Source organism: Sinohyriopsis cumingii, chromosome 15, assembly GCF_028554795.1.
Source record: "Sinohyriopsis cumingii isolate HCF-2022 chromosome 15, ASM2855479v2, whole genome shotgun sequence".
Taxonomy (NCBI): Eukaryota; Metazoa; Mollusca; class Bivalvia; order Unionida; family Unionidae; genus Sinohyriopsis; species Sinohyriopsis cumingii.
Genome location: NC_142975.1, coordinates 33,615,971 through 33,688,059, shown reverse-complemented (window position 1 = coordinate 33,688,059; position 72,089 = coordinate 33,615,971). Strand labels below are relative to the sequence as shown.

Sequence of the window (72,089 nt, the reverse complement as noted above, 5' to 3'; positions counted from 1 at the left end):
ACAGAGTTACTTGCAGACATAAACTTTCTCATTTGTCTTAGGCATGTATTCACAATTGTTTTGTTTCGTATTCATGAGACAATTATGATATAAATTTTTCAATCGCGCGTGAGAGAGAAACGAATTTCTCAACTTCTGTATCTTTGACTGTCGCCAAGGACATAAATTGTTGGATGAACTTAATGAATCGGTGTTCTGCTGGTAGTGTATATTTATCTTCAAATTTTCATTGTTGTAATGATTCAAAATCTCAAATAATTTTTACAGGATTAAGTTCATCATATATTTTTATATCGTCATGTTTTAATTTTTGAATTGCAGAAGTAATATCATTAGTATTTTTACAGTTAATTATATAATTTTAAAAAATTTAAATTAAAAAATATTTACACAACTCCAACTTAATTATATAGACAACACTAACTCCATGTGAACTAGATTGCCAAACGACGTTCTAGCAAATTCAGAAAGTACGAAATATTTACTGTATATACAATATTAGTTCTAAGGACGGCACAACGTATAATCTTATCTAATTTAACTCTATGGACGGCACAATACTAACTTATTCTATAACTTAATTCTAAGGACGGCACAATACATATACGGGCCTTTTCTACGTTCAACAGATTTCTGCACTCGTCCCACCATAATCAACCACGGGAGTGCAAAATAGAACCCACCACTTGGTAACATGGTGGGAGGGTGTGATTGTCTGTTGAAGTTCGAATGTTTGGAGAAACAAAAACAACAATAACAAGGGTCATATGCTATATAAGCTATTCAATAATTAGAAATCCAAACGTAGCTCCAACAATGGGCGTTTCTTATTCGCTGTTTGATTTTCGTAATTATGACCGCTGACAAAATCGAGAGGAGGAAAGGAACCTGGCAGATTCCACAAAATAAGGATAATGTTTCTTAAAAAACCAAACCAAAAATCATAATTCATCAGAAAATAAAAAGTGCTTATAAGATACATCTTTTACATTCGCTGATAGAGTTATATCTCTTTTACTTAGTCCAATGACAAAGTCATTGATGTTGCATTTCTCTGTCTTACAAAAGAGGTAAACTCTGTAAGATACTTTTGTTTGTATTCCTTTAAAAATACCTATTTGGTTATATTATTTGCAACATTTAGGGAAAAATTAACCAAAATTAATAATTTATTTATAAGCGAATACTATTGTAAAATGCAGGCGAGATAACCTTTTAATCGCTGTACGCATCATTGACAGAGTTATTTCCCTTCATCAGGAATGTTTATACCTAACAACGGGAGATACTAAAATGTTAATTTTTGTTTACATTTCTTCGAAAATGCTGACTTTTATATTTCATTCGCGACGTTTTGTACCGAATTTGGGTGAATATCAAAATTTTGAAAGCTGTATCTATCGATAAAATTATTATTTCTTAGCCAGTCTTTATGTTCACAGATTTAACAACCCATTTTTCAATGTTTTTGCTCTTACAAGTACCACACTACGTCCACAATTCTGACACTGTTTAATAGCATGATTATTAACCAAGGAATTATTAATTTTTTGGTCATTAATATGATCGAACACAAGACCTTTCTCGATTACTCCGTGAAAACACTCGTATATAAATTTATGAAAAAGATACATTTGCTTTCCAGCAATAAGTCTGAGATAACCAGTATTAATGGCATTACCGACTGTTTTGTTTTAATCGACATAAACTTTATTATTCTTGTTGATTGGATGTTTTAATAACTCAATTTGCTCCATTTGTATAATAATAATGTTTGTCTAAACAATTATTTTGAAAATCTGGCAAGATATTCTTCAGCGTTTTTATGACTTTGTCATTGCCGGCGTTATCATAATATCGTTTCAGCTCTCTTTAGTTTTTACCACCACGCTGCACACACAAATGCGTTTCACCTCTAACCCCATCATCATACTTCAAACACGATTTTAGTCCTAGACTTCCGCAACGCACGCGTTGTAGGTGAAGTCCATAGAATTTGTTTATGCAAGCTTTGTTACAGGAATTGTAGAACCTATCAATAGCCATTTACAGTTATTCTTTGTTTGAATCATTATATATATATATATATATATATATATATATATATATATATATATATATATATATATATATAGATATAGATATATATATATATAATTATATTTCAATTTAAATATATATTTTTCTTAATTATAATATGGAAGAATTTGAGAGATTATCTACAATCGAACCTTCTAAAGCTAAATTCAATCTTTTTCAGAAGAATCCCTGACTTGCGGAGGCGAGCTGTGGTTGATTCGACGAAAACTAATTATAAGTATTCATGACGCCAAGAAAGAATTTCGCGATGATGGTGCATTACATGTCGGGTCAACATTCGGAATTATAAGCAACTCCAAAGGTGTCTCTGAGGGTGTTATCGATGCTACAGTGAATGACCAAAGAACAGCGACGATTATTAATTATCTCGAGAATCAAATATATTTTTTTCTTTGTCAAGTTTATTGCAGCGGTAGATACCTCAGAAGACGATACTTGGATTATCCGTAACAAGCATGACCCTGTCAGTCTTCACTGGACATATTGCTATATTAAATAAAAATTCCAAACCAGGAATGTTGACTGGTATTGATAAACCATATCATGAGCGAGCGTATCCAATAACAGCGGTTATTTATGGAATATAACCGCTGAATGATAAACCTAGTGTTCATGATCTCAAACCAATGAAATTTTCGAAAAAACAAAAATTGTGTAGCCGAGCGAACATTTCTCAAACGTGATACTTGGAAATAAACTAACAGATCTACGACGTGAGAAAATAAACAGATGGGCTAAATCAGTCAAAGATAAAGGAGCTACAATAAATGATGTTGCTAAGTTAGAAAAAAAAATCATAATTATGGTAAACAAATAACAGGAGAATTATTCTACGAGCCAAAATGTAAATCGAAAGGAGCTCGCGAAAAAAATTATTGATAATAATGCGCATGCGTGGACATCTGCGGTAACAATATTTCCACGAGATCGAAATGACAAATTGTATGATAAGTTTGATTTTATTAACGAAATACGTAAAAGCGATCCTGTATCCGTGTGGCTCTTTAGTTAAACCTGATAGAAGTATCTGCATCGAAGGAAAAAAACTGATCAGTTTGTAAAACACATTGGTGCGATTTATGGAACAAAATTTCTTCATGCAAAAATGAAAGGTATTGTGTCAGAATACACCAACGCTCATGAAAAGATGCTCAGTAATTGTTTTACGATTCCATCAATCGCGGCTCATTTTGTTAGAGACACAAAGTCGTTGAAGCCTACGAGGTTTGATTTTCTCGGTGATATAATATCGAGTTCTGTGGAATGCGGACACGGTGGATTGTGGAATACCATATACGAATATAAGGATGTTTTCTTGGTTGATATGGTTACATGTTATCCCGGACGTTTTCTTGGAATGGGAAAGTGTTCTGAGTACTTTAAGAGACCAGGTCATCCAACACACGAGATGATCAGAGTTGCGAAAAACGGACCTTTATCAGATTTTGATAGAACTGGATTCGCTTGTATCGAGTCATTTCAGTTTCCTGAAAATCTTCATTTGATTTCTTATATTTGGTTTTCAGTAAAACATTGGGCTCCAATAGTTTTATTACGAGATATGCTTGATGTCAAAATATTGATAGTGTTGACTGTAAGTGAAGCAATAATATCGCATCATCCGCAGAAAAAAGTTTGGTTACCACAGCAAAAGAAATATTCCGATGATGAAAATCCTGATATAACTGATTTTGAAAATAATATCGCAAAAGATCTTGGTAGAAAAATAATTAGTAAATTTACGCAAGGGGATCATATGATCATAAACCACATTGTACAAGATTAATTGTAGACGATTCTGAACTTGATTTTATAATTACCGATACAACGGAGAGAAACACATTTATAAATCGAAGTAATGTTAATTCATCGGACGGAACTAAATTAGGTACACTTGTGAATTTAACTGATGGCGTGTCACCGCAATAGACTCATTTAAGATCTTCAGTGTTCGCGTACATTTCGACAAATTCATTATCGCTGATAAATAGATTTTCTGATACCGCAGTTAGAGTCGCCAATGATTCATTTTATGTTAACAAAAATACAGGAATGCTAGAACTAAGACATATCGGCGCTGATACATCATGGCGCGAATGGAGAATAATGCAATACAAAATAGTTACTCTAAGTCTGCTGACGCTGAAATCAAAGATATTTATTACAAAAGTAATCAAATATCAGAATTATCATCTGCTGCATCGGTAGATGATCCTGTAACCTGACATAAGACTGTTTATCTCAATGGTACTGGAGGGTCTGGTAAAACAACACGTGCGAGCGAATTATTTCGTCGCAGTAGTTCGTACTGTGTTGATATAATTATGTTAACCCCTACACATAGACTCGCCAGAGAAATGAACGAACGAGGAGTTAACTCGCATACTTATCACAGCTTCTTTCGATGGAAGGGAGATACTTGGATTCCTGATCGAATGGGTGAGGAATATATTACATAGATTATTATCTGGGATGAAATATGTAGTGTCGGTAGAGACATTAAAAATATTTCTTGATTGGTTGTTGACAAAACATACTGCTATGATAATGTATGGCGATCATGATCAGCCGCCACCTTTGTTGGATATTCTCCGCATGAATGGTTGAAACAATTCGTAGATTATTATGAAGAGAGAACTGATGATCATAGAGCGCTTGATCCAGAATCAAAAGAGCTTAAGACATTAATCAGATTAAAACCAAAAATATTCAGTTTGAAATAATGTATGAGATAATTTCAGAAACTCCTATGAATGATTTCTGGAATATGTGGAGAATAGATGATTTGCTAGTTGCAAGTAGAAAGATAGTTCGTGATACACTTCAACAACAATTATTTCTGTTACATAAAGAAACAATTTCAAATCTACCCGTACCATTATATTTTCTCTCAGCAGATACTCGACGGCAAAATATCGACGATTAAATTCCATGTTCCTTGACAGAGTCAATGAAACAAAATCTTGTGATACATGATATTGTTTTAGTTCTTGTCAATGTTGTTGACAGCGTGTTAACAATGGAGAAAAACTCCATGGACGCTAGAATATCTATAACGTTTCATTCGTCACAAGGATTACCTATTTCAGATACTACTGTCTAGATGTTGATGATTGTATTGAATATTCAAATCTAGTTTATCTCGCAGTGTCTCGAGTCAGAAGAAAGTCCCAGCTGCGGAAGGATATCGTAGACTTCACAGAATATAATAATCAAGCTTAGAAAGGCAAAAGCGATGATGTAGTAAGAACAAAGTTAATTATAAACAGTGTGAAAAAAATAAATGTGACTTTGATCTTGATGTTGAATTTATTATGACACTAAAAAAACGACAGAATTATCGTGTGCGAGCTGTAGCACAGTAATGTGGCGATATTCAAATAATAATCCAAGACGGTTTACCATAGATAGAAATAATAGTAGTCTTGATCACATAAACGAAAATGTGATGCTGACCTGTCTTGAATGTCATCGACGTAGAGGAGTTAGTTCACAAAAATGAACGCGGTGGTAATTGTGTGTCTTTAGGAATTGCTTGTTATTGTTCAGGTACAAATCCACGCTGAGGAGCAGTAGAACCTGGTCTTTAGATTGTAGATCTACCCGTGGATCTTACCACCTGGAAATTTTATATGTGGTTGCACTCCAAAATAGGATCAGTTGCTCTTTTTTTACCACCTCTGAGTTCACCAGGCTCATATAAATATCTGACAGTCAAATTACCTAGTACTGGTTGTTTTGAAAAGGAGGCATGTCATTGTATTGGTATATGTTTTTTTGTAATCGTATTGATAGACTTCTGTGTTTAAAGATTTTAATGAAAATGCACATTTTTTGGACGAGGACGGCAATGCTATTATTAATTTTATCACCGATATTGATGAAGCCCCATCTGTGGATGACCTCGATGGATTTATTAATAATCAAGTAGTAAACGATGATGTAATGCTAGACAAACAATCATATACAGCTCGGATATTTTCTATAGGCAGACACAAAAACACAGAATTGACTTATGTTACTCGGCGATATACGCAAATACCTAAAGTGATCAGATATAACTGCAATATTTTAGTTGTGTATAATGGAGTCGATACACATACTCTGCTAAATACTCTTCAAACTTGGTGTTAAGAAGACGTGGACATCATTACGTTCAAAAACTTTTTTCAAAAGCGCAATCTACCCCACACAGATTTATAACAATAAATTTGCATGATCCTCGAACAATATATCGTGTAAGTCTTGATAAAATGTTTGGTTAAAACAGCAACAGCAGGGAAGGTGTGACCAAAACATGAGTGTTCAAAAAGTAAACAAGACACGCATAAAAATTTGAAAACACAGGCGATAAAGATAAAGTAAAAAATTACCTAACCCAGTTAGAGAAAGTCTCGGTCAGCTAGAGGCTTCAGTTTAGCGTTATTGACCTTGTATTTTTTTTTTTCGCATGAAGTTTTATTTTTAAGAACCGACTTGTCTAAAACGTGGTCTGTTCACCATCCCTGCGACTGCCCCCGATAACAGGTATCAAGAGAAAATTAGAAGCAAGCCTTAAAGCAATATAAACTGCCAGCATGAACCCAGATTTCGTGGAAGTGAGGTTTTAATAATATCAATGGGATTTTAAGAACATCCTGCTTCATATCAGAAAATAAAAATGTAGGTAAGATATAGCAATTCAGACAATATAATTACACGAAAACCGATATATGTCCCTCATTTTATGCACCCTTTTGCTCACATTACAGATTTTACAAAACCATGAAATAGGCTTGAGACAGGGGAATATATCGTCTGAGGGTCTATCACTAGGACATGGCGACGCAGTGCGAGTATCGAACACAACATCGATCAAGAACGACTGATTCTCATACACTGCCCATGGATCAGCACACAACATAACATTATTTTACAATTCGGCGTTATTTAAGTTACCAATGATCGGAAACTAGTAAAAATATCAGATCCGTTGACTATGGCTTTCAATGGATTAATCGTCAAACTCTATCACTAGGCATCCTTAATTGTTTTAGTAAATTTGTGCAGTCCCAAAAACCAATTATTATAAGATCCACTGAATATGTTTACTTAGTCACTCTATGGTTACATTTAAACCACCATGCATAGTCTATAATACAATACAAAACTTAATAACTCTCAGTATAATAGGTCCTCAAAAGGTCTGAATATAAGATTGTCCAAATCCCAAGAGCACCAGGCCAAGCTGCACAATGCGGCATTCTAAATTAGTTGAAAATAGAATAAGCCCAAAAATTAATGCAATATAAGGTTGTAAAGTCCAATATCATCAGCCCATACCGCTCCCGCCCCGTACAATATGGAAGAAAAAAATAGATTAACTATAAATAAAAAAATCAAAACTCAAATTCTAGAAGGAACCATGGTTACAAATTTATTATAACTAATTATAAGGGACCTGCTAATGTTTGTTTAAACCTCCACCTATTCAGTCTCACACCACATAGAAGCTTGTGTTTTAAAAATTCAGGCGAGACGACAAATTAATTGCTGAAAACTAAAGGAGCAAAATTATACTCTCAGATATCGGATGAATTCAGGCGGAAGGCCGTGCCTCTGCGGACCTCTTTCCTCCGGTGCCTCGGCCGGACATGAGAATTAAGATGTGTGCAGTGCACATATAAAATCACGTGGGAGTGAGACTCAAACTGACTCCTGTGTAATAAATTAAAAAACAGAAATTGTGGGTATTAACTGGTCGAGCATGTACAAATGGGAAGTGTGACCTAATTCTCAAGCTCAGATCAGTTCAGTCTTACCATCATTCTATTCCATTTCGCGGCGAATCGAGGTACAAAGCACATCAGCGATGGACCGCAAAACAGCAACAACAGGCGAGGTACCCTTGAGGCTTCCAGCCAACGCTATTATCCTAACTTTAGAACTACTTGCCCTCAAATCCCCAGGTAAGGATCTAGCTACGAGTTGGAGCATGAGAGACGGAGTAAGGAGAAATACATTGCTCTTGGTGTTGGGCAATAAAGAGAATTACGCCGAACATTTATCAACGAGGACAAGGAAGCCGACAAGGACACGGATAAATAGGAAACAGACGAAGAGGAAGCAAGAGGCCCGGCGTGTGGTCTTGTACCACTCAGTATTCCTCCCGGAAGATTCAGCGCCAGATCCGGGACCCGCATCCAGTTACCAAACTGTCGTACTGATGAGAACCTCTACCAGCACTACCACACGACAGAGGCAAACTAATGTAATGGACCATAAGGTCAAAAAGGAAGATAACCGGGAACCAGACAATGGCCATAGTACCGACTACAACTGCGAAGCATCTGAGCAAGTAGTATAGGAGTAGATAGAGGAGATGTCATAAAATGAATACAATCCAGACAAGCAACAACGCGTAGATATGGGACTATGAGGACAGAAAGAAGGCCGACCACTTTATTAATACAGTAAAATGTACCGCTTGGCGTCACTAAAAGCCCGTAAACCAGGACCATTTTAGAGCTCGAATTGTAAGTCAGTGCTGACATGACACGCATACCAAGACTATTCCTTGTCAAAGTTTGGTTGAGGCAGCAGAGCATCGGACGGAAGTGTATGAATTGGAGCCATTCCCGAAACAGATGAGCGAGGAAACACGGTGAGCGGCGGAAAGCATCGAAGAAGAACGCTGCAGAATATGTAGTCTTCCACTGTAAACAACCCTTGTTAGGGCTACTAGACATATTGGCATAGTGTTTACATTTTGGCTCCAAAACCCATATTGATAAAATCTAGATTACCTCTAATTTTATTTATTCGCCCACCGTTCAAAACAAATCATAAACTTATCAAACCTAGACTAACCCCAAAGTTAATTTGTTTCATAAATATATGAATGCTATGTACTCTTAATTCAAAAGTAACAAATTGGAAAATTTAAAACTAGTTTGCGACTTTATATTTACACAACTCGCAATAGGGAACAGCCTGAGTTACTTAACTGGGCAGAGTTTGGTAAATGTTTCGTATATTCACACTTTGTTAAGGCAGGTTATGGGACGGACAGTAATAAATATACTAATACGCCTTCTACTACTATAAACAAAATACCTTAGTATGGTAACTGAGCATCAAGATTTGCCATTAACAATGTTTACACTTATTAATTATTTAACAACAGTAGCCGGTGACATCTTGGAAAACTGTCTTCGAATACAATCTTGCAATAAAAACAAAATCTCAAGACCGGACTATACAATATCCCTATTATAATTCAACACGGTTATTGTTTTGATCAGTTTAGTAGCAGATTCATCCATCTTTGCATCAATGTAATTATTTTTGTTTTCTCGAATAGGAGATTACGTGATCGAAACGTTTGGTACTCCAGAGATCGCATATTCAAAACTCGCGAAAGCCTATTTTCACAAACATGTTTATGTCATTTAAACGAATTATATGATTATCTCTCTCAACATTGGAGCCTCGAGACCTCTCAATCCTGTTTTCTCTAATGCGTGAAGATGTTATGCAAACGAATTTTCCATTAGCTTTGTCTCTAGGTCGCGTATTTCAGCCTCAGCATTCGTGTTTCTCCATTTCTTGAGAATGTGATTAAAAGAAAATTCCGACTAACTCTGATGAGATCGCGCAATTGAGAATGAAATAGACTCATTCAGACCTCGAGAATGCGAAAAGTTTTCTTGTAATTGCCTTGTTAGCTTACGACGATTGTTGATCAGTTGTTGCTACTACTATTATTTCTACCACAGCCATCATATCAACCATTATCACTCCCAAGTCCACCGAACCGTTTGCGAATTTTAAAAACCTATGTGTGTCGGGATGATTTATATTTCTCCATTGCTATTTATCTCTAAATTGTCTCTTTAACTTTTGGTGCCTAGCTGTATATGGCATGAGCTATATACATCAGTATTGACACATTTTACAATCAATGTTAATAACAAACCTATTGACAAGTTTGGAGTAATTTCCCGCTGAATGACTGAGCCAGGTGGGTTCTGATGCGACGTGAGATATTGCAAAATACATCACGTGGGTAGTATTACGAAAGAGATCGAGTAGGAAAATATTGCGCTGTAGAGCCGTAAGGGTATACACACACACACACACACATAGATATATATATATATATATATATATATATATATATATATATATATATATATATATATATATATATATACAAAATCATATCGTAGGGTTTAACGTCATTTTTCAGCAAACGATAGGCTATAGATGGCGGCCAGTATTAATGGTGGAGGAAGAACCCGGGAAAACCCCGGAAAGAACCACCGACCCACGAGAAGCTACTGGCAAGCTTTCTCACATACCCACATTGGCTGAATCCGAGACTCGAACCCACGCAGACAGAGGTGAGATGGCAGTGATCCGTAACGGACAGCGCATTAGACCACTCGGCCACTCGGGGGCCCCCATATGGCGAATAACAATCCTTTCAAGTGCACTGAATCATTAAGATAAATGCAATAAACTGACAACGAACAGAGCGAAACTAGTATCTAACTAGCGTTAGCGCTTTCAACTCTTTCATGAGTCTTTTCAAAGGCAAATACAAAACATTGACAAGACAAACAAATAAAACAGAATACGGTTATGTTTGAGAAACGTTACATGGCTATTTCTACAGAAATTCAACTGTATAACTCATATTTGATATATACTAGTTTCGCACTGTTCGTTGTCAGTTTATTATGTATGTATGTCTGTCTGTCTGTATGTATAATCTTCAGTTTCTAACGATTATTCTAACTGTTATCTCTAACATTTTCAATTTCTATTAGAATAATTCTACACTTTGTATGTATGTATGTAGGTAGGTATAATCTTCAGTTTCTAACGACTTATTCTAACTGTTATCTCTAACATTTTCAAAATCTATTAGAATAATTCTACACTTTGTATGTATGTATGTATGTGATTTGGATTTTTAACGTAGCTTTAACAATTTTTCAGTCATATCGCTACGATGTCTGCAATGTGGCAGTTCATAGTGATGTCTAGCACTGGGGCTAGTGCCGCAGACATGTAGCATGATGTCCCACCCAGTCACATTATCCTGACACCGGGCCGACCAGTCCTAACACTAACTTCTTAATGCTGAGCGCCAAGCGAGGCAGCTGTTAGTACCGTTTTTGTAAGTCTTTGGTATGACTCGGCCGGGGATCGAACTCACGACCTCCCGCATCCGAGGCGGACGCTCTAACCACTAGGCCACCGGAGCGGTCTATGTATGTATGTATGTATGTAGGTAGGTAGGTATTATCGGGTTCTTAGAGAAGAGCATCAGACGATTCATGTGGTTGTTTCTTTTCGTTTTTGACTCCCAAAGATACGCGGCAAACGAAAGCACTATAGTCATTGACAGTTACAATTTGTCAATACCCCATTATATCATTATATAACGAATGGTTTGCACATTTCTTCCTTTCATACAGGTGATATAGAACGGTCAGTGCTTTTGGATCCTACCTTGATGTCGTAACGTCCTTTATCTAAATAATCTTGTTTATATCCTCTGACTACATTGAACAACCTTACAACTGCAATAATAAACATTGCATAGAAATCAACAGAACCGGATCAGGTCAAGTGTTAGAGTGGGGGTGGATGGGGATTTTTCCTAAATTTTAAAAGTGTCATGACCTTTCTCGAAAGTGCATGTAAGTAAACGTCTATGTCTGTTAACTCAATGGATACATACTACCCAATATACGTGCTCAAGAATAAACCGATGGTCAAATTTCAAGTGACAAGTGACTGAACGTTTGTAAAAGTGTACGTTTTTATAGACTGGGCGATCCGGAAAGCTTTGAAACCCAACCCAACCCCCCATTCGACCAGGATCATATTGTACATATGTAAACTAATACACGCAAATGTATATTCACGGAAAAATGAATTAAACGGCATAATCATTAATATTGATTAACTCGATAGCCAAAGCTTGATGAAAATGAAATTAAATACGAGAAGATGTTTATTACTGACTGCATTTAGAATCATTTCGTCATTACGCATGACTGCACTTTGAATAATCTCAGTCAATTCTCACAGTACACTACAGGTGAGTACATTTGGAATCAGCTCACGTTATACTGACATTATACACGAGTATTGTTGATAGTTTTACAAAAAATTAGATTTCTTGTATGATAGGCTATTCAGCTCGGGATCCCACCGAAAGTATACCCTTTATACCACTCCTTATACCATTTTCTTAATTTTAATAAGATGAAGATTGCGTAGACAAATAAAAAAAAAAAAACGTATACGTCATCGTCGTCCAGTGGGCGGGTTATGAGTCACGGGGTTTTAATTTAAATATCTACTATAAACAAAAATGGCGGACACACGTGAGAGTCAAAAACGTAAAGGTCGCCCGCGTTTGTCGCTTTCCGAGAAGAAACGTCGAAACACTGTCTGAGAAACCGAACGAGACTTATCAAGAATTCGTCTTGGGGACCAGTTTGTTCGATGGAGAGCATTGATGTAAGAGTTGGACAGGCATCAGGCACTGAAATGGCGAAGTTGTTGGACAGGTAAGCCAATGTCTGTGTTATATGGTGATACACATTAGTTTCCCCAGAATCAGGTGACTGTGATGTCTATGTATAAGTGTTTTCCATTTTTCAATATCTTGTTCCTACTGTATGTTTGAAAGCACACTGTTTTATTAATACAATGTTTGCACAAGGACTTGCTTTGTGATATGCCCAAAATAGATGTGATCGGCAGATCAATATTTCACTCGGTTACTGCATTGTGTGTATTGTATGTTGGGGTGTAATATATTATTTTTTATAACAGCTTGCTCATAAAGGTCATTTTGTACACCTGCCAATTATCTTCGTGGGACAGGTTTTTATAAAATTCGGCGAGGGAACTTCGATACATTTACAAACGTTATCATTATTTATATCATATCTATCCCCCCCTCTCTCTCTCTCTCACACACACACACACACCTTAGGTTAATGTGACATGCACATTACTTGCATAAAAGTTTAATAACCTTATCATGTAAACGTGATGGAACAAATAATAAGATTTTATTGTACATCTTTCAACTACTAGTAAATCTATTATAAAGCACTGTATTGACTACAGTTACAAAAGGATCTCTAGTCATGATAGGAAAGGATGTTGTAGTGCTACCAGAATATATGGCTGGCAGATTGTTATCAGTTAAAGTTTTGAGCTGCAGTCAAGTTAGTTTTATTGATGTGAATTTTTTTTAGATCTATTATTATGTATTCTTGCTTAAATGAAGTATTTCAGTTCTATGTGTTTAACACAGTGCACAAAGAAACAGATTTAAAGCATAACTTATAATACAAATGAATATTTAATTCATATTTTAAGTTACAAAGAATATAGCAAAAGATGAACCCAAGCATACAGAACCAATGGCCAGTACATTTTCATGCTTCACATCAACACCTGGCCAAGTGCTTTTGCAACATACTGAGAGAATGAAGACACCTTCAGTATCTGAAGTATTTGCTATTGAATCAGGAAGGTAAAAATGACAAATTTCTTGCAGATTTTTTTTGTGCTTGGGTGGGGCTTGTCTTACAATTGTCATTCTGCTGAAAACAATGATGTAACAAATGCAATGCTGATAAAGGACATTATTATAACTGCCAGCAGGTTGAGTTCCCACTTCATGCTTTTCTTAGTTTGAGTTCGAAAAAAACCCTTGAATTTTGCTTTCTCAGAAGTGGGGTTGGGTATTTCAACTGTGCCACTTGATGCATAGAAAAAGGCATAATTTGAACTATCATTGTTTTGGTTATGCAAAAAAGTTCCGGTGTACTGGGTTTTTTCCCCCACTCACTACTTAGAGGAACAGTGACTGTATATTGAAATTGTGTCTACATGCCTCATATGCTTTCTTTATGCCGTTTCCCATTTATACATGTATCTATGTCCCACATGCAGTTCTTGCTAACACCCTCTTCCCATCTATCCACTTAGCTCATGATGAATGCACATAAGACATATTTAATTTAAAAACAAAATACTGAGATAACAGTTGAAGTTTGTTTTTGGAAACCACTGGCAGTTCATTAGGACTGGTGATATAACTTATTTAGGATTTAATTTACAGTACTGTAAGTTCTTTTTAAATTTCATTTTTTTATTCTTGAGAATTAAATGACTTGTTGGTTTTCACTCTTCACTGTTATAAAACTTTTGGAATTAAAAAGCTGTTACTGTTTTGATGATTGCTCTTCATGCATTTTTAACTTTATTTTATCTACCTACTTTTCAAGGTTGCCAAACAAATAGATAATATGGTTTTATTACAATGGTCCCTAGACATGAACCAGTGTTGGTTTCCATGCAAGACTGCTAGCAGCTATGGACAATTTTTTGTGAGTTTTCAGTCCTTTTATTTGAAACATATATGTAAACATTTGCTATTGTATACTTTTGTATGAAATTAAAACTACAGTGCATAATCCTTATTTTCTGATTTCTTTTAATGTATTTTTTATCCATATATATTCATCACCAAATCTTCTAGGTATGTAGTTTATTAGAAGTAATTTATTTGAAATGTCATGGTAATGTGGAATATTGAAGGAACAATGATCTGAGGAAAATTTGAATCCTGCTACGCTAAATATTAGCCAGTTCTACAATGTAGCTTTCACTTTATGATATAAATTAAGTTGTCTTATGAATATGGGGTCACCATGACAAAAGAGACCGGCTTTAGGTGCTAAAGGTATTGATTGTGGCATTCTTTCAGAGTATCTTGAGGAGTGTCCTAAATCACATCACCAATACACATGAGTAGATCCTCTCACATGGCTAAGGCATTAATAAATGTCTTCATGAACCTTACCTGGAGAATGAAGAGCTGACAAAGCCTTGGCTTGATGGAGATGATCCCAAGAACAAAGCCAAAGTGCTGAAAACCTTGGCACAGGTGCTCTTGGACCAAAGATTCCTAAATAGTGGAGTATTACTTAAATTTCAGGTATGCCATTTCAGGATTGCAACAATTGCATAGTATTTAAAAGAAAAATGTGAAGACCACTTGAAATATTTTTATTCTCAGCTAAATAATAAATTACTGTATATATTTACCATTTGAAGATCTGAATAAGTTAGAATTCATAAGATGTGTGCACATGATACATGTATAGTGACTCTCCTTCTCAAGTCTTTGGTAATTTCAGGTATAATACATGCACATCAGGTACAAACAATTCCATGACACTCTGTCAATAAACACTTTAGTAAAGATTATTTAATAATATTAATCTGTTAGCAGATTACAAATAACACATGTTACAAGATAAATGTTTTTGATACTTGCAGAAGCACTGCTGAGCTTGAAGTTTTTCATCAGCAGATCATGATGTGCAGTGCCAAGAGATTTTCATACATCCCTCCTGTGTACAGGATTAGGAATGAGCTAGCTGCTTTGGATCACAATATACATAGTGGCTGAGGTGTAATGAGAAACAAAGGAGAGGAGATAGTGTAAGCTTGTTTCGCTACAGGAAATTAGAAATAATTTTATATATTGATTGTGCATTATGATCCCTGCCTGGAGATCAGAAGAATGGAGTATTATTCACATGTACAAGTCATGAAAACTTTGTATTAGATACAAGTCATTTTGCAACAATCGGCACACATTTATATTTGTGGTAAGGAATCTTAATATTTTCATGCATACAGATCTTGTAATTAGTATTGTTATCATTCTAGTGGGTATTTATTTTTATTTGAGCAATGCAAGTCTAATAATTAGATCCAGTGATATGTATATCACTTTCCCAGGGGACTGACACACTTTATTAAGGATATATGGGGTTTATGGAATGTCCTCAGGACGTTTGGGGTAGATGCTGTCATCATGATGATTACTAGCTAATACCTGTTCATGAAAACATGTTGCTTTCTGAAGGAATGGCCAAAAATGCATCCTGTCTCACATAGTATTTTGTGAATTGAACAAATAAGAATGAAAACAAACCCTCAGCAACTCCTTGGGAACTGATCATGAGGCTCTAATATTGGGTAAAAAGTTAATATGGGTTAGCATGGCGATGCTTGTCACACATGTTAAGAAAATAAATTTTTCTTCAAAACAGGCATTGATGTTACAACAAAAAAAGTGGCAGATGGCCCGTCTACCCTTGCAAGGAAAAGAAAACATCCCTACGTCAGGGAGCTTATAAAGAAAGCCCTCATCTATCAACTTGAGGGAAAGCCGGGTATGCAGAGGAGAAGAGAACTAAAGGAAGATGATCCCAGGAGAATATGTAGAAACCTGGCACCTCAAGAACCACCATCAACTCTAGTTTTGGTGTGGTGAAGGAGATCTTTCGATTTTAGTTATGTAAAATATGAAACAGTGTCTGATATATGGAGGTGTCAGCTAAGGCAGGTTACACTTTATATAATATCCTGAAATATCAGTAGTTGAAAATAAAATAATGTATAATATTGTATCTGCAGTTGCTGAAAACTTTTTATATTGATTATTTATGATCGTGCCCACATTGTTTATAGGCAGAAATAGACTAGTGTTAAAAAAAATCTGAAAGCATTATTGTTTGATGCAATTTTATGTGCATTTATAAGAAAACAATGAATAAAATCAATTGTATCCATTTATATACAAAATCATACATGCAAGAAAGTGTTTAAGTTCATGTAAGCCTAGAGGGGATGAAGCCAGTGCATTGTCCATCGGGATATTTGTCATGTATCTGCCAGAAACAGCAAGAGGGAATTACATGTCTCTGTCCAGACCCCAACCTTCCATGTTGCCGTAGTATGAACTGCCTATAGGTAGCATGACTGTTGGCACTCATCAAGTCAACTTTATCACCGAGGACAAGAACATTTCGTCTGTACATCCTGGACAAGGCATATACAGCCTCATCAAGGATTAGATCTTGAAAAATCTGAAAAATTATTCCAATTGTAATATGCTATTTCTAAAATGTAAAAAAATATATTTTAAGAAATAATAGGAGCAAGCGCTTATTCAAATGTTATTCATCTTCGATCAGCAAATTCCACTGTGAAATACACGTGGATCAAAACTGCACATGGTTTTTATTTTGACATGAACACTGAGAGTTCCATCGCAACTAGAACTGATAGTGTATGTTAAGATGGACAGCTCAGAGTTTTTGGGGAGCATTTCTAGAAGTCAGAGACTCCTACATTAGGATCAAATAGGAATGGCTGATTGCAGCTTAGATTTGTTTAGTATAGTGAGGTACCCACATTGAAATCAGGTAATGAAAAGAATCTACTCAATAAGTATCAACTGTAAATTAAAACAAAGTCCTTATCATTTGCATATGTATGCATGTCTGTTTTTGGACAGCTTACAATTTTAAAATTCTTTCACAGTGGTTGCAAAGAAATAACATTTACAACAATCATGTATGTACATCAATTATCACTCTTTGAGAGTCCACCTTGGAAATGGAATTCATTGTAAATGTTGTATTGTAAGAGTAACTTAAACTATCAAAGTTTTAATTCTGTTTGTAAACTGATGTAGTATTTTGATTTTATTGGTATAAAGTGCAAATTGTACATTCATAGGCATGTGCTACACATATCCTATATACAGAAAGAGGTTTTCTGTAATGTAGCCAACATACCGGTCAAGTTATTCATACCTTTTGTACGTAAAAATTTTAAGCTTTGGCATTAACACGCTTAAGGAATATATAAAAGTTATTGAAAGAATTAAAGAAATTTCAAAATTGCCATTGAATCGAGTAAATTTGTTATACAGAAATTATTTGCAGTAATCACCACTTCAGAGGTGGAAACATTGAATGCCAAGCAGACTGGGCAATTCAAATTCTTACCCAAAAATGTTAGATCAGATATGAAGAAGAAAAAAGTTTCTTACAAGCCTTCATGTCAGTCTTCATTCTGGATAAATAAAACAATTTAGGATTATGAAGTCCTTATGCTTATCATGATATTGCATATATAGTATTATCTTAACATATTTTGGGGCTTTAGAAATACACATTAAGGCATGCATCATATTTAAAACAGAAAAATAAAAGTGTAGCATTTATTTCACAAGACTTAAATGGCTATATGAATTCTGTACATGTCTAATTTTATATAGAAAACTGCAATCTAGTCAGGTCTAATTGCTGAACTCCAAAGTCAGATTGCATAGATTTTTTGTTCCCATTTTTTATTTTAAAAAAACAACTAATAAATGTATTACTTAAGTTGGTTTATTAATTAAACTGAAAAAAGAGCAAGTTAACCTTTATAGTATTGAATGTTTGTATGCCACTAGCGTAGATCACTAATACCTACATATGAAATGATTTTAGCTAATCTACCTTTAGGCCTTCATAGAAATGAATTTATCTATTTTAAGTGTATCTCTGAAGCCGCTGTATATATTGGTTTGGAAGAAGGAAATATAGTTGGCATTTCTAAAGTCAACTGGAATACTATTCCAGAACAAAATTCCAGAGTACTGGAAACATTTTTTGAATAATTCCTTATTTGGTTTGGGAATTTTATACTGTTTGGTAGACATGGATCACAGTTGTGGAGTATTACCAGGTAGCCTATACTTGAATAGTGATTGTAAATATTCAGGAGCACTATTATTGGATATCATGTACATTACTTTGGCTTTTCTCAACCGGATTCAGTCTTTAATAGGTAATAATTTTAACTTACCAGCTAAAATTTTCCTTGCTTACTTTCTGGATTGATATAGCCTGAATGCACTAGTTTTAAGATGTGCCAGCTTTGCTATGATTTTAGCATTTGAATTACTCCACACTGTGTTACAGTAGTCTAAATAGGGTTGTATGTAACTGTATAAAACAGTTTTCTGTACCTTATCCTACTGAAAAGCCATAAACTTGAATTAACTTTTTTACTGACATGTTCAGTCCATGATAGGTTATTATCTACCAAAACACCAAGTAGTCTATCATGACAAACCATTTGCAAATTTGTATCCTTCCATGTCAGTCATAATTCATCACTACCAAGATTTGTTCTTTTTTGCCATTTTGAGATAAGTAATATTTTAGTTCTTCCAGTATTTACCACTATGCCCTTGCATGTGCACCAGTTGTCCAGTTTGTTTAGGGCATCCTGTAAATAAATTTATAGTTTGTGCTTTGTGTTTTGGATGTCTGACAATGTTGTGTCATCTGCATAGAGATCTGTAGATGAAATTGAGTCCCTTAGTAAAAAGTGGTAGGCCATTAATAAATAGTATCAATAGCAATGGACCTAAAATTGAACCTTGTGGTACTCCATATCTAATTGTTCCAGGTTCCGACAGAACATTATTTATATAAACATGTTGTGTTTTCTCACTTAACTTTGAAGTAAACCATCTAATTGTGCTTTCATCACATTGGTTGATTTTCAGTTTCTTAAAAGAATTTCATGTACACCAACCCATAAACTTTCCTGAAATCTGCAAATAGAGATCCTATTAGTCAACTTTGATCAAGTGGTTGAAGCTATTTATCAGTTAGAGAGATCAAGTCAGTCTCACATGAATGTTTCTTTCTAAAGCCTGATTGAATAGGGTGTAACAGCAACTGTTTCGTTAAATATGACATGAACAAGCCATGGACACGTTTTTCAATCAATTTTGACAAGTTTTGGTTGTATTGAAATTGGCTGGTAGTTATCAGCATCATTCTTAGAACCAGATTTGTGCATACACATTACTTTTGCAGTTTTCCATATTTTGGGGACAGATGAGGTTGCAATATTTAAATTTATTATGAATGTTATGCTATCTGAAATAGCTGAGGCAGAAGTTTTAATGAGTGGTGGACCAATATGATCAAGTCCTGTAACTTTCTTGATATCAAGTTTACTGAGGCATTTTTTAGCAGTTTTTTTATACCTGTGGGATAGAGAAACATCCCTCCTTAGGCATTTTTCAGTTCATTATACTTGTTTTCTATCACTGGTTCTTTTAACTTAGTGGTAATATTAGTGAAAAAAAAAATCACTCAAAATATCTGCAATGTCAGTGTAATCAGTGACTTTTGTGTCATTTACCAGAAGTGAGTGAATTTTATTTGTCTGATTTTTGTGTGTTACCCCAATGAATTCACTGAAAACTTTCCAAATGGAGTTTGTGTTGCTCTTTGTGTTTTTAAGCATTGATTAATAATAAGGTTTTTTTTAGCCTTTTCAGTCATACTTGTTATGTTATTTCCCCATACTTGATATTATGCATGGTTTCCCACAGCCTTCAATTGGTCTCGTGTCTTCATAGTATCTAGAATTTCAGTAGTAAATCAGTTAGGTTGGATTTCATACTTTACTCAATGTACTTTTAGTGGTACATGCTTAGAGACTACATTCGTAAATCAGTCCACACTTTTAGAGCTTCACATATGTCATCAAAATTTTGGATAATATTCAATGGAACTGTATATAGGTCATCTTGAAATTGTTATTTACTTCAATTTTGGAAAGATCTGTTAAGTGACAGTTTTTGTGTATTGTTCCTATTTATGTTGCATTTAACCTTTCTTGTCAAAAAAGTAGGATTGTGGTCACTAAGACCAACATTTGGTACATTAACATAAGCCACATTGTTTGGTAGGTTGGTATAAATGTGATCAATAAGAGTGCTTGATATTTCTGTTACACTTGTGGGCTCATTTACCAGCTGGACTAGGCCTAATGATTCAAAAAATTCCATCCAGTTACTGTTTATTTGAGTATTGAGTAGGTCCTTATTTACACTGCTGAGTATATATGTTTCTTTCTCCTGTGCATGAACATTTTCTATTTGTTTCAAAGAGTTATCATTCCAAATTGCTTTGGAGGAAGGTGACCTATAAGTGAAACCAGCTAGGAATGATTCTGCATTATTTTGAGAAATTTCCACCCAAATACTCTCAATTTCATGTGACCCCAAGTCAGGTCGCCTTTCTGCATTTACATCTTGTGATGTATACAAGACCCCCCCCCCCAGCTGTCTCTCTGTCCCTGCATAATGGTTTATTGTAGCCTTGACAGTGAAATAGATTATCATTGTGGCTAGCATTTAATTTGGTTTCAGTGAGTCCTAAAGCATGCATATTATTTTCCTTGGAAGACAACATTAACTTAATCTGTTCTATTTTTTCCACTATACCTTGTACATGTAAGTGACCCATGTTAAAACCTTTTGTATTTAGTTTCATATCAATTATATGTATTTCATCGTGCAATGGGGTACTCTATGAGATTGTTTCCATAATACTTTTACTATTTTGGTATTATATAAGGTGGCCATATAAATGAGGTGGCCTCTGTATTTTCTATGGTATCTGTGCATAATCTTCCTTTATCAAATCATATTGGGGTGGGGTGTTGAGTAGCAACAAAAAGTAAAGCAGTTTAAACATACATTGTTTGGGTAAAATAACTAATCCTTTAATACAAGTATGCGTTTTCTAAGTTGTGCAAAACACTACTGACACAGATATTAGAGTCTTTGCCAACTTAGTACCAAACATTTTTCAATATCTATCAATACTTGTTTTGCAAGATATAAATAAACAATTACCCTTACTCTTGTCTGCCTTGTCTGAACTATGTGTAGAGCTTGGTCAGCTCAGTTTTTAGGCTGCACAGCATGTCTTTCTCCTCTCCCCCATCTGGTTTTTCAACTTCTTGCTCCATGCCTCATCCTCCCTCTTCCTCTTAAAGGTCGCTCTAGAATTGAGCTTGAAAGTGAGCTGATTTAAGTCCATCTAATGAATTTTAATATGTAAATGTATTTCATAATTTGACAACTAATATATTCATGATTACTTATTAAAATTATAGGAATATAGTGCTAGCTTTGGATCAGAAATTAATACATGAGAAGTTGTGATTTGATAGAAGTTTTGTTGGGCTGGATCAGGTCAAGTATTGGGTGGGGTGGGGATCCAAAATTCAAAAATGGCCCCTACTTTCCTCGAATGGGCATCAAAGCAAAGTCTATGTGTCTATTTACTCAGTGTGCACAATACCCAATAAACATGTCCAAGAATAAAGCTGTGGTCAAACTACAGCTGACAAGTGACTGTACGTTTGTGTGTGTGTACCTTTTTATGATCTGGCCCCGAGTTTTGAACCTAGATTCCACATTCTAGTCGAAGATTTATAAAAAAAAAAAAAAAAAAAAAAGAAAGCTTATTTAAAACCTTCTGTATGTAAAGTATTAACTTGGAGAAATTCTTTTCCGCTTTGTTTGAAACGTCAGAAAGATGGGGTTTGGGGGTCCACTGGTGACAATCTGGTTAGAATTTATAAATTGATTAATGAAATTACGCAATTCTGAGCATTTTTAAATATGCCTGATGCTTTTCATTTATAAAATTGAGTGGTGGGGACGTGAGGGAGTACGAATTCTACTGGGCAAGAAATAGAGTGAGTATTTAGTGTTTTTGCAATACTGTACAGAGCACGTCGTTTTAAATTATTCTCGTACCACAAAAACTTTGAAATATAACTATAAACGTAGTTCTACATGCATTTCATTGTTTCCTCTCACAATTAAAATTAGAAAGCAAAAGGATAAGAAGAAAAGAACGAGATCAGAAGAAGATCGTACTCACTGTTGTTGACATTTTGGGCGGTCTCATAGCGTGGTTGTGTTTTACGTCATCATCTTCAATGTTTACAATGTGGCCTATTATGCAAATTTCGGTCACCGGAATTATGTGTGTTATTCATTCGGGATCTGCCGATAACTGCCGAGCGGGATTTCAACATGGAGACGATAGATTCGTTACTCTACGTACGAAGATTTCAGAGAGCTCGTTTTTCATAACGAGAACCCTTATGTACTTGATATTACCCCAGAAATGCCTTTTAAATAGTATTTAATCAGTTGATATACATAAATGTCCCAACATTTTTGCAAGAAAATTCACCTTCAGCTGCACTATTGTGCTTTTAAGAACAGCTACCTGTGGAGAAAGAGGAACATCAACACAGAGCGAAACTAAGATAGGTAAGAGCTGTATTTTACCATAAGCACACATTGTTATCTACGATATCTAAACATACGCGGAGTGATTATAGAAAGCGTGATGTTCATTGGAACATTAGTCATTAGGTTGTTGTTGTGTTTTTTTTAGGGGGGGGTAACACCATTTTTCAGCACACGAAAGACTAATATACATGGCGGCCAGTATTAATGGTGGAGGAAGAACTCGACGATCAGATGTTCACATTTTTTCATGGTAGGTTAGATAATGGTCATTAATACAAACACAAGGACATATATGCAGACAAAATACCTAAACATTGGTGATTGTGTATCAATAGCCGCATGTATCATCTTAAAAACTCATCTTCGAGTACACCCTTAATCAGCCATCTCTCCATCAAGGTACCTATTTCAGATTTTTTAATTTGCTTGTTTGTCTGTTGATTTAATTTTATTTATTATTTGCATATTGATTGTGCAACTCTCATGTTATAGAGTTTATCTAATTAACAAAGTATGTGAGCAAATAAGAAAATATATTAACTAAGAAGCTATGTATGTATGTATGTATGCATGCATGCATGCATGCATGTATGTATGTATGTATGTATGGATGTATGCATGCATGTATGTATGTATGTATGTATGCATGCATGCATGCATGCATGCTTGTATGTATGTATGTATGTATGTATGTATGTATGTAACTGACTGACTGCTGACTGGCTGACTGAACTGACTATCTTTATTTCCTCTTTAACACAGATCAATCATATCCAGATAATTAAATCATGAAATACAACAGAAAAGTGACAAAAAGACAACAGTAGTACTGTGGCAGCTACCATATTGACAAAACGAAATATCTCAATACCTGCAACTATGCAAATCTGTAATCATTTGTCTTAGCATGGCACTGATCTTTTAAGAATCGTTTGATGATGATAATATTTCTAACATGTAAATACATCTATATTGTTGTGTGCTGAATATTAACTTTGAAATAGTAACGAAAAGGAAATGGAAAACTTATAACATTGTAATTTTATTTGTAGTGTTTTCTACATGACACATGTATTTATGCATTTATATACTTGTTTGCGCGTATGCATGCGTGCTTAAATTTATCTATGAGTGACAGTCTTACTGACTTCATTACCTCTTCAAAAACGATTATATCAGGTTAATAAAATACGGATTATACATATCATTAGATAATGATCATAGACGAGAACGCAAGCAAGCAAGCAAGATAAACCACAGTACTGAAACTACTCTTCTATGCCATTCTCTCTGCGTTGGATAGCGGAAAGGTTACAGTCCTCACCCTCATTCATTTGTCTGCAGGATCTGACATAACAGACCATGAGATAATACTACGCCGTCTTCAGCATATATTTGGCATTCATTATACAGCCTTACTGTGGTTAAAGTCCTACTTGGTCAACAGGACACAAATTGTGTCTGCAACTAGAATACACTCCAGCACAGTTGATCTATGTTGTGGTGTTCCACAGGGGATTGTTCTTGGATCTGTTCTCATCATTCTGTACACTCAATGGCTCTCAACTGTCATAGATCATCATCCAGTATCTCACCAATTGTACGCTGATGACACCCAAATATACAAATCTAGTCACCTAACTGAAGTTGATGCTACCATCCAAGGTGTAGAGAGATGCATTTCTGATGTGAAATCATGGATGACATGTAACAAGCTGCAGATGAATGATGATAAAACTGAGGCCATTCTAATCACAACACAAAGACTTTCTCAGTCATATCCTATACCTCAAACAATAAATATCAGTAACACCAACATTAAATTCACACAATCAGTACGAAACCTAGGTGTTACTATGGACAGTACTCTCACATTGCACCAACATGTCATGAACATATGCAAGGCTGCATATCTTGAGCTGAGACGCATCAGCTCAATTCGCAAATATCTTTCAGTTGATGCCACTAAAACACTTGTTTGTTCATTAGTACTTTCAAGACTGGACTGTTGTAACTCAATTGTGTCTGGTTCATCTCAATATCTGCTCCAGAAACTTCAAAAAGTTCAAAATACAGCTGCTAGGATCATACTTAGAATACCACGATCAGAGCACACCTCCCTACTGCTCTGTACCCTACACTGGCTATCCATTCGATCCAGAATCAAACACAATATCTTTTCTTTGTGCTACGTTTCACTCTCAGACTCTTAGTCCAACATACCTATCCGACCTCACCCATGTGTACACACGAGCAAGATACTTACGCTCCTCTTCTGACAATCATTTACTCAGTATTCCCACTATGAAAACAAAGTCATATGGACAGCGTTCTTTTGCATAGCAGGGCCCAGCAACGCGGAATGAATTGCCCACTTAACACAGACACAAAGACACAATGATCTTATTCAAGAGGGCTCTCAAAGCTCACTTATTTCGACTGCAAGAACAAACTTAAAAACCTAATAATATTTCCTACCTTAAACATTCTCAACATGTTTTTTTTTTTAAATAATGTTTTCTAATGTAATGATGTTTATTTTTGTAATCATATCATTATATGTTTTTTAACTTATAGGTGTTGTCTAATGTTGTAAAACACTTAAAGCTTCTAAAGATTAGGTGCTATACAAAGTCCTCATTATTATTATTACTATTATATATATATATATATATATATATATATATATATATATATATATATATATATATATATATATAGACACATAGCTACATATACATATACACACGGGACCCCGCGTGGCGGAGTGGTCTAAAGCAATTTCCGTTACGGATCACTGCCATCTCACCTGTCTGCGTGGGTTCGAGTCTAGGATTCGGCCAATGTGAGAAAGATTGCCAGTGGTTTCTCGTGGGTCGGTCGTTCTTTCCGGGGTTTTCCCGTGTTCTTCTACCATTAATACTGGCCGCCATGTGTAACCGATCATGTGCTGAAAACTGGCGTTAAACCCTACAACAACAATAACAACACACACACACACACACACAAACACACACTGCCATCTCACCTCTGTCTGCGTCTGTTCGAGTCTAGGATTCGGCCAATGTGGGTATGTGAGACAGCTTGCCAGTAGCTTCTCGTGGGTCGGTGGTTCTTTCCGGGGTTTTCCCGAGTTCTTCCTCCACCATTAATACTGGCTGCCATGTATAGCCTATCGTATGCTGAAAAATGGCGTTAAACCCAACAACAACAACAACAACATACATGCTTACATGCATGCATGCCTTTCTACGTACATACGTACGTTACTACGTACCTCCCTACCTACCTACCTACCTACATACATACGGACAGACAGACATACCGACAGACAGACAGACACGCATGCATGCATGCAGGCAGGCAGGCAGACAGACAGAGACCCAGACAGACCAAGACAGACCCAGACAGACACACAGACAGACCAAGACAGACAGACCCAGACAGACAAAGACAGACCCAGACAGACAGACCAAGACAAACCCAGACAGACAGACCAAGACATACAGCCGATTTATTTGGGAGTACTAAAAATAGGTATGAATATTGGCAGAACAATTCGTTTTATAACAATTACTTGACCTACTAAAAGAATAATGTCTTTGACCACAGTATACCAGTATTCTTTTTGACTTCGTTAGTTTCTTCCTGTAATTATTTGTTGTAAGTCGGCGAAAAGTCGATGTCAAGGACTGGTAAGTTGAAGAAGACCAGTTTAGGTCCATATTGGGACATATTCCGTCAGTGGAAAGTTTCTTGTTTCTAATCTAAGAATCCTTTGCTTTTGCTATGTTAACAAAGTCCATGTAATAGAAAAGGACTGAACAATATTCACATGTGATTTAATAGTATTAAGAGATCCACCGAGACGAATAAAAGCGTCATCAGCATCTTTGCCCAAGTTATAGTCACTGATATCACATATGAGTCCCCTTACATCCACATTTTGCTTTAGATCTCAACACTGATAATAAATGTAGGGCGAAAGAGGATCCCCTTGACGATGTCCTCATTCAAGACCAAAAATGATGACATATTGTAATTGTTTATAGCAGAACATTTGGAGTTATTACAAAACCGTCTAAACCACTTACACACAGAATTACCAAAGTTTAAGGTTTTAAATCCTTTTCGACCAAGTTCCAGTTAATTGAGTCGAATTCTTTCACAAAGTCTATTGACAATAATACAATTTTATAATTTTATTTTCTTTTTGATGCATAATATCATATAGTAGCCTAACATTTTCTGCAATTATTTTTTCCTTGCACAAATTAATTAATGAGTATCACTATTTTTGATGAAAGACATACTATTATTTTTTTCTCCTAGCTGCAATTGCTTCCGAAGCAATATTATTGTCATTATATAGGAGTGATACAGGTCTCTAATGTCTCAAATTTCTGTTTCTGTCTATCCTTGGTAGACATGCGATGACGTCCTCAATATAAAATTTTTAAAGGTTTCGTTATAGTATATCCATAATTTGTTGATCTGCATATAAATCCTCCAATATTCTTCTAAAATAATTTTTTAAATTCTGTTTAAAGCGATCTGAGCCAGGATATACCAGTAGTGAAGGGGGATACTATAGGGTCTATGGGATTTATCATTAAAAACACCCTTGGGACAATATAGGGTCTATGTAAATTTAACATGGAGAAAAATCGTGGGACAATATAGGGTCTATGGGAATTAACATGGCCAAAAACCCTGGGACAATATAGGGTCTATGGGAATTAACATGGCCAAAAACCTTGGGACAATATAGGGTCTATGTATATTTAACATGGCCAAAAAAACCCTTGGGACTGTATAGGGTCTATGTAAAATTGAAACATAAAAAAATAAAAAATAAAATAAAAAAGGGGTAGGCAATGGAAAGGCTATCTCTTTTCGAGAAATATGGCTGGCCCTGAAAAGGGCCTTTGGGTTTTCTTCTAATTTCTTCTTTTCCTCCACAATTTCTTATTTTATCTCCTACACTCTTCTTCTCTTTCTTTTTTTTTTCTTCTCCTCCTCTTCTTTCTTCTCTTCCTCCTCTTCTTTCTTCCTCTTTTCATTTTCTTCTTCTTTTTCAATTTTTTCGTTCCATTTGCGTATTCTTATTCTTTCCTCTTCATCCTCCTTCTCCTCCTTTATCTCTTTCATGACACCACTAATCTTGTCCTTTGCTTTTCTTAAGTTATTGATTTCCATCTTTACACGATGGGGACTATAGGAATAATGGTCTTCAACGAGTCTTATTAGCATCTGTTCCATTATTCCTAAGTTGTCTAAAACGTCTTGCAAGGTTTGTATTTTGTCCATTTGGTTTGACGCCATCTTCTTTTTATTCTTTGCAGAATGGTTTGAACAACGAACACTGTGGGTTCTTATAGTGAAAGCACGGACGTGAAGGAAAACATCCCCCTAAAAAATATAAAATTCATCTTACCTAGATCATGACCGAACAACGCGCGGACGTGAAGGAAAACATCCCTACTTTCTATTTTCATATAATAAAACCCTAACTATACTCTTCACATACGCTAAGAAACCCATAATCTGCTATTCACTCAAACATACCTTAGCTCTTACAAACACAAACACACTAACACATACCCTCACACTATCTTAAAAAAGAGTTAGTGTTTATTTTCACACTACTCTACCTACTCACATTGGCAAATTAATAGTTATTTCTTTTCTAGAGTATTGGGTAGCCCTGAAAAGGGCTGTTGGTTTTTTTTGAACTCCTGATGCACCTATCTAATGGTTGCACCTTCCTGGCCTGGCGCCACACACGCATCTTCTTCCCCAGTCTTCTTTCACCTTTCTTCTGGGGAGCGCAGAGGGAGGATGATTCGCTTCAACACCCCAATCCTCTGTCTCGGGAATATTGAACGACATCCTCTCTTCTCTTTTCTTTTCCTCTTCTTCCCTCTCTCTTCTCTCCTCCTCTTCTTTCTTCATTCTTGCTTCTTCTATGATAGCCTCCGCTGATAGTTCGTTTACTATGCGCCTGGCATATTCCAGGTGCATCTGGAGTTCTAGCAGCTTCACAATTCTGGTGTTCATTCTTCTGGTGGTGGTGGTGGTGTTGATCAATTAACAAGGGTAGCTGGACTGCCGAACGAGTTTCAATTTATAGTGAAAGCGCGGACGTGATGGAAAACATCCCCCTAAAAACATAAAATTCATCTTACCTAGATTATGACCAAAAAAAAACAACAACAACGCGCGGACCTAAAAGAAACACTCACTCACTCACTTTTTATGCTACCCATCACTATTTTAAAATTTTTTATGAATCACTTCCATTGACTATCCACATACGCAAAACAATCCAACCTAACTCCAAATATACACCTCAAAAACCCAAAAAACATTATTTTAATCTACTATCCTCACCAACTTACGTTAGCTCTTACAAAGACAAACACACAAACACATACCCTCACATTTTTTATAAAAGAGTTAGTGTTTATTTTCACACTACTCTACCTACACACATTGGCAAATCGATCGTTATTTCTTTTCTAGAGTATTGGGGTAGCCCTGAAAAGGGCTGTTGTTTTTGTTTGCTATGGCATTCTTTTTTAGTTTCTAAGAATGCGATGTCCTCTGAGGATAGATTTTCTGGCGATAGGTCTGCTTCTTCGGAAAGAGAAGAAGAACTCTTTGGTGTCGATACGGCAATCGACAAAGCCTCTGTCAGCTTCAGGTTGCTGCTGTTGTTGTTGCTGCTGTTGTTGCTGTTGCAGCTGTTGCTGCTGTCTCTGAAGTCTGTACTTCTCTGTCCATTCTTCTTTTTCCCTGTTCATTTCTTCTCTGAAGAGCTCTTCTATCAGGTCTTCAGTGATTTTTAACATTCTCACATTCTCTATTTCTTCTGGCTTCGGTATCAGACTGTGTCTGACCCTATGCAAATTCACGTAGGCTTCGTTGAGCTTAGCTAGTTTGGAGCACATCTTCGTAGGAGGATGAGTCGACAATGGATGGTTAGACTGGAAACAACCCCGGTTCTTAAAGTCAAAGCGCGGACGTGAAGGAAAACATCCCCACGGTTTTCGAGCCGCAACGTTCAGTGAGTGTCATGAGAGGGATAGTAAGAAATGAAAGAGCATCAATTCAACATTCTTATAGCTAAACAAAAGACAAAGGCATTTTTTCAAAACACAACATTTTTTATTCAAAAATCACTTAACACTAACCAACAACAACTCTAACATTTTTAACAATAATCCAACACTTTAACATCAAACCATTTTTTTTTCAAATCTCAAACATTTTTTTCTCAATTGACAATCTACTTTAAACAGGGCTGACAACGTTGTGAATGAAATTGTGATTTCCACTGTTGGAAATCATTAGGCCATTGATGGACACTACGTTTCCTAGCTTGAGACAAAAGATAAGCATAATGGTCACAAAACCATCGATCTACTTTCACATCGTTTCTAGCAGAAGAACGAGGATCAAAATGAGTCACTAAATGTTCTAAGGAATAGCCCAGGCTGCGATGATGCAGAAAATACACACAGTACTGTCCACACACCAAGGAATCTGTGCCTTGTAATTTCACGTTATTGAAACGGGTGGTTTGAGCATTTCTTCTCATAAAGTCGATGATATCGTCTTCCAAAGGGGGCAATCCGTACGAATCGAAATATTCCACACATCCTTCTTGAGGAAAGTAAACGGCTACCCAGTGGGTTCCTGGGAGATGACTGTCGTCCGTGTTGATCACGTAAGCTAGATGGTCTTTAGGTTTGCGATGAGGGAGTTCATCTTTAGCACAGACGACAGGATTCCAAGAAGCCGTATACGAGCTGTGGTTCAAAAGGTAATAAAGTTCCCAGGTATCCATGTTTTTTTCTTCTTCACAGGTAATAATAAGTCGTCAATTCGATCCTGACTTTTTGCTTGAAAATGTCTGACGAATAAACGGTTATTCGTTCTGTTTCCTCACTCTGATTTAGGAGAGCTTCGATACGATGGATCTCTTGAGTGGTTAATGGTGGACAAGAATGTTCACGCAAGTCTTTATACCACTGGTGCAACACGTCTTTGTTCGAGATGAGACTCCAAGCTTCGTCCAGATACTCGTCCAATTTTTCTTCTTGACTCAACATCAGGCATTTATCGTGTTGAATTTGACTGGGATGATCGTTTTGACATCCATAACAATTTTTCTTGATCAATTCCGTCATTTTGTCGACCAAGTGTTTGGCAAAACAGGAGACTAAATGGACTTCTTGTTCTGGCCATCTCGACTTCATCATGATCACTTCTTCTTTTTCCACAGTCTCCTCACATTCCATCTTTAAAGTTTCTCCACTAGGTAAAGAGGGAGAACAGTCTTCCATGGTTTCTAATAATCTAGAATGACTTCTCTCAAACTCTTGATTTCTATGGTATTATCGAATTCTGCATACAGGATGACGTTCACTGTCTTGTTCAGTGGTTCTGCAAACTGAAGTTCCACACGAATCTGGCCAGATTTTATAGGGTGGAAATGTCCCTCGTCGCTGCCTTGGTCTGGAGGGAAATCGAAAGCCCACAAAGCGTAGCCTCCTGCATAATCGTCGTACGTAATGCCGTGACTGGTATTGGTTCCTAACTGTCCGGTGGCTTCGTACAGGGACAAGTACGATCTCAAGTAATTCTTCTTGGTAAAGTCAGGTTCGAAAGGTCGGGTACACAAGGTCTTGCCATCGCGACTGACTTCGATTTTCTTCACCTTGAAGTGTTGAAAGTTGAAAGGATTTTGAGCGATAGCTCCGTTGAAGGCTTCATTCGAGACCATACCAAGGATTAAACGCTTGGGTAGCTGTCCTTGGAACAGATGATCTTCGATCATGGAATGATGTCCAACGGGAATGGTGAACGTTTTCACTTCCACACGTCGTATGGGATACTTGGCGGTCGTTCTGCTCAACGTTTGACTGATGTCGTTTCCCACTTTAGGTAACACTTCCACACGGTGTACGTAGAGTTTGGCTTCTTGGATTTTGGTTTTGTAATCGTCATCATTAGCCAATAAATGGAAAGCGGTACTGCTCCGATTCAGTCTCAGGCGAACATTCACTCCGTTCAGCAAATATTTCTCTTGCAACCACATGTCCAAATGCAAACGGTCCATCAGTTCTAAACTTTTGTTGTCTCCTTTGATTCTGTCTCTTCGTTCTACAAATCCCGCATTGTGTTCTTTCTTTGTATCAATTTCGGTTTCTTCAAACTGGCCTGCATCGTCACCTTCCCATACCACACAGACATTGAGATGAGTGTTCTTGGCGTCTATTCCGTACGTCAAGAGATTTTCCAGGTAGGCACGGTAAGGGTAAGTATCCATGCTGCTGCTGACCAGTTTGTTATTCAAGTACAAGTCCACTCCACTGAACAAGGAATGCATGAAATTGTTGACGGGAGCTACCGCTTCAGTGTCTATATCACCTCCTGTCTTATCTACAACTTTGACTTTCAGGTACAAGTAACTGCTATTCAGATCGATGTAATCTTCGGGCTGTCCTTTGATTTCAAACTCGATGGGAGCGGAATCGGTCAGTGAGGAGACGGGATGAAATTCCACCCATTGGGATTCTTGCATCGTCATCATCGTGGGGGGCATGGCAAACAGATCCAGTTCCGTCTTGGAACAAGCGCAAGACTCTCGGTGCATCATTTTTTTTGTTACTGTGTCTCAATAATCGAAAACGTCTAAGTCTCGAACGGTTCTTCTTTTCTTGGCCTTTCTCGCTTGAAGTCTGGTGAAAGGGTGTTTTCTTCGTCGTCTCTTTCTGCCTTGTCCTTGCTGAATGCCTGATTCGGTAGCGTGCAGGGCATTTATAGGTGTGTCTCGGCGACCCAAAATGTCTTTTCCCGTTTGCAACAAGACATTTTTGCCAGCCCTCATGAAGGCTTCTTTAGGGTTTTGTTTGTCGATGATGACATTTTGGAGAAATTCTTTGCCTTGCGTCAGTGCCGCATCTTTCAAGGCGTGCAATCCGCGTGTCACCATCGGTTTCAACACCGGGGCCACCGAACGAAAGGCCGATTTTAACATGTCTCCTAAACCGTGTCCTCGCTGTCGTGCAACCCCTCGGTACACTGGATACATGACTTACTTACGAGTCGTGAGAGAACCGTTTTCGAAAATGGACTTTCACCGTGACTTTTCCTTTGGTGAATGGAATATTTTGTCCCAAATCTCCTTTTATAGTAATGTTGACCGTGTCCAAATACGACTTGCTGACAGGCAAATAGTGAGGATGGACAAATTCGCGGTGGACGTGGTAAGTGTTTCCACCTTCCTCGTCAGCGTTCGCGGCAGAATCCACTTTGAAAGGAATGACACGCAGTAACGGCACAGAGGTGTGTCCCACCACGTTATACTCCACCACATCGGAGTACACGAACATCAAATTCAGTCCTTGGTTCAGTTCTACCGGGGTACGAAAATACTTGGCAAAAGTATCGTTGTCAGAAATGACTAGTAATTCGCCTTTTTGTTGTTCTACTATCTTCTTCAGGTTCATGTCACCGCCCAACATGTCAAACAATTCAGGACAAAATAAGAAAGATATTATTTTAGGCCCCTCAGGAAATTTTATCAGGAAGCGACGAGCTGTTTTGTGGTACTCCAGGGTGACACTTTTTTTGGTACTTTCCAAAGCTTTCATAAACACACCATTAAACCTGGTGGCTATGGTGTTGACCAAATGTTGACCACTAAAATAATAACCTGGGGGAATGAACAAGTGATAGTCGGTCCAGTTTGGATTTTCTTTGTTACGGGTTTTCTTGTCATATTTGCTATGGGTATCCATCCACTGTTGCACTTGCTCGTCATGAACTTGCACCGTAAAAAAATTTTGATTGGGAAGGACATTGAGGACTTGGGTCGGGTGAATCATTTCTACCAAAGCCACTTCCCAATGGGCTTCGTGATCTAAGGGGATGGCTTGAGGTAATTTAGCCGTGTAACAGCACAACGTGTTATTGGGAAACACCTCCATGGAACTGTCACTGGGTAAGGTCAAGTAAAATTGGTTTTCGTGACTCATAATTCTAGAGTTCTGTGGCTGTCCGAGGGGATATTACTGGACGTCAGAGGCGTGTCTCCGCCCAAAATGGGGTTCTGATTGTGGTTGGAGTGGTGACTGACACTGGCACTGGACACAAGGTTCCCGTGGTTCCCGTTCGAGGAGAATTTCAGGGAGGGATTGGGAAGCAGGTAACCGATGCAACTGCTCAATAAAATGGTCCACAATTGTTTGTCTCCTTGTTGCAAACTCAAATTGGCAATGGCTGCCCCGATGACACAATACACCACGAATATTTGGCAGAAAAAGACGATTTGCGTTTTAGGCACACGTTCTCCACACCACACCCACAAGGGTTGTTTTTGTAAATCTTGCACAAAAGAACTAGGGGAAGAAGGAGTGGTCGACGTAGCTGCGTCTGCTGTGTGAAAGGGCATGATGGTCACTTCTTCTTTTTATAGTCGATGACTTGCGAAGCGTGATCCAAGAATCGAAACTGGGTGGATATCCTTTCCAACGTACTTTGACTTCTTTGACACGTCGTTTGCCCACTTTACGGGTTCTGCGTTCGAGAATGCTTTCGATGTCGTACACGTCGTCTTCTTTTTTGGTCACACGTTGTAACTCGGGCAAATAAAACGTTCCTTTGAGCACTCCTCCGTTCATGTCTTCCAATTTATAGACGGCAGGATGACGGCCATGCACTCGTCCAGTGACGCGAAACAGTTCGGTCGTCCAGTTAGGTAAGTAACCTTTGTCAAAAGTGCGTTTGGTTTTGCCAATGCGCACCCAATCTCCTACGGCCAACTCTCCACTTTTCTTGGGGACAGCCCTCGTCGGGGACGTACCGAACAGGCGCTCAAACACCAGCACTTCGTTGTCGGGAGTCACGTCTTGGGGGGCACGTCCGATGCTTCGATGGTAAGATTGGTTGTACGCTTGCACCAGGTGCGGTAAGATGTCGATGTACTTCAGAGTGTGGTGATGCGTAAAATATTTCCACATGCGTTCTTTCAAAGTGCGTTGAAAACGTTCCACGATGCTGGCTTTGGTTTCGGGATTCTCGGTGGTAAAAAAATGAATGTCACGTTTCTTTAATTCGTTTTGGAAAGCTTGGTTCAGAAATTCGGTGCCTTTGTCCGTTTGCCATCGAAGAGGGTGACGACCGCTTTGTTTCAACACCCGTTGTAAGGCTCGCACCAACTCGCTGCTGGATTTGGAAGTCAAGGGCACGACCCAGGCAAATTTGGAAAAGACGTCGATGACACAAAACAAATATTTGTAGCCACGATTGTAGCTGGCCAAATGAGAGACATCGGCTAAATCGGCTTGCCATTGATGATCGATGCCTTCCACTCGGGTGCGACTTCTGGCAAACTTGCGTCGAATGGGTTTGTGTAAAGTGTAGGTAGCTTGTTCTTGTAACCATCGTTGTACTTGAAGTAAACGGAGACTTTTCAGTCGAGTTTTGGCAGCACGATACAATTTTTGAACTCCTGCGTAACCTGCAGGATGCGAGGGATCGTAGTAAATGCTGGCTAAGACTTTTTCCATTTTTTTTGTGTTTGTGTGTTAATAAGGCACCCACTCTTGGAAGAGGCTACTCTTTTTCTCTTGGGGTATTTTCTTGGATTGCAATGCTTTGCGTGTGCGGCCAGCAATAGGTGTCGAAGAGGAGAAGGATGTCTGAGCGGGGGATATCGGTTCTTGTTTCACTTCTGTCTTCACTTCTGTCTTCACTTTCTTTTTCTCTTGTGAGGAAGAAGGGGTGGCCATCATCTTTTTAATCCATCCAATTCTGGAGGTAGGTGGTGTTGTTAACTTGCGTACTTTTTCTGGTGGAGTTTGAAACCCTTCTTCTTCTTCTTCTTTTCCTTTTTCTGTCTTGACCACTGGTACCGGTACTGGTACTGGTACTGGTGATGGTGCTGGACTTTTCATCAAGGTCTTAAAATCTTTCAAAGTGGGTAGAGCTGTTTCGTCTAAAGCTTTCTGGTGAAAGAGTTGCAGTCGTTGCAAGAGTTGACCGTACTTTTGCGATTTTTCTGTTTCGGACAAATCTTGGCGATCCATCAAGGATTGCAATTCGTGTTGTAACTGAGACATCTCGCTCAAATTGGGATTGGGAGGTAAATGCGGGGTGCGTTGTTCTTGCCACCGATGGTATTCCATCCATCGTTTGTAAGGCACTAAAGCTAGTTTTCGTCCTTCCATGGGGTTGTCAGGGGTCGATTCTGAGATCTTGGGACTTTCGAAGGCCTTTTTATCTTGCTCCCACTAGTCCTCCCAATATGGTTCCCAAGACTCCTTTCAGTATGGGACCTAACAAGAGAGGCAAAATGCCTCCACGTTGCACTAACATCTTCTTTTTTTGACGAATGGGAATTTTCTTTCGAACCATTTGGCGAAGAACGTGACGATGTTTGCTTAAGCATTGTTTCTGGTGTTTGGACAAAGGGATCGTGCCTTTCAAAACGTTCAAACAGCATTCGCACACGGTATCGATGACCTCTTTGGAGGCCGTTTGAATGAGTTTTTTTCGTAGGGGTGGAGAAGCTTTGGACAGGACAGATAACAGGTCCCCGTGTTTGGCTAAACGTGGTGGCAGTCCTTTCCTTTTCTTTCCTTGGGGTTTTCTGGAGGGTGACATCTTTGAGTCTTTAGGAGCACCTAAAAACACTGATACCCTAATCGGTCACAGGCCTTTTTTATACTGGAACGCGTCGCCATTGATTGTCTTTACGGCGTATCAGTTTGAGGACAGGCATGACACGTCGTGCAGGGGTACGTAACGGACTAAATCGAGCCAGTTCTTGCTTGGAGAAATCTAGTAAACTTTGTAACATGCCCGATCTTTCATGGACTTTGATTTTGGGAGAAGGTACTTTGTGAGCAGCAGCCACTGCCGCTAAATGGGAGTGTCCTGCCACTGGGGAAGTTCTTTTGGGGGTCATCAACGGAGAAGTTCTTGGTGTGATCAACGTCTCCAAGTACTCTTCAGTTCCTGGTGACATCAACGGAGAAGTGGACAAACGTGAGGCTGCCGGAGACGCAGTCACCGCTGTGGCAGGTCGTGGTTTGCGAGTGTAAGGTTGCGTCCTGGCCGAAGTGCCTCTCTTGCGACTAGTTTTCTTCTGTGGACTTTTCTTTTTCTGAGGACTTTTTCTCTGTTTCTTTTTCTTGGAGCTTCTTTTCTTTTTCCGGGGTGGTGTCTGGTAAGAGGAGGGTCCCGCCACTGGAGAAGTTCTTCTCTTTGGGGTCTTTTTCTTTTTCTTCTTGGAGCTTCGTTGGACTTTTGTCTTGGGGATAACTTTGGGGGCATTAAGAGTGAGCGAATGATGACCCCTCCTAGAGTACCGCTCCCTCCAGGTTTCAAAATGATTTGTTTTTTGGTTTGAATGTCGATGCGGGGATCGGCCAGTTGGACCAAAGCGACTTTGTTTCGATCAAAAAAGCGTTTGGTTTGATGAGGAATCTGAATGATTCCTTAGAGTATTTGACGTGCCGTCACCGTGAACCATCGTAAGACTTCTTTGAGACTAGCTTCTAAGACACGAGCTCGTGTTTGTGGATCTTTTTCTCGACTGATGCCATACAAGGCACGAATCAATTTGACGAGAAGATGCGACTGAAGGGACGTCATGTTCACACTGTGTGAGACAGACGAAAAAGGGTCTGAGGTTTTTATAGATTTTTTTATGGGGAGTGAAATGAAGTCGAGGACGGAGACGTGTACAGGACAGGCCCTCCGTCTTGGCACCAGTGGTGAAACAAGTGGGTACGAAATCGCAAATCCTCGGGGGTCATAGGTTTCAAATCGACGAGTAAATAGGCGTGTGGCGTTTGAGTGGCATCGTCGTACGCCTGAGTCAGCCAAGGCGTTCCTAACTGTTTGGCTAAGACTTGCACTTGCGATTTATCTCGAGGGCTTTTAAACAAGATCACGTAATGCGCATTGAGACTGATGGTGCGATGGGCTTTACTTTGTTGAAACAAATTTTGGGTGATGTAAACGACACTGGCATTACGGTGATGCCCTTTGCGCGTGAACCACAGTTTAATTTCTTCTTCGTCTTCTCCTAACATGTCGTCGAAAATGACCAAATGGGTTTGATGGGAGTCAGAGACGATGCCGTCGTCTTCTTTAGGAATGCCTTCCACAAACACGATGGAATCGCCTTGACTTTCTTGCAAGAGGCTGTACGCCGATTGCCACTCTTTGTAACACCACACGATCCGTTGAGGTGGCCGATCGATCAAATGATGTTTATGTTCGATCAAACGTTTGACGAATTCGGTTTTTCCTGAACCGCTAGGTCCAGCAATGAGCATGTTAAAGGGATGGCGAAGATACAAAGCCTCCCAACTGGCACGATCTAAGTGTTCGTCGATGACTTTGACAGTAGAGGAAGAGGGAGCAGAGACAGTAGAGGTAGCCATGGTGTGAGAAATGTCACTTGTGACACGAAAAACAAACAAGACAAGAGTTTATATACTTTTTCAGAACACGTTTATTGAATGTTTTTTTTCAAACATGAATACGAAAGACAAAAATACATAAAAACCAAAGGCTTAAGTACAAGGATAAAAGGCACATGATAACGATGAACGTGGAATAAAAACAAGTGTCTGTACAACATGTTTTGGGTAATGTTCTAACCAGTTCTATAGTAGGGGGTAAGGTCACACAAGTGTCCTCCCGAAAAGGTCTTTCAGGTCTGTGCACGACAGTCCTGTCCTGGGTGACGGATTCTTCTGGCACCGTCACTAACACGGGTTGAAAAGTAACTTTTTTCCTTGAACAACTCTCGTGCATACTGGGCCACTTCTTGGGTCCAAGCCTCAAAACCCCATTCTTTCCAGGCACGGACATCTGTCCAATGGGGATGTAAGTCACAAGCTACACACACATCGTCATACACGTCTTGGGTAGCTAAAAGTTGACGAATCTTTTTTTCCTGTTGAGGTCGAGAAGTATCCAGATGAAAACGCAAGGCTTTGAGCAAAAGGAGTTTTTCGTGACCATTTAAGGCCATTGAGGTGGTAAGTACTGATCGTAAAGAGTCCACAAAGAATCGGCTGGTAAACGAAATCCCAAAAAACAAGTCACTAAGACACACACCACTTGTCGTCCCAAATTGAATGGATACAGTTCTTGTAATAATCGATGGTAATGATCCACGGTTTGAATATGGTCATTGAGTTCCTTCCACGGAATCTGTTGGATGACATGTGACATAAACCGTGGCATGGCAGCCTGTTTTTATATTCTCTTTTTTTTTGGATGCAATACACGTACTTTCTAGCCAGAGATCTTCGTTCTCCAGTAGGGAATCTAAATCTTGCATACTGTAACCGAAACGTCAGAGTTCGTTTAGAAGTTTCCTCTTCCGCTAAGTAGATTCCACGTAACAAATGTTGGTAATCCTTTACCTTGTCTTCCTCAATGTATTGCTGTAGGTGAATCTCGAAGTAACCATAATTATGAACATGTCGATCATTAGCGACCTCAAAGTGTTGAACAATGTCTGACCATTGAAAGAATTTCTGACGATTCAGTTCTCTTATACCATTCAGGTACCAGTGGTTAAAGATCTGGTGACGTAACGGATGCAATTGTTCTTTACGTTTCACTTGTATTTTCACCAGCTCTCGGTAAATCCTTTCTCTCAACTCCACAGGCAAAGCACGAATGTTCTCTAGCAAAGTATCCATGAATAGGTCATACTAAATCCTCTTTGGTCTGACACAAGAAATGTACTGTTTGCACAAACATGGTTTTAATTCAGTGTCGAATTTAAATCGTTGAGTCACTAATCTACACATTACAATTCGTTCAGAAGTTTCCTCTTTCACCAAGTTGACATTGTGTTCAAGATGTTGGTAATTCGTTAACTCTTCCTCTGGAATTCGATGCAGTACGTTTACAATGATGTAGGTAGAATCGTCCATACCAAACCAATCCTTTTTAAAACTAGAGGATCGTTCATCAATGTCTCTCCGATGAAACACTTTCAATTGAATCAATCCTTGTATAGCCTTCAGGTACCAGTGGTTCAAACACCGGTGACGTAACGGATGCAATTGTTCTTTACGTTTCACTTGTATTTTGACCAGCTCTCGATAAATGCGTTCTCTCAACTCCACAGGCAAAGCACGAATGTTCTTTTGTAAAGTATCCATGAACAGATTATTATGGTAAAAAGTTACTTCAATGTCTCGGTCCCACTAAAGGTAAGTAATGACAATTCGGTGACCATCGAGCATGTTCAACGTAGGCCGAATCTTGCGGTTCCCAGTGGTGAAGTGACACACCGCAACTGAAGCACTTGACTTTATCTCCTTCGCCCAAGTAGAAAAATCTGGCTCTGGCTAATTCTTCAGGGGTTGGTCCTCCCAGATACTTTGGCCATTTTCCTTTGAACGATTGAAGACGATTTTCAAAGTCGCAGTATTCCGACAAACGCACAGGAAACGAATATTTGTCTTTCACAGGTTCGTTTCGATGAGGGTTGAGTGACATGGGTAGGAGTTTGCTCAGGGCTGGATGACATCCGTAGTGGGGTAGACGTGAAGGTGAACATTCCCCTTTAAAACGAAACCCAGTAAAATGTCCAAGAGGACGAGCAGCATCGCTTTCGCATCCCACAGGTTTGACACGCACAGCATCACTTTCCATGATAGGGATAGGGGCACTAAAGTTCCCATGATGCTTTACGGCATCGCTCAGGTCACAACGTACAGCATCGGTCCCATCGCAAGGCTCACAATCGCACTCGTCTGCAAACTCCGTTACGCAATTACAATGGTAACTACATGGACAATCGCAGTTTCCTTCCGGACATTTTCCGTCGCAATGCCTGGGTCTTATCCATCCAGTATTAGTCACACTAGAGGAAGATACAACTTTTTTACAATCCCCAAACTGGAACGATGTCTCTTTCAAAGTATTCATCTTGTTCGCTCGGTCTTGGTAGTCACAATGAACTATCGATCTTGACCATAGCCCCTTTTTTATACTAGTCGCAATGCAGTCTCCAGGTTGTACATCTTTCCTTTTTTACGTTTTTTATGTCTTGTTTCGGAAGGTACCGTCTCTAAGGTACCGTCAACATTGTACCGTAGTGTGATGGGTGGAAAGGCCATAGAAAGGTAAGGGCAGTGCGGAGACCATCGAGTATGTTCCAGAATAGCTGAATCTTTATAGATACATAGATCCATTCGTAACTTCAGTCCGCAAGCAAAACACTGTACCTCGTATCCTAATCCTGACTCAGGTCCCAAGTAGACAAATCCTGTTCTAGCTAAAACATGCGAAGAAGGTAATCCTTCCCTATCCGTAGGCCATTTCTGAAACGTGTCCAATCGACGGGCACAATCACAATAGTCAGGTAAGAAGACTGGAAAATGGTAGGGTTTAAACTTGGAGTTCTCATCGGGTTTCTCACTCGATTCTTGCTGTGACGAAGTCATCTTTCTGGTGAGTGGCTATCCTCTTACAACCAATGTTTTATACCAACGTGTCCATACGGTAAGGTGAAATGATTGGGAAGTCGAACTCGCTTCTGGTACACGATTTGATAAACTTTTTCCAAAGGTCGACTGACGATGTGGTGAGTGGGTAAACGTACAATCTTGTTCGGTTGGTAAGAGGTCACTTTAAAGTTTCCATCCTCTCCCGATTGCAAGGCTTCTTTCAATACCCCAAAGTTGACCACTCGACTGGTACGATAATTCAGAGTCAGTCCTTTCACTTTGCACGTCGTGTGCACTTCTCCTTGTTTGTCCCGGTATTCGTAGCCGTAATTTTTGGGACCGCCACTGACGAAACTTAGAATCTTGTCGTCGGGATGCTCGTCTGTCCAGGCTCCTAAACGGTCTCCTTCGATGTTAGGGTGATGTTGAATCGGGTGATGGATGTAAATGCAACTGTCCGTGTCAAAGTACAGGACGCGTTCTTCTAACAGTTCTAAAGCTTCGTACAATTTTAAGCGAGCATGGGCTGTCACGTAAGCCGCAATGATGACATTTCCAAAAGGGTCGTCTTGTACAAAGTCCAGATCTTCTTCGTAATTGACCAAGATCAAATTCTCTCGAACGACGTCCACGTGTTTCATATATTTGGTTTTGTCGTGAATCATCTGGAAGTAGCGGGAAGGTTCTGTCAAATATTCCGTCTTGGGTAAACACGGTCTTTGTGCCATTTTACCCCACAAGCAATTTAACATCACTTTGGCAAACGATCGCCTGCCTTCGTTTTTCTCGATGTGGTCTAAAGTGATGCCTTCTTGTTCGTAGTATTTCTCTTTGAATTTTATTTGGTCTTCGGGAGTGTGACACCAGGAAGGATAGCCGCTGGCTTCTTGCTTCAGTTTCAAAAAGGCATCCACGTAGTCGGCGAAAATGCCTTTCTGAGTAGGGTCACCCTTGCGGTATTGTTGTGTCTTGGGAAAGTGGCAAATTTCGTACACTTCTAACAGTTGGTATCCCATGTCCAGAGCTTTGAACAATTCTACGCTGACCCAGGTTCCCGTCAAGGCCCGTTCTTCCTGGCTGTGCTGACAAGCTTGGTCTTGGTTGCACGTTTCGGCACAAGTACGGCACAAGGGAAACATCAGTTTGCCTTGACAATGGTGAGGTAAGACGGGATGGTATAGGTTCGTGGGAGGCAAAACTTTGCACTTGATCAAGCCTTCGTATTGTCGAATGTTTTTCAGGTCGATGTGTTCCGTCAGCAATTGCGGGTGCCCTACAGGAAAGCGACAATATTTGCACACGTAGGGATACAACGAACACACGTCCAAGTATTTGATTTCTTCTCCTTTCTCTTCGTCGGCTTGGTACAGCAAACAGGTGGCATTGGTCCTTCCTCCGTACAAACTATCCCTCGGGTTCAGCGGGTCCATGAACTGGTAACTTTCCACGAGGCGTTTAAACTCGGGATCGGTTTTCATACGGTGATCGTACTCGTGTTCCCACATTTCCACCACTTGGTATCCTTGCTGTTCTAACTTTAGGCGTCGCTGACAAGTGTTCTGGTACAAGTCTTCCATGGTTCGTTGCAAAAACTGATTTTTAGTACCACGGTCAGGGTAACAAACAGGACATCCGTGAAATAAGCAACCGTTAAACTCGTACACGATCTTGGGGTTTTCTAAGTCCCAGCCATCGACCGAATACGTTCCGATGGTCTTTTCGCCCCCTCCGTTGCGGGCATGCTGAATCCACTTGTCTTCCTTGTCGCACAAGTAATGTAACCAGCGTAGGGCTTTGACCGAGTATTGACGTTTGACAAAGTTGGTCGTTTGAGGGCTGATGACAGCCACGGTGTTTTCAGGCATTAATCGTTGTCGATACACTAGGGAACACGCTTTGGCAATGGTGCAAGCTTCTTTCAAAGGATCGACCCCTCCGTGTTCCATGAACAGTTCTCGAAATTTTCCACAGCAACGCCGTAAAATGTCCACGTCGGAACGACAATACTTTAGCATTTCTTCCTGAAAGTCGAAAGGGTCCGAGGCGTGAGCCTGGTACCAAGCGTAGAAAGCTTCTCGTTGTTCGGTACGCATGTTGTCGGGGTCGTAATAGTGAGCCTCAGGTAAATGGGGTAGAACGGCGTGTTGATTGGCTTCCGTATTGAAAAAGTGTGGAAAGTACCCTTTAGCCATTTCTGTCATTCCAAACGTTTTAGGCATTCGACTCAAAGGCATGGCCAAATAGCTCATCGAATCTTTAAACTGTACTTGTCCCACTTGCATGAAAATGATTTTGGCTCCGTTCAAAGTCACTTTAGGACGTTCGGTGCCTTGTTCCGTATAGTACCTCAAAAGAAACTGTCCATCGTATCCGGAGAAATTGTGAGCCATCACCGTGGCATGACGATGACGATCTCCGTAACGTTCGATGTCCTCTTGGCTCCACGTCTTGTCGATGGGGTCTAAGACCCATTGGGCAAAATCGTCTAGCGTCTTTGGTCCCCGAAAGATTTTTTCACGCTCTCCAGGAATCTTGCTGCAGTGAGGGCAATGACTGAAGATAGGTTCTTGAATGCACTTCTCGCACGCTCGATGAGCCACGCAGAAATTAGGAATGTGAATGCCAGTCTCTTGCATGCATTCGAAATCGAAAAAGATGAAATTGCCTTTCTTCTTGTGACCGTCCTCTTTCTCTGGTGGGGGTTGGTATTTTTGCACGTAACATTGGTGTTCCAAGTCCACGATGTGGTGACAAATGTGACATTTTTTCTTTCCTGAACGTACGTGTGCCTTGGTATTATTGGTACGTATGACTTGTTCACACGTAGAGCACAATCTCAGCAGTTGACAAGCACATTTCTTCTGTGAACCTTGCGTTTTCAGATGTTGTTGGTAACAGGTAGGGCTGACAAACGTGCGCAGACAAGTTGAACAAGGCACTGGTTCTTCGCTCAGACAGGGTGAAGAGGCCAAACATCCTGTGCATTTCGATCCACAATGCTTGTGTTGCTCTCGATTGTTATAACCATGGTCACATTTCTCACAGTAATAACCGTATCCCAGGAATCCGGTGATACTGGTAATGGTATCGAAATGTTCATCGTGATGATAAACATGAATGTATTTTCCGTCCTTAAAATCTTGCCCTCGAAACAACAAAGACCCGCGCACTTCTTGAGGGTGCACTTTCAAGGTGTATCGTGGAGCTAGGGCATCTTGCAATTTTTGCATCTCAGGAATGCCACAGGGTGTGTCTTTGGACATGCCAGCTTGTCGTAACAGGAGTTCTGCTTCACTTCGTTGTTTGGCTCGGTCCGATTGTCGAATGTTCTCCCAGTCTCTTTTCCATTCTACCGTGTCGTTCTTGTTGGCATAGGTTCGTCCCACCACGATGGCACGGGCTAAACACATCTGGTCATGAGGATTGTGAATTTGGACAAGGCTACGCTTAATGCTGCGAAGGTCGTTCACCAATAACATCTTTTTGCGTCCGGTCCCTTGAGGAGGAGAGACGTGGGTCATGTCCAATGTGGCTTTTCCATCGGTGATGTCAAACTGGTCATTAGATTGTTGCACGTGTTGAATCTTGTCCATGACTTTGGAAGCGGTCAATTCTGCAGAGGTGCTAAACTCGATCCAAACAGGGGATTTCAAACCGTCGTGTTGTATGGAAAGTCTCAAGCGATAGTCTTCTTTGGGTTGACATTGTCGCTTGAGTGCAGTGAGCAGAGAATCCCACACTCCGGTGATGAACCCTTCTGCTTTCTCTAACGGTACTTCAGACTTGAAATCTTTAAACTTCACCGTGTAGGTGTAAGCCGTGGTTCTAAATTTTCTAGAGGAGCGCTTTTCCGTCTCTCGAATGGAATAGTATTTTTCAGGGTTGACTAAAGGTGGTGAACTTGGTTTAGAGGTTTCAAATTCTGGTTCACTCATGTCCTCTTCAAAATCACTGGCATGAATTTGTGCCAAGATTTCACCCCTGGTTCGAGGCGATAGATCACGTTTCTGCCTCTTACTTTCTTCTTCTTCTTTCTTCTCAAATGAATGGGATCGTTTCATCTTGAAAGCAAAAAGTCAAATGACTCAAGTTCAAACACCATGAGCTACTTTATAGTCATAGCAGACCAGCGTATATAAAAGGGTGTGTGTCTTATCCTTTCACTATTCATTTCACTCTCAAGCCGAGCACAACGATGGAAGAGACTAACCAGATGGAACGTTTCGTCAGAGCTTTGCGAGGGGTCATTAGAAAATTCTCTTCAGACCAGCCTACGGACTACTCTCCTTCCTTTAGAGATAAAAGTCAAGATACTTGCTATATCTGTCAGAAGAAAGGGCATTGGTCTTCAGAGTGTCCAGACCGTCAAAAAAGAACAAAAACAGGGACTAAAAAAGACAAAAGTCAAGATACCTGTTATTATTGTAAAGAAAAAGGACATTGGTCTCCAGATTGCCCAAAAAAGAAACAAGAGGAGTCAGAAGAAAAGAAGGATTCTTCAGAAGAAGAGAGGGATTCTTCAGAGGAAGAAGAGGAAGAAAGAAGACAATTCTATTTACAAGAGGCAAAGAGACAGGAGAAGAAGAAAAGAAGAAGGGAAGAAAATGAGGAAAAGACGGTGAAGAAATTTAAAAAACAGAGAGACTAAACAAGGAGAAAGAAGAAGTCAATGAACTTTTTATTATTATTTTTGTTGTGTTGTGAATTGTGAATTGGATTGTAAAAAATGGATAAAAGAATAAATGAATGATATAAGGTAAGTGTCTTTGAGTTTTGATTTTAAAATAAGAACGTACACTCACGCACTCATACACAGACACGTACTATAAGGGTAAAATGGGTGGGGGTTTTTTTTGAGTTATTGGCAAATTGAAATTGTATTTCTTTTCGAGAAATGTGGGTGGCCCTGAAAAGGGCCTTTTTCTTCATGGTGAAGGGGTGAGTTTAAGCAATCAACTTTAACTGCCTTATGCCTTTGCCACGGCCAAGGCCTACTTCTGGACTGCGTAATGTTGATGATGATAATGATTGGGTTGAAATCACTAAGGGTGGTACGGTAGGCTTAGTCACAGGGCTGACGTGTTTAGCTCGGGAAGGTCGTATTCTCTTCGGTCGTGATAAAGAAGTCTGATACATTTGTTTCAGACTTCTTAACTCCGCTAAAATGTCCAACAGTACCGTGACCGTTTGATTTTCATCCTCTTGTTTCTTTGCTGCTACTTCTTCTTGCTGTTGTTTTTTTCTTACCTCTTCTTCTTCTTGTTGCTGTTGCTGTAGGAGAAAAGCCTGTTCCGCTTCCTTTTGTCGTTGTATAAATTTCTCCAATTCTTCTTTCTGTCTCTGTCTAAAATTCTCCACTTGCGGTAATGAAGAAGGTAACGAAGGTTCCGGAACAAATTCTTGCGAGGAGAGAAAATCCACAAAATCCCAATTCACCTCTTCTGAAAGTAAGTCCGAGTTCCCTTGGGCAGTCTCCCCTGCTGGTGCACCCCAATGGATCGTTTTCTGAGTTTCCGTCATGTTGAATCACTGTCGCATAGATTGACTGCACACAAGCGCTAGCGAATCTATATAGACTACGTGACGTCACAGACTGCTCTCTTTGGATTGGATGCGGGCTGACTGAATTCTGTAACGCGTGTTCGGATTGGTGAATGAACTCAATCCGTTTCAATCATTCCTGTACCTATAAATAAGCGCCGTTCAATGCATTGATTCACCTGTTCTCGTCGCTTCAAGATGTGGACTACAGTTGAGTCATCCACCCTTGTGCCTTCCATGATGTTTCGGACAGACTTGCTCATGTATGTCCGATCCAAGTGGACCGTTGTCCACAGGACAAACACCAGCCTGTGGATACGTAGGATCTACATCGAAAGACAAGGATGCCTGAAAAGAGTGCTGATGTACGGACCAACAGTAAGACGCAGCCTAAGGACAAGAAGAAGACCAATGCGGTGCCATTTATGTTAATGAATACATTAACATAAACCCAAAGGCCCTTTTCAGGGCCAGCCATATTTCTCGAAAAGAGATAGCCTTTCCATTGCCTACCCCTTTTTTTATTTTATTTTTTATTTTTTTATGTTTCAATTTTACATAGACCCTATACAGTCCCAAGGGTTTTTTGGCCATGTTAAATATACATAGACCCTATATTGTCCCAAGGTTTTTGGCCATGTTAATTCCCATAGACCCTATATTGTCCCAGGGTTTTTGGCCATGTTAATTCCCATAGACCCTATATTGTCCCACGATTTTTCTCCATGTTAAATTTACATAGACCCTATATTGTCCCAAGGGTGTTTTTAATGATAAATCCCATAGACCCTATAGTATCCCCCTTCACTACTCATACCCTATGTCCCATCTGTTTTAGGGACATAACGTATCCATTACTTATAAGTAGACCCTCGCATGTTTCTTTTTCAGTTCGACTACGTTTAATATTATGATTAAAAGATCTACTCTGAGTTTCTTGAATGTCCTTAACATCAAGCGGAACAATGCTACTTTTATGCTGTTCCATTTAAAACTGTCTTGGGCTTTAAGGTATATATTTGGTACGATGAATTTGTTCCATCATCTAAAAAACTTTCCTTATCCTGTTATTGACATAAGTTTTTAATTTCGATATTTAAAAAAGCGTTTCGTGAGATTTGTTTCTCCCAACTCATTCCATCTAGGTTTGGATCTTAATGCAACACCTTCCATTTATTGCTTCCTAGATTCCTCTGTAATTGTTTCCGTTTCCCTTTAATTTCCTAATGGAATATTCTGTAGTTTCGGATCTTATTCTCATCTTATGATTTCAAAGAAAGAGAATTATCCAGAGAGTCATCTTTATTTCCACCTATGTAATATTTAATTTACAGTGCTGGTTGTACATTTTTGTTCAGGTCAAGATAATTATTGTTCCCCAACCCCTAAGCATTAAATTTCCAATATCCTTTTGAACCTGGAGACTTTGAAGGAGTCACAATATTAACAAAAGCTGCATGATCAGGCCTATACCATGGAAATATAAGTGTATCAGCTGTATTTATATGAATAGCATCCGATAGAACAAAATAACACAATCAACTTTGTTTTAAGGAAGATGTTTGTCCCCAGCTATACATCTTTAAGTCGTAATTGGAATTTATTCCAGATCGTTGTTCAGGTCATGGATTGGTGCTCTAGACAGTTGGCGTTTGTCAAGTACAAATAAAATAGGCATCCGAATATAAGTCTTGAACAGTGTTTCAATCTCCACACATTATAAAGGGCAAGTGTGTCAAGAATTCAAAGATTTCTTCCTTTAGATGTGCAAAAACAGCTCCGATTATCATCGCTAAACCCATACAAATTCACGAGGGTTATTCTGTTTCCATTCATTGTAATATCTGAAATTATCAATCACCCATAGCTTTCTCTATGAATTGCCAATTCGAAAGTATTTCTAAAGTGTATTGAGGCCCCAGCACTATTACTAGTATTGTGGCAAAAGGTCCATTTGTATCCCCATTCAACAGCATGGTATATTTCATCGGTTTTGTACTGTAAGTTCTTGCATGCATTCAGTGGATACACTATCCATTTTAACCAATGGAAATTTCCCTTTGTTTAATGACAATACCTTGTTGTCCTCATAACAATTATAGATAAAATATTTAGATTTTATTCACGGAAGTAGCCGAAAGTTGACATGTGCATGTTAATTCGCTGAAATATATGAAGTAAGTATAAGTAACGAAACGAGATTCGATCTCCAACTGAGATATAGATAATAAGGGTTATTTTAAACGAAAAGTCGAAAGTTCCTCTATGCAGGTTATATGATAAACACTTTTTTTTGCTACTGTTCTGGCAATTTTATTCGATGCGATGCTTGGAAAAAATATGCCATATTAAACATGAATATAAAACTAATTTCCTTCCTTTAATTCGAAAGTATATTCAAGGTTGGTGGGAATTTACCACTTGTGTTTGCGAACACTTTATGCACTTCTGAGGCTATCGCTTTTCAGAGTATAATAACCTGTGTTTGTCATTGATTATTTAGACGTGAAGGACGCTTCATCATTATTGGAATTATCTCATATTTTGCAAGCATCCATCCATGTACCGTTACGATCTTGATGATTTCGATATGAAAACGTAACCTACAATGTTCAAATATATAAAGTACACAAAACTAGAAGCAACACGCTGGAACATGAATCTTATCTCTACGTTTGACACATAAATGTGTCCGAAATGTAATGCCATCGGCTTATTATGAGGTGTAATTTGAAATGGAATTAAATTTCCTTTTTTCAATTGCACAGATATTTCAATAATAAAATGCATAATTTTTGTGGAAACAAAATGTAACATTTATCGGATCGAACTATGCTATAACGGATTTAATGATAATGTCATCGACGGAAAGTTTCTAGGAACAAAAATATCCATCGTCTAACCTCATTACTAAGTCAAAAAGACAGTATGACCGATTTACTGTGCCACTATGAATCAGCAGGCGAAGGACCTCTTGAACTGTTGCGCAAAAATACTATGAAGTACATTATTTAACTGAACTTTTAAAGTGCGCACAAAAAGTCCATGTGTATTTACTTTACAATCCATATAACCTATTTGAAGAGATCAAAACTTGCACTGTTTTTACAAGTTTGAGCATAATACACATTTAATTAAGTGTATAATAGTCTTTAAAGACGTGTACTGTAGTTATTTTTTTAATTTTGTAACTTAATTTACCATTTGAAATAGTCAAATTACTAATGCTTATTTAAATAACCAGTTTTATAACACTGTGCGATACAATCGTGGATTATTAATGATAATAAATATCTCCATTCTCCTCACATCAAAAGGATAGTAAGTTTTACGCTCTTGCAGTCAAACATGACCATAATCTGTAGATATTCTTTTTGCTTTCCAGGTCAGCTGAGACGGAATGCGTTTATATTTTATAACATTTTTGTAATATCGTCCTGGATAACGGATAAAATGACAACGCACGTACTTGAGGACGCAAAGCTTCGGTTATTAAGTATCAAATTTGATAAGCAAATGGACGCAGATGGATTTAACTATATAAGAAAATATCTCACTGAACTGGTTACAACTTCCGAGACATTAGCAGCTTTATGTCCGACACGACAAACACCGTTTTTCCACGAAGACAGATTGTATGGAAGTACAGGTGAGGGCATTTGGTTTGGTTATTGTAAAAAAGACTTGGACATTGTAAGAATATCTAGAACTAATGTAGCGGTGGAACATGGCCATGATGACATACATAATTACCCTGGAAATGGGGTATACGTAATAGAGAACGATGAGGCCCTACCAGGATATTGTTACCTTCGTAAGATTAACGAGGGTCCATTATTTGGTTTTCCGAGCCCTTTTTTTCCAATGACTTTAGAAATCAACGAAGGCCAGTATCTTTCAGGTTTGGCTATAAACGACTACAAACAAAAAATCATGAGCATTACTGATGCCCCGTCTAATTGGCTTAGCGGCATACGGGATATGGGTGTCATCATGTGTAGCACACACATAGGTCAGCAGGGGCCAGCTATTAATTTTGATGCTATATCCAGGATTCCACTGGCCACTGATATAAATAAAGTTGATTCTGTGTTTGTAATTCGATGCCCAAAATGGCCTTCACTTGCATCGGAATGGATCACAAGGAGAAGGCCACTTGGCTGGCCCACGGAAATGCTCATCAAAGAAATAGTAGCCCAAGGAATATATTTTGCACCAGTCGGCTACAAGGATCACCCACTGAGTGGAATTCAGTGGAGATATTCATTCAACGAGGCAGAAAGACAGCTTGTCCGATCTTTCAACACAATTCAAGCAAAATGTTATGCTTTGTTAAAAAGAGCAATATCTGAAAATGTGACACCGCGCTTATGTGGGCAAGATGTTATCAGCTCATACCATATAAAGACCCTAATGTTCTGGACGATAGAAGAGACCGGTCCACAACTATGGGTTCCGGCCAATCTAATACAGTGCGTTTTTCTTGTTCTTAAGAGACTTGCTCAGTGCGTGGAGAATGGAAACTGTCCAAGTTATTTTATACCAGGCGAAAACCTGTTTCTTTCTAAGGTTACGCCAGAGAAGAAGGAAAAAGTGCAAGCTTGCATTAACTGCATCATTGCAGAGGGTTGGCCAGTTTTGGCCAGACTTTCTAACTTTGCTACTGATGACAGCTTCATATGGAATATCCAACAAGAATACGACACTCAGTATAATTCACAGGGTCAAACAATTTATGATAGTTTTCTATTCAACACGAATAGTTTAGTTGATAGTTGTATGTTACCATTCTTACTTGCCCAAACAGACGCTTTCCAAATCCACGAATCAGATAGAATATGTTCTACATTCGATGCTTTAATAAATGGTTTAATTAAAAAGGCGAACGATAGTGATGATACAAGTACAAAGAAGTGCATGAAATATATCATTGCACAGGTATGCAGCAGCTATGGAACCCACTGCCTTTCACTCTCTCGTGGTCTAACTGTTGAGATTTCAAAACGTGATGAACTAAAAGACCGCGGAGATAGATATATACAACTCTCTTGCTTGAGAAAGGAAGTGAACTGCTTTGCGAAGCAGGCAAACTATGCATACATGTGTGGAAATCTCGATTCCACGCTCTCTACAGCACACAACATAATTCGAATGCATTTTAGTAATTCACTGCGCACGTTTAGCACATATATTCCTTTGGATGTGCAGAAAAAAGCATTAATGAACAGGTTTTTGCAAGCTGCAGAGGAGATAGGTGATATGTCTGAAATGTATGCTACAACACATCTATTTCAATTCAGCAGCGAGGTTATTTTCATGAAAAATGAGATATATGCAGTCCCAGGCAATGCAAAGGTCGAGATGTTTGTGACTGGGAACGTACCAAATCATTTCAGCACTGTATCCAGCGTTAGACAGTGCATGGTTGTCGACCCATACTTGTACGTAATTTACCTTGCTTTTCTAACGTACTGTGATAAGAGACTTCAAGACGAAGCTGACAGCGCCATTACAATGATGGAAATTATATGTAGTTCTCTTCCAAACTCCCATCTACCAGCTTCCCTAAACCTGCTTGGAGACTGCTATCTCAAGAGTGGAAAGGTAGACAAGGCGATGGAGATTTTTGCCCTTTCAATGAAGAGGAACAACAGCAGAAACGCTGCACCCTGGCATGTGGCTAGACTGGTATGGAGAAAACTATATGACAGATGGTTGCAGACGAGTAATGGAGAAAGTTGGTAAGAACAATTTCTAAGCAAACCATTATACTTATTTTGCTTGAAGAAAATACAGGTGCATGGGCACGCCTGAAGAAGAAGCGCAGTTAGACGATATATCATGGAAGATGTATGCAAACTTATATTTCGTCGTATCTATAGAAACGTATTTAAACTACAGAGTTTTAAAACAAAATTTGTCTTAATTGCTATTGAAAATATCACATTTTGGTGAATTTTAAAATCGTTTTTGCATAGACTAGAATTCTGGCAAATAAACAAAACCAAATGCATTCTGTGCTCTGAATCCCTAAGACGAATCGGATTTAGAGTGACGATACAGAGAAACAGGGCGAGTCAAATCCGTGCGTTCTTTCAGACTAGTTCTTTCTCGCCGCCCATAAGTAGCACCTATTGTAAACACGGTTATTATGTTTTCAAAATAACTTAGCTATACAGTGTGCATGAATTTCAATTTATGTGATTAAGAAATGTCGATTGCAGTGAAAACACAGTAAATTGTTCTGTCAGAGATATAGTGGATTGAAAACCAAGCTGAACCACGCACGATTAAATTAAATACTATGATCTACTTAGTGTGGAATATTCATTTTGTATTAAATTTTTTTTTTAAATATCTAGACCAGTAAATATAATTCAGGTGTGATATATAGCATTTCGTTACCTCTTGATGCGCGCAGAGATGGTGTAACACGTCTGACGATTTGATACAATATTTTGAAAACTAGCTCGAATAGTGCTGAATGCTGTGGTCTGCTTGCATTATATTTGTAACTGTTGCTACTGGAGGTGTGGCATTATGAGGTTGTACCTTCTTAAAAGGTGTCCGCTTTATTTTGATATCGTTATCTAGAGGGTGATCGCCCTCTGTATATTTGCCTTCATCGGATAAAATTTTAAAATAAAGTCTGAAATTATAGATGGAATAAAGGAAAGATCTGAGCAGATATATAGAACAGAATGACAGGAGCCCTCGTACATTGGAAAACAAAAATTTAATTAATTACATAAACAACTGTGATAATACATTACATTAGGAAGATACACTTCTTTTTTAAACAAATCTTTCACCGAATTTCATAACACAAACAAATTGATATAAATAGCCGATCTGTTTTAAAAATGATAGAATTAGTTCATCATATAATCGAGTGAACGATCGAAGTCATTGCCTTGTATAACTACATAACCTGCTTATTCCGGTCCACTCCAACTTCACTATGGTGGTTCCTCTAGGACCTTTCGCTTTTTCCATTTTCCATCCTCCCTTCTGTCTCGCCTCTTTTCGGCCCTCAAACTTTGTGTGGGTAGATTAATACGTAAGTACGTAGATACGTAGATACTTGGATAAGTAGGTACGTGGATAATTCGGTGGATACATCCGTGGAGCTATTTCCAGTTTCAAAATAAACAGAAGCAATCTAAATATTATGTCATTTCTCCTACTGGGAATAGATCATTACTCCCCTATCGTTATGTCAGTTCTCGTTCTATCGGAATTCGAACAGACCAAAGGCTATCTGGTCAAGCTAAACATGGCAGACCATAAACAAACCTGATTTCACAAGATTAATGCACTTCCCAATGGCTATTTCATCACTGATTCCCATTAACATTACACGAAACATAACGATTCCGTTCTCGTCCCAGTTACACAAGTGAATGAATCAAATTCATTACATGGCTTAGCTACATTTTATTTAGCGAATACACACATTCAAGTATTTAGCATACACGAAATCACCTAAGATCGGTGAATTCAAACTGATTCTTGTAACCCATATCAACTAAAGTAATGAATGAATTTCTTATATTTCTTTTGCAATCAAGACGAGAAATTCAAACAATTCGTAAAACTCATATAAAGAAGATCATTGTAAGAATTCAGATACATTTAATTAAATACAGTTACACTCATTTCAAGAGAACTGATCTACGGATTTAAACCAAAATATTTATGCAAATATAAACAATTAAATTCAAACAAATCATTATACTGGTATCAACGAACTACATGAAATTTACGCAGATACCTTGTGCTTTCAAGCTTTGTTCGCTTCGACCGCCAAAATTGTGTCCGTTGACTTTCCAGACATCCGGTCCCTTTGACCAATGTTTTACAAGAGAATTTCTTCCAAATTCTTGTCTTGGAGTCCCTTATATTTTCACTCTTGCAGGACAACTGCAGACTAACTAGATTTCTTTCGATGAGGGCAATTTAACCCCAAGAAAGTTTCGTGTTGGAACCACGCCCCTTATTTAGCGTAACAAATCAAGATTAAATATATTTACCACCTTTTATAATAGGCGTAAAAATTGCGGTCAGCATGATTTGTTTAATTCCAAACAATAGATCTGGAAAAACTAAGCTTCTGACAGTTCCTATATAAAATCGAAGTTAACCGTCCCTTTTTAGTCGTTTAACGGTTAAGTAAACGAAGGCTTAATTAAGAATCACTTCCTCTTCCGACACAGACATTAGAAATCATTGCAGTATAGCGATTTATCAAGCATGACTATAATTAATTGTTCTCCACCCAAATTAATGTGCTCTTTATGTGCCGACATAAATTTGCGTCCTTGCAATATTATTCAGTGATCAGTTTAAAAAAGAGATTAATATTATCGCATGACTTTAGGGACTATACACTACTTAGAGACGTTGATGTGTGATACTGTTGATGGTTAAACAAAAGTACGGCAAGCTATTTCTGTGATATGTGCTCATGATACTGTTAAATGTGAGCACTGGGAAATAAATGCAACTATACTTGTTTGCGAGCTTCACTTATGTATGGTATGTCTCACAATACTGATTACCTCCTTGATATATTTCCTGTATGTATCTACATTTTTGATAATGCATTAGTTAAGTTCAAATGTATAATGTATATTTTATTTTTGTTTTGCACGAGCATTGACTTTACATGTCTTGAAATCAAGATAGAGTGTCTTGCATCTTTTGGATGTGCCTGCAGTTCAAATGAAAAACTCGAATCGATGCCCATTACTGCATCTGTCTCATAGAAAATAGCTTTACTGTAACTGTGACAAACTGAAACATAATTATGATGTTTCCGTTGCTCTTAGTACCAGCGTTGTTTATTCCATTGTTATTTATCCTAAAAGACAGTGGTCTAAGCAGTGGAAGCATAAAGCCATAAGTTAAAATTTAGAATCAAAGGTAAGGACTTGCTTCTATATTCATTATACAGTAAAGCTCTTTTTAATATTTCAGTTAATTCAGTTACATTTTACAAATAAACCAATACTTTATTTTCAAAGACAATTAATTTCTGAGAAATATGTTGTGATATTTAGATTTTTAAAAACTGCTCGTATTAGCGTGTATTTGTAATAAAGATATCCCGTCTGATTCTGGTATTTTCCACCTTTAATAAAGAATATCTTATAATTTTCATCAACGAGTCTTCGATATACACAAAATAATTTAATTAATTCCTAGATTCATTCAGAATCACGCAAAATTAGGTATGAATACATATAAGACAAATAGTTATGAAAACAATGTTTTTTATTCTTTATTATATTCGAGATATGACTACAACAATTAAGTTACATATCCTCCATTTTGTCGCATGTTTGATGAATCCCAGGGCATTATATATAAATCCAGGTGTATTAGGGCTATCTTACTTATGTTATGTACTATTCTGGGCATAATATTATCTAAAACTCAGCTCAGGTTAACGACATTCCTCCAGTGAAATGGGGTTGATTTTAATAAAGGTTTTATCTAAGATTAATCCAGATTAACGCGTTGACCTGCACCAGCTAGTCCCTCTGACAGTGAAATGGACATATCTACATATTATCAATAACGCGGCTCAACATGCATTCTGTTATGTCAGTCCTATCTGAATCATCCTCTGGTTAATTCACTTATACTATCATGGACAGATTTTATTCCCTTTGCTAGGAATTGCGGAGGTCGTTAATTATATACATTGGCGTTACCGCAAGGAAATAAAGTGCACGGTGACTGACTGATCGTATGTACGTTTTCAGGTTCGACTAATGATCCATCACAAGCGACTTTCATAATCGACAATGATTTAAAAACGCTAACATTTACCCCATTACAATGAAAATAAGACTGCAGTTTGGGTGTTTGTTAAGCAGTGAGGAAGACATGAACCATTTTAACTCTTGCATTTTGTATGCCGTCCTACGCAAAGGCCCACATTTCACTAAATGTTATATTTTTCCTTTAGGTTTTAATACTGATTTCCATTGAATCCAACTAACTGCAAATCAAATGCCAAGGGCAAAATCGGTATTAAATTATTCAGGTTTTTCTGAGGGACCGTACTAGTATGCAGCTGTAGGTAACTGAATTTCCATCATGTGTATCCATATTGTGCTCTTGCCTATATATTAAATTTATAATAGTTTCATTTAAGTCATTTGGGTATATGACATTTATATTTCAAAAAGAAAATTCTTTATCTCAGTAGTTGGCTGGTACTGTAGTACTGTACACGTGCAACACTTATTTTGAATGGAGGTCACGATAATTTCACGTGAAAATAGGGGTACCTTTGTCCGGTAGAGGTATCATACACGCCATAATTGTTGATTTTATGTTGGAATTGCAGCGTGGGAAACATTTGATTTCAACAGTCAATTCCTATCGGATTATACGAATGTATTTAAGGATTTGAATATTTAAATATATCCGTTGTATTATGTGAAACGTTCAATGACTTCAGTGATATTCTAATTTCACGGGATGACCTTGAAGTTAAACTTTTGGATTTAGGACTATGCTTCTTCATTTGTACTAGCGCGTTGGCACATAAACACACCATATCTTTAATTTAGAATACCTTTGGACAGTTTCCAAATAGTGCGAAATTGATAACACAATTTAGAATATTCAAGGAATTCATACACTGCTGTTATTTTTATTATTTCACTTTATTTGATTTTATATTTTATTTAAATCTATTTAGATTTTGGAAAATGGAATGCTAGTATGGTTTACCTTGTCTAGCTACTTAAGTTTAAGCCCCTAGACTTAACAATAGCTTTTAAACAATCTGTGTGCTACATTGAGATAGTTTATAATTTAAACGGCATAGTAGAGTAAACATTGATAAAATTGATTGGCATTATTATTAATTAATATTGATTGTTCTGGAAGAGGTAATTTGGAATTAGTCTGACCTTTCAATTACTTGCTTAGACACACAGTGTTCACAGAGATGAAAATGTTACTAACTTTGCTGTTTAAAACGGTAGTTGAAACTAGTTTTCTTGGAAATAGAGTCGTGGGCAAAATGTGGCATGAATTTCAAAAAGATGACCACTCGCAAAAAACTGATTGACTCCAAGACTTATCAATCAATCAATCAATATATCTATCTATCTATCTATCTATCTATCTATCTATCTATCTATCTATCTGTCTGTCTGTCTGTCTGTCTATCCATCCATCCATCCATCCATCCATCAACCGCTCCGGTGGCCTAGTGGTGAGAGCGTCCGCCTCGGATGCGGGAGGTCGTGGGTTTGATCCCCGGCCGAGTCATACCAAAAACTTACAAAAATGGTACTAACAGCTGCCTCGCTTGGCGCTCAGCATTAAGAGGTTAGTGTTAGGACTGGTCGGCCCGGTGTCAGGATAATGTGACTGGGTGGGACATCATGCTACATGTCTGCGGCATGATGCCCCAGTGCTAGACATAACTATAAACTGCCACATTGCAGACATCGTAGCGATATGACTGAAAAATTGTTAAAGCTACGTAAAAAATTCAAATCACATCACATCACAACACCATCCATCCATCCATCCATCCATCTATCTATCTATCTATCTATCTATCTATCTATCTATCTATCTATCTATCATCTACTGTCTTAAAGACCTATTGCACTGCAACAAGTGCTTACAAGAAGAGTGAAAATTTGAACTTGCATTTTTATTGTAATGTTTGGGCTAACGAACTAAACAGTAATAATTATAACGCATTCATGTTTTTAATAATAGTTTATTTGTTTCGCTACAGGCTAAAGGCTCAAAATTATGAATCAGCGATTACAAACGACAAATCTTTGGTCCTGTATCTATCACGGGTGGAGGGGTGGGGAGCTTTTTGAACATAGAATATGTCTGTTGACTAATTTGTGAACATTAACGTAAGCGCTGTATTTTAATGTATAACTATTTCGGTTCCACACACACATACACATAGAGAGAGGATGTAGATATATATACAGACAGACATACATACATACATACATACATACATACATAGATATCTCAGCGCTGTGAGGTTTCAAAACATTTTCGAACCGGATAAAGTGAGAGAAAAAAATCTTCGGTCACGAAACGGTCTGGTGCTGTTTCAGGACCATACATGGTTGCCAGATGGCCATTTCCGTTTTGAGGAATAGGTACAATTCAAGAAACAGCTAAGAGACGCTTTAGCGCCTGTATGGGTGAAAAAGGCAAAGAAGTCTTTTATGAACCAAATGTTGCCCCGAAATTGCACCAGGTTGATTCTAAACGGCGCGTTGTCGCAAAATGGTGCTTATGAATCGAATGGGAAGCAAAGAAAAGTAGACGCTCAGGTGTACACCTTTACCTTTCTGAGCTCAGATATAATGAAATCATGGCCATGTTTATTTAAAGGAATAGTGCTTCCTATATAAGTTAAGTTGGAAAATTACCAAAGCTACCAGCAAGCTTTCTCACATATCCAGATTGGCCGAGCCCGAGACTCGAACCCACTTAGACAGAGGTGAGATGGCAGTGATCCGTGACGGAGAGAGCTTTAGACCACTCGGCCACTCGGGGCCCCCAACATCATAAACAGTCAACTCTAAGACAGATAGCTAGTTGGCAGTATGTGCATATATACGTGCACATGTGTATCATCTGCTGAGAAGCAATCGGCGAGATACACACATCAAAAACACGGACTTTGGAAACAACATTCGACAATCGTTATACCATCAATAAAATATCTGCTTTTCAATCTTAAAGTTATTTAAGGACATTTTGAAGAGAAATTGAGAAAATCGTTTAAATTTAATATAGTTATCACATCCTTACGTTATATGGTTTCCTCATGATCGCTAATTTAATATATTACAACACCAATAATGTGTTGGCAAATCTGTTTCTAATGTTCATAGCTGAATTTCAAATTATCTTATATTCACAGAAGAGAACGTATTTTATTTCCATCACTTACTGAGCGAAAAGGAACCGGCTGATTTATACAGAATCCAACGGGCAAAGGGATCACATTCAGAAGTCTAACACTGAATCGGACAATTCCGTCTTCCAATAGTAATTATCTAGCTGCTATGTTGGGAAGTAGGTTTAACTTGTTTACGATGTGTATAATATAAATAATGCTTTGGACTAGACTTCATTCCTCATCGTCTAACTAAAACAAGTGAACACTTATACAATTTATGTGTAACTCTAGCCAATTTTAAATACCATCCGTTTCTCCAATGACGATTCATTTATTTACAACTTGTGTTTAAAATATCTTGTTGTGTTTATTTTTCGTAGTATATCTTATCATTATTTTTTTACTTTGTTTAATTATGACTGAAAAAACAATGAAAGGGTTACTTGGATGACACAAACAATCATATATATATATATATATATATATATATATATATATATATATATATATATATATATATATATATATATATTCTTGCACGATTTAGAAAGGCAAGTTAGTGCTTAATATAAACCTAAGTGAAACTATTAATGAAGATAGGTTCCAGAGTTAGTCAAATCATCAAATATACGCATCATCCAATGATGCCAAATAAATACATTTGTTGATATTACCCTTGACAGTAACACCGATAAGCTATTTTGCTAGCCTACTTGAGTTGGGTGTTTCTTTCGAAGTCATATTTTGGTGACAATTAGGTAGCTATATCTCCTAATCGAGTAAATTAATGTGCGACACGTCTTCGTAGTTGGCGTGCAACGAATAACAAATCACGATTACCTTTAACGTAGCACTACACAAACTGTAACGTAATAGTTGAACTAGTTAAATACATATTTGCACTTTGTCGTTTGAATGTATTTCATGATGTGAAATGACTTTTTATTATTTACTACTGAGGAATGTTAATTAGCTCTTGCACCCATCTGAGACTATTTTGCGGGAATACACTATATGTTGTCTTTCAAAGATCAAAGTTGGTACAAATTATAACGAAATGTATGAAATAATTATTATCTTTAATACTTTTCTATTCATTTAAGGAGATATACGACATTTCGCTAAAATAGTATTTATATTAATATATTTTATAAAGTTTAGATCTAGCAACGAATAATCTAAAATTGATATGTTACAGTAATATCTAAATAATTATATTAATTACAATTCTTCGTTTCGTTAACGTTTTGAAATATTTGAGTAAAATAAATGATTTGCTATCCATAAATACGTGTCTAGACATATTTGCAGAAACTTTCTGTTGAAACCAAGATCAATAACTGTTGTTGAAAATCGTAAATCACCTCAACTTATTCGTGACGTGCGACAATCTGACGTCATACTTTGGGGTTTTCCGACGTTTATCGCATAATGTCATAAGTCCGTTTTTTTTTTTTTGTATCTTTCATTTGCTATACATTGATATAATTAAGCTTATGTTTAACTTACCCAGCTGTAAAAATTATATTTCACTCTCAAATCGGAATCTTTCCAAATCAGAATAACCTTCCTTAATAGACCTAAGAAACGCGATTGACCGAATTATCGTGTGTTTCTTGGTTTTATGTTTGCTAACAACATGCTTCAAGAAACGAAGATAATTAAATTCCATTTGTTTAAACATGTTTTATTGCCAGAAATATCACAGGTCTAAAGGCCTAAAGTTTTTCTCCATTAGAATGATAAATAATTACTTACCAGCATGCAGAAGAAAGACTTGAAATAAAGTCAAGACAGTTGACATACGTGCATGTAATAAAATGAGAGGGACGACTGAATTACAAGAGTAAATGGAAAGTGTTTGGTGATACTTACTATTTTAAGTGTTGTTTTAACTGAACAAAAGGTAATCATATGTTTTCGAATCTTTCTACATTTTTGTAGGAAGAAGTAAAGTTTGTTGTTAAATAAAATTCAATCCGTTTCAGTGCTAATATTAACTAATGATAATCAATGGTAAATCGCAAATATTGCGTTATTAAATAGTCTGCATTCAAAAGGAAAGTGATAGTCGTTTCTGCTGCAAATACACAGAAACTGGAAAGATTGGTGATAAGATTACGCTTAAATAAATCATACTTTAGCAATCTGCGTTAGTATCTTAATCGGCTTAACAGCGCAGATGTGACCCCTTTCAAAGAAATATAAGTAGACAAATATTTCCCTCGTTTTAAAAAGAACTTCAGACAATTTGAAATGGCCAAGGGACCATTGGCCTCTATTATTACAATGTGTACTTACTGGTAAAGCTAGTGACGTTTACCATTCACTGTCACTACAGCAAAGTGCTGACTATGATGTGCTTAAGGAATGCATCTTAAAGAGTTAAGAGTTAGTTCCTGTGGCTTATCGTTTTAAAGTTTTAGGAATTCTAGAAAATCAATTGACCAGACCTATGTCGAATTTGCATGGGAAACAGCACGACAATTTCATAGGAGGTGCCCTTCTAGGAAGGTTAATAAAGGTTACTAAAGTCTCCGACAACTCATGTTACATAACGAGTTCGAGAACTGTATCCATACTGACATTAAAGCGTATCTTGATGAGCAAGAGGTCGAAACCTCGGAAAATGCTGCTCGTACTGCTGACGAGTATTCTTAACTCGTATAGTTTCTTTTGTAAATAAAACTTTCACTCTGCAGTCTTCTGGCACAAATGTATTTCAGCCTAATACAAGCCCTTTTGAATCTCCATCTGGCACAACTTTTGAAGATCATGCTTCTGATAAGCTTGATCGAAATCATTGTCTTTTCCTACGTGTACCCATTGCAACACGACACGTTATTTCTGATTGCTACAAATTGAAAAATAGGCATCAGAATCAAGACAGACCTATTCCAACTGCTCTTATTACTAAGAGGTCAAGGTCACGGTCATGTATTGAAAGCAGTACATTTGTTGGGTCTAATAAACCCCAGACTGATTTTATTATGGAGAATTATGAACCATTCATGTTGAAGGTTTCTATATCACCCTTGGGTGATTTGGCCAATCTCATCCCGATTAAAATTGTAAAGGTCTTTTTCTGAGAAGTCTTCATCTAACGAAAGTGTTCTTTTTCAAGGAGTATAGTGCGGCTTTGTTAATGTTCCTCTCCATTGTGTAAATTTGTGATCAGACTTAGTCTCAGGATCCGTGACAATCGGAAGAGTGTTTGCTTTACCCGTTGAGGGCAGTCATTCATTACCAATCAACGACCTAGTTGGAGATAAGGTTGTCGTTAATCCACTTGCATCTGACAAGCTTTGTTTGGATCAGAAAGTCGATCCTATTGAAAAAGAATTCCCTGATTTATACCCATCTTGTGCAGTTACTAGAGATCCGGCAAAGAAAGCTCTTGAGAATGACGTTGATCAGAAAAGTAGTCCTTTAGCAGACACGTGTATTGGTCAGGCTTTTGATGAGGTCACCTTCATTCCCTGTTTGGATAAATCAAAGGGTGTTGATCACAGTTATCCTCTTTTAACTACTCATTCTTTATATTCTAATAAAGGAGACAAACGACAATCACTTGTCCTCGAACAGGAAAAAGATTCTGAGATCTGTTTGTTTCAAAGGGCCATTAGTGAAACTGAAGCCACTGAAGTACCTGTATGCTATTTCATTAAAAATGGAATTCTTGTGAGAAAATGAAGACCTCCCGAGGTACCTGCTGGTGACTAGTGGTCAGTGAACTATCAAGTTGTAGTTCCAAAATCATACAGACAGTCATTTAGGGATTAATAAGACTTATCACAAGATCTTGACTCACTTTTATTGGCCAACAATTAAAAGTGATGTTTGCAAATACTGTAGATCTTGTCTTACTTGTCAAATGGAAGGAAAACCCAATCAGAAGATACCTAAGGCTCGTCTGCAACCTATTCCTGCATTTGACGAACCATTTAGCAGAATAATGATAGACTGTGTGTTGGTCCCTTACCTAAGACCAAGTCAGGTAACCAATACTTGTTGACCATAATGTGTGCTTCAACAAGGTTCCCAGCGGCAATTCCTTTGAGAAATATTAAATCTGAAGCAATAGTAAAAGCTGTGATGAATATTTATTTACTTAATTTGGCCTTCCCAAGTGTGTCTAATCTGATCAAGGGTCAAATTTAATCTCTGGAGTTTTCCAGCAAAATATGCACGAATTAGGCATCCAGCAATTCAAATGCTCTGCCTATCACCCTGAGAGCCAATGGGGCTTTAGAAACAATTTCATTAGAATTTGCAGAATATGATTCGATCATATTGTTTTGAAACTGGTAAGGTTGGGATGAAGGAATTCATTTACTATTGTTTGTTGTTTGGGAATCAGTTCAAGAATCGCTAGGCTTCAGTCCCTTTGAACTGGTTTTGGGTCACACTGTGTGTGGACCATTGACGATGTTGAAAGATGAAACATCTTTCTAATGAAAATACTAAAATAAATCTTTTGGATTATGTTTCCAATGTTAAGTATATGTTGTCAAAAGCTTGTGAGTTTGCAAGAGCGAATCTGCACTCTACTCAGTCAAAAATTAAATTAAGATATGATAACAACTCAGAGGAAGTAATTTTTCAACCTGGTGACAGAGTTCTGGCTCTCTTGCCCATACCACAAAATCTTCTTTAGCCAAATATTATGGTCCCCACACAGTTGGAAATAATGTAAATGATTTAAATTACATCGTAAATACTCGTACGAGGCGAAAACAAAAACAACTTTGCCACCTAATTATGTTAACGGGGCATATTGAGAGAGATTTCCAGATTAAACATGCATTTAATTTTGTTGCACCTGTCCCACTCATTGAAGATTTAAGTGAAGGAATATCATCGGAATCTAATGGTTCTGAAGCGACAAATCTTCCAAATTCAGAAATTATGAATAATCTGGACCAGAAACTTTCACATTTGTAACAGCAAGAAAGGAATGAACTTAAACATACTAATTTGACTATGAGCACTTATTTCCAGATGTTCTTACAAAAACCAGCAAATTTTGTTCATGACGTTGAAATTGTAAATTCCAGACCTGTGAAACAACACCCTTACAGGATGAACCCTCTCAAACAGGAATACTTGAAAAACAAATTCAGTATTTGCTGCAGAAAGGTCTCATATAGCCCAGTACAAGTGACTGGAATTCACCATGTATACTTGTTCCGGAACCAGATAAAACTTTCCGTATATGCACCGATTATAAGAAGGTGAACAGTGTGACTAACAAATTCATATCCATTACCAAGAATCGTTGACTGCATTGATAAAATCGGGAATGCCAAGTAAATCGCCAAATTTGACCTTTTGAAAGGATTTTCGCAAATTCCACTGTCGGAAAGAGCAAAGGAAATTTCGGCATTCATGATTCCAGATGGACTTTATCAATATAAAGTGATGCCATTTAGGATGAAGGGCTCGCCATGTACTTTTCAACGTCTAATGAATATGATCACATCTGGTCTAGATAATTGTGATGCTTACACCGATGATGTCATCATCTACAACGACACCTGAAAAGAACATTTAGCGGCTATTCGGATATTCTTTGACAGACTCACTGATGCAAGCTTGACAATTAATTTTATCTAAACTTGAGTTCTGCCGTGCTAGCTTAACATTTCTAAGACATATCGTTGTACATGGACAAGTTGAACATATAGATGCTAAGGTCAAGGCTATCTCTGAACTCCCTGTGCCTGTTAGTAAAAAGCAACTTATGCCAGTTTAGGTATAGCTGGATACTATCGGAAATTTAGTTCTAATTTTTCCACAATTGCTGAACCCCTGACAAATTTATTGAGCAATAAAAGCCAGTTTCTTTGGACTGAAAATGTCGGGTGGCTTTTGATAAGTTGAAAGCCATACTTAAAATCGCACCAATTCTTACGGCTCCAAACTTCAGCAAATCATTTAAATCTCTGTTGATGCAAGTGATGGTGGGGTTGGAGCAGTATTGATTCATGAAGACGAAAATAGTGTTGATCTCCCAGTGCGCTATTTTTCTAACAAATTAAATAAGTACCAAAGAAATTATTCAACGATCGAGAAGGAATATTTGGCTTTGATATTGGCATTACAACATTTTGAAGTTTGCTTTAGTCCAGCTCCTTCTTCGATTATTGTGTTTAGTGATCACGACTCCCCTTACTTTCATCGGCAAGATGAGAAATAAAAATCAAAGATTATTAAGGTGGAGTTTGGTGTTAAAGGAATATAATATTGACACCAGGTACATCAATGGAAAAGATAATTTAATAGCAGATACACTTTCCCGTGTATATAAATGTATTATTTTATATATACTTTGTAGAATTCATACTAGTTATGTTGTTTTTTAAATTTCGTATATAATTAATCTATGGTAAAAAGAAATGTTTATTATATAAATCTTTCTTCTTCTTTATGGGGGAAGTGTTATGTATATTTGATTTAATTTATATTTGATTTCATTTAATTTTTTGTTTATTCGTTTAATTTTTTAAAATTCCATTGCATTATATTATAGTGTATCATTATTTACTGGATTTGACGTTTTCCAGAGAATCAGTTTAGTTCTATCTGACCTGGCTGTTTTTCTTAAACAACTAATAATAGAAACTTTGTATCTAAGGCTAACCTAGTTCCTGACCTTGATTCAGAATCAGTAAGAGTTGAAGTAAACAGCTTTGTTATTATTTTTTATTCGTTCTCAGTGTAAGATACCTAAAGTGAAATCGAGGCAATACTAGGAGTAAGTGATACTAGGCATGTGAAAAGCTTCTATGTTGTTCTAGAAGGGTGATCATGTGAAACTCATACGAGAATCTGTTTCGCGTCATAAATTAGTGTATAACTGTTTTCTATAGAGAATTTGGGCAGTCTGGCTTTAAACCACTGACACTTAAATGTGTTTTGTTTTGACCAGTTTGAGTTGATTTTTTTTCTTCTTCAAATTATTAGGATTCCAAGAGATTATATTTCCCTGGAAATACTTGTGCTCTAAATTATTCTTGCACAAAGACAGTTATCGAATTTTACACAGAATTCAAACTGGAATAGTATTGACATATCAGTACGACGCTGACCGCAGCGTACACCATCACTTTTCATTTTGGATTTCATAGTGATTCGAACTGAGTTTCATTGGGACATTTTATCACCAGAACTTCTATTTTTTAATTCTTGGATTATTCTAGGATTATTTTTGGACTTGATTCGTACAACCCTAAGTTCTTTTTCTCATTTTTACCTTGTTTTTAGGGAAATAAATTATTTGTTAAATTTTACAAAGCTTTTTGTCTTCACTCTTTTCTTGTTACTGTTTGAATGTGTCTAAACACGTAACACAGACCCTGTCCGGACTCATCACGCTTAGATGCAACAGACACACAGACTTCTGACCAATTACAAGTTTGTAATGGCGCAACTGTCTTTCAGTGATACAAAATTATCTTCCTAAAGAAAAGTTAAGTTTTCAACAATTCTACGTTCTGGATGCCTATCGTAACGAGAACGATCATTTAATATAAAAGGCAGGATTGCAACCAGTAAGTTTCTAAATGACCGTAATGGTCATTTAGAAACTTACTGGCTGCAATCCTGCCTTTTATATTAAATGATCGTTCTCGTTTTCGCCCAATAACGGTTACCCAAATAAGTGCATCGTTTTGAGTCAATGCTGCTCTAGCACATTGTTGGTAATGTAACGGGGGTGGATACAACTATGAATTCTACTTTGTCGTTAAAGAAACAATCACATAGTGTTTTTGCACCTGAAGGTACATTGAAAGGTTAAACACTTTCGAGAGATAATGCGATCATTCTGAGTTGGCCTCCAGTTGGTATGTTGACGCCAACTGTCTATTTCAAATTAGCAGTAAACAGGATTATATTTGAATGTATGCGAGGGTCTGGTAACACGACTGAGAAGCAGATATTCATTGACAAGTGCAGCAAAGTCACATCGATGCTGCAATTCATTGTTACGTCATCTATCACTTAGTCGGTAAATTCTGCAACCTCCTCACCACAGGCAGACTCCATTAGATATACAATGATAAATCTAATCTTAAACACGAACCACGAACAATGAATGAAGTTTAAATGTTCTTCCAGAAAAATGCTGAGTCCTACGAACTGAATTTTGTCTCCAGCAACTAACGATGCAACTAACGATGTTGACATGTCATGTAAGATTCATCAACGTATTTTTCCATGTTCCTTACTACTGATATAACATTGAAAAGAAGATGCCACTGATTATTTACCATCATTACCAGTTGATCTCACGTGCTTTTACTTAGGTTATTATAAACAAATATGATTCTGGCTCACGCACCCTTAAGATGTGACTTTTTAAGCCAGTTTCAAGAGAATCTAAAATAAATATGTCATTTCCTGAAATTATCGTGTTAATGATTCCTCCCTTTCTTTGATTACCATTCCATTAGTCGTGCCATTTGAAGTTATTACGCGTGGTTGTCTTTTTCGGGGCTACTCTGCGACCTTTGCATTCATATATTGTCTTCCCGCAGCCTCAGCTACATTAATGCTTGAAAAAAGCAACCAAAACACCAGCGCTTCTGATTACTTCGATTGTAGTGATCTGTCAGGTTCCTTGTAACAGCGCTTCTCAACCTGACAACAATACATCGAATGTCCACGTTAGACGTTTGTAATTTACCATTTCGATCTTGAAAAATCACAAGCTCAGTAGGGTAGAGAAACGTGATTAGACCTGCATCATAACCGCGTCTAGTTAATTAACATACATAAATTTTAATATACATTTTATATAATATTAAACACACTCTAACTGAAGTCATTAAGTGTTGGCGTGATTAGTGAACGCCCCTGGAATGCAACTCTTCAACAACAAGATGACCACATATGGGGTTTTCCAGTTGAGTATATATTAGGACAATTTCAGGTAATAGTCCAGGAGAAAGGTTCAATTGCGCTGTTTTGTTTGAAGGCCAACCTTCACATCATGACAGGACATTATTATTTACCGACTCAACAGGTTCAATTACTATACGAATGTTTCCATAGGCGCATCAAGGACCCGCATTCGACTAATGAGCACCCTCCAAGAACAGAAAGAATCACGAAATAAGATCGATAACAGTGCTGCGAGCTGCATCGACACGTGCATGAAACTTCCTGTTGACAACGGACTGTTTGAACAGCTCTAGATGTTCAACTGAAAACCCATCAAATGGGTATGATGTACCAAAAAATGCTTTGGGAAATTTGTAGACTACTACAGATATTTTGATGTTCGTCCATGTTACACCACATATTGTGATAGGCACGTCTGATCTGATTGTCGGCATAAATAAATAAATGCCATATTCAGTGTAATTTTTCCAGATAAATTATCCTACTATGGCACTTGTTGTATACGCATATGTCGCCTGTGCGAGAAATGACAGAGTTTCAGCCGTTCCAGATTTCATAAACGATAGCTAACGTGATTATGTTGTCAATGAAGTAGTTAGCACAGGCATCCGCAGTGTTGATGTTGACAATACAACTGTAATTAGCTCCTGTACGCCATGTTGCATCGTTAGCGGTTTTCTTGTTTTCTTATGAACTAATGTGATCATGTTTGGGCCCACATATAACCTTGGGAACATCACTGCGTGACTGAGGGGAATTGCACACGAAAACCTGGACGAGTCCGCAATACGCCAGATTTGAAATTCGGGTTAGGGTTAATTATAGCAGGCGTTTGCACATCTTCTGCAGCGTATCTGACTTTTCAAATAGTATATGGTCTATGATCTGTATGATTAGATGAGATATTGTTACACATCATAATTGGACCACTTAGTATGAGTAATAATCACTGTATTACAGTATCTAGCAAGTAAAACATCGTCTGGGCCATGTTAACGTTTTGATGATTTGATTCGATCGCCTTTCCGTCGATGGAATGACAGGCACTTTTGAAGAACGCCGCGATTTCGTTGTTAATAAATCCAACTAGTGCATCACCAGCATTGTCGTTCGGTACAAATATCCACTCAATTTCCAAGAATTCTTCGCATGAGATGTTTACTTGCTTTTCAGTAATATATTGTACCTCCTGTTCACACAAGGGTCACCATATTATTACCGAGACAAGCCAGCGACTACACAAAACCAAGCGCGATGCGGAGGTACTTTAGTAGCAAAAATTAAGTTATTGCACGGACATGCATTTTTCTTTTGTTGTTGCGAGGAAACGTCTTGCATGTGGGTGTAAATATTCTTACAAATTGTAGGTTGAACCATAACATCAGCCTACCGCATATTTGAAAACTGTTAATGGACCGCGCCAATGACTAACATAACCACGCATTGGGGTAACTCCTGCAGCCGATGAAGGAATGTTGGGTGACCCTTGGTTAATGGTAGACTATATAATAATCTCGAAGAACACGTACATATCATGTCATGTTATCTTGAATAATCCACCATATGCATTTATATTGTAATAATTGTGCATTTAAACTAAGATTGCAAATGGAAATACAACGTAGCACATTAAAATCGCAACAACATACAAGTTGAAGTATATAATCTTCTGATGATAATCTGGCGACAATTTAAATCACACAGTGGTGAGAACGTCAAGATGTAATTATAATTCCAAACACCGTTATCACATCTAATGGTCGTAACCTTTGCAGGCTTTTTATTGATTTTCTTCTAATTTTTGTTGAGAAAACTGATGTTTATAGAAGTCTCCGATTGCTTATACCGACTGAATGACATATATTACACTCTAACTGACCCATGGCCAGATCTGAGATTGCTTTCACTGACTGGATGCAGTCTCAGAATGATGTAGCTGATCCATCACAGAAGCAGAGGTAACCACGCCCTACTCCTTAGCATATAACGCCATATAGAATCAACGGGTTTTTATTCTTGCACTTACACTGTGTGAATTAAGTTTAATTTCTTGGTGCATACTGGCAAAAAAATGGCTGAAAAATGTTTATATTAAGACACTTTGAATTTAGAGGTGATCTATAGAGGCAGTCCGATTGGTGACGGTCATTAGACTTGAAAGTCCGACAAGATGTATATGCGCCTGCAATTCACGTGACTCTTACACCTTGTCAGCATAGTATTGGTGGCGATCCATAAGTTTCAGTTCGTTTTATTAGTTATGGTGGTACGTTTCCCAATCAAGGGAAGAAATTATTAAACAATGTACAATTCACAGCAGTCATTACCAGACTTATTGTCCTTAGCTGGCCATGCTAAAAAGAAGTGTCACTGACACTCAAATTAGTGGCACGGCTAAGCAAGTAGATTTTGTTTAATGAAATAGGTTATGAACTGAACAAATTTACAAGATGCCATGTTGCCCATGAATTCGTGTAGCACAAAGGTGTCGTCATTGTCAAGCATCACACTTTCACAAACAAACTTTGCAAAGATGGCGCAGAGAAAATGATATTGGCATTCAAATGTTTGTTCCTATTTCTATTTACAAAATAACGTAACAATTTACTTGCCAATCAATAAGCTAGTTTGGCAAACAATTATCGTCCCCTGAAACCAGCATCATTTGTTTAAATGTGTGCCAAGAAGATTTTGATACACTTTCTGTCTGCCTGTCCACGTATCTAAATGCTGGGTTGAAATTCATTGGCACTATGGTGATCACCTGTGGGTTTGGAATCAGTATTGGCTCCCCCACATGTGGTTACTGAGAGAGCGTCAAAAGGTATAATGAATAAAACATTTAATCCCATGACAATTTAAAATATTTTCAGACCATATTCAGCCATAGCAGAGAGATGCGTAACGAAGTTTTGATTAGGACCTTGATTCATTGTTGGGTTGGGATGAGTACGGGTGGTGGGAGAGAGATGGTAGAATATGTGGTGGAAAGTGAGGGACTATTCAATGGTGAGACCTTTCAATTGTCACCCGTCTTTTGTTAACTGCCTGACAAGGTTGTTTTGGGCTGGTTATATCCTATTTTTTAGTTCAGTTTTTTTCT

The 72,089-nt window shown here is 37.9% G+C and overlaps 1 protein-coding gene and 2 long non-coding RNA genes across 5 annotated transcripts; 2 read left to right on the top strand and 1 right to left on the bottom strand.

Moving 5' to 3' along the window:
* Window positions 1-11,987: 11,987 nt before the first annotated feature.
* On the top strand, window positions 11,988-15,599 carry LOC149781576 (uncharacterized). 2 transcript variants are annotated; one of them, XR_016414737.1, is made up of 4 exons: window positions 11,988-12,671; window positions 13,495-14,510; window positions 14,891-15,121; window positions 15,466-15,599. It is a non-coding gene; the product is annotated as an uncharacterized LOC149781576 (long non-coding RNA). The 2 variants fall into 2 exon arrangements; XR_016414736.1 differs by lacking the exon at window positions 11,988-12,671 and having other exon boundaries at window positions 12,681-14,510.
* Window positions 15,177-22,879, bottom strand: LOC149781575 (uncharacterized). The gene is made up of 3 exons (XR_016414735.1): window positions 22,740-22,879; window positions 21,701-21,849; window positions 15,177-17,066 (listed from the first exon to the last, which is right to left on the bottom strand). It is a non-coding gene; the product is annotated as an uncharacterized LOC149781575 (long non-coding RNA).
* A 123-nt stretch (window positions 22,880-23,002) lies between these two features.
* Window positions 23,003-67,375, top strand: LOC149781574 (uncharacterized). Of its 2 annotated transcripts, XM_089935616.1 has the most exons (3): window positions 23,003-23,137; window positions 50,549-52,904; window positions 60,101-67,375. In XM_089935616.1, coding segments are annotated over exons 2-3 (2,289 nt in total). In that variant the 5' UTR covers window positions 23,003-23,137; window positions 50,549-50,616; the 3' UTR covers window positions 60,102-67,375. The 2 variants fall into 2 exon arrangements, with proteins under 2 accessions (XP_089791742.1, XP_089791741.1); XM_089935615.1 differs by lacking the exon at window positions 60,101-67,375 and having other exon boundaries at window positions 50,549-58,235.
* The last annotated feature ends 4,714 nt before the right edge of the window (window positions 67,376-72,089 follow it).

Coding starts and splice junctions, on each gene's coding strand:
- LOC149781574 (XM_089935615.1), top strand. CDS start 50,617: ATGACAACGCACGTACTTGAGGACGCAAAGCTTCGGTTATTAAGTATC.